At 41.9% G+C, this 69,426-nt stretch overlaps 7 protein-coding genes and 1 pseudogene across 16 annotated transcripts in view; 2 read left to right on the forward strand and 6 right to left on the reverse strand.

Annotated features, from left to right (window-relative positions):
• Positions 1-1,393, reverse strand: part of si:dkey-200l5.4 (transcription initiation factor TFIID subunit 7) — a 3,623-nt gene extending 2,230 nt beyond the window's left edge. For all 4 annotated transcript variants that reach the window (XM_020466236.2, XM_031808896.1, XM_020466234.2 and 1 more), the window contains exons 1-4: positions 1,268-1,393; positions 777-830; positions 480-515; positions 265-297 (exon numbers count right to left, since the gene is read on the reverse strand). In XM_020466236.2, coding sequence (XP_020321825.1) covers positions 265-297; positions 480-515; positions 777-830; positions 1,268-1,322 — 178 coding nt within the window. In that variant the 5' untranslated portion in view covers positions 1,323-1,393. The remainder of the gene's footprint in view (positions 1-264; positions 298-479; positions 516-776; positions 831-1,267) is intronic.
• Positions 1,394-3,931: 2,538 nt separating this feature from the next.
• Positions 3,932-11,428, reverse strand: LOC109873843 (prenylcysteine oxidase-like; annotated as a pseudogene).
• A 90-nt stretch (positions 11,429-11,518) lies between these two features.
• Positions 11,519-14,034, forward strand: fam136a (family with sequence similarity 136 member A). The gene is made up of 3 exons (XM_020465743.2): positions 11,519-11,906; positions 12,108-12,248; positions 12,476-14,034. The coding sequence occupies exons 1-3, from the start codon at positions 11,820-11,822 to the stop codon at positions 12,662-12,664; spliced, it is 417 nt and encodes a 138-aa protein (XP_020321332.1). The 5' UTR covers positions 11,519-11,819; the 3' UTR covers positions 12,665-14,034.
• A 4,296-nt stretch (positions 14,035-18,330) lies between these two features.
• Positions 18,331-24,372, reverse strand: LOC109873965 (germ cell-less protein-like 1). 5 transcript variants are annotated; one of them, XR_004206203.1, is made up of 15 exons: positions 23,483-23,863; positions 22,871-23,060; positions 22,554-22,677; positions 22,300-22,396; positions 22,078-22,175; positions 21,809-21,921; positions 21,643-21,708; positions 21,442-21,526; positions 21,230-21,320; positions 20,960-21,100; positions 20,793-20,862; positions 20,596-20,671; positions 20,382-20,492; positions 19,264-19,351; positions 18,331-18,857 (listed from the first exon to the last, which is right to left on the reverse strand). XR_004206203.1 is itself a non-coding variant. In XM_020465690.2 (15 exons), the coding sequence occupies exons 2-15, from the start codon at positions 23,044-23,046 to the stop codon at positions 18,717-18,719; spliced, it is 1,512 nt and encodes a 503-aa protein (XP_020321279.1). In that variant the 5' UTR covers positions 23,047-23,060; positions 23,483-24,372; the 3' UTR covers positions 18,331-18,716. The 5 variants fall into 5 exon arrangements, 4 of the variants coding, with proteins under 4 accessions (XP_020321279.1, XP_020321280.1, XP_020321281.1 ...); XM_020465690.2 differs by having other exon boundaries at positions 20,347-20,492; positions 23,483-24,372; XM_020465691.2 differs by lacking the exon at positions 23,483-23,863 and adding an exon at positions 23,886-24,355 and having other exon boundaries at positions 20,347-20,492.
• Positions 24,373-25,261: 889 nt separating this feature from the next.
• LOC109873963 (vitamin K-dependent gamma-carboxylase) lies at positions 25,262-40,388 on the forward strand. Of its 2 annotated transcripts, none has more exons than XM_020465687.2 (15): positions 25,262-25,521; positions 28,316-28,555; positions 28,775-28,933; positions 29,283-29,448; positions 29,584-29,662; positions 29,790-29,896; positions 32,011-32,174; positions 35,789-36,090; positions 36,527-36,658; positions 37,171-37,322; positions 37,421-37,590; positions 37,710-37,840; positions 38,019-38,166; positions 38,266-38,467; positions 38,643-40,388. In XM_020465687.2, the coding sequence occupies exons 1-15, from the start codon at positions 25,494-25,496 to the stop codon at positions 38,794-38,796; spliced, it is 2,334 nt and encodes a 777-aa protein (XP_020321276.1). In that variant the 5' UTR covers positions 25,262-25,493; the 3' UTR covers positions 38,797-40,388. The 2 variants fall into 2 exon arrangements, with proteins under 2 accessions (XP_020321276.1, XP_020321278.1); XM_020465689.2 differs by lacking the exon at positions 25,262-25,521 and adding an exon at positions 27,773-27,966 and having other exon boundaries at positions 38,643-39,363.
• A 108-nt stretch (positions 40,389-40,496) lies between these two features.
• Positions 40,497-44,446, reverse strand: LOC109873966 (sorting nexin-24). Its single transcript, XM_020465694.2, has 7 exons — positions 44,158-44,446; positions 43,619-43,702; positions 43,245-43,349; positions 43,008-43,102; positions 42,851-42,874; positions 42,608-42,672; positions 40,497-42,308 (listed from the first exon to the last, which is right to left on the reverse strand). Exons 1-7 carry the CDS (start codon positions 44,224-44,226, stop codon positions 42,238-42,240), a joined length of 513 nt encoding a protein of 170 aa, XP_020321283.1. The 5' UTR covers positions 44,227-44,446; the 3' UTR covers positions 40,497-42,237.
• Positions 44,447-44,541: 95 nt separating this feature from the next.
• Positions 44,542-50,566, reverse strand: LOC109874026 (protein-lysine 6-oxidase-like). 2 transcript variants are annotated; one of them, XM_020465764.2, is made up of 8 exons: positions 50,042-50,428; positions 48,536-48,844; positions 48,278-48,386; positions 47,732-47,863; positions 46,863-47,016; positions 46,256-46,351; positions 45,983-46,098; positions 44,542-45,714 (listed from the first exon to the last, which is right to left on the reverse strand). In XM_020465764.2, coding segments are annotated over exons 1-8 (924 nt in total). In that variant the 5' UTR covers positions 50,043-50,428; the 3' UTR covers positions 44,542-45,707. The 2 variants fall into 2 exon arrangements, with proteins under 2 accessions (XP_020321353.1, XP_020321352.1); XM_020465763.2 differs by having other exon boundaries at positions 48,536-50,566.
• An 11,525-nt stretch (positions 50,567-62,091) lies between these two features.
• LOC109874163 (eosinophil peroxidase) lies at positions 62,092-67,018 on the reverse strand. Its single transcript, XM_020465971.2, has 13 exons — positions 66,934-67,018; positions 66,524-66,683; positions 66,142-66,326; positions 65,863-65,995; positions 65,513-65,642; positions 65,180-65,386; positions 64,416-64,779; positions 64,051-64,211; positions 63,587-63,845; positions 63,273-63,443; positions 62,831-63,068; positions 62,450-62,738; positions 62,092-62,330 (listed from the first exon to the last, which is right to left on the reverse strand). The coding sequence occupies exons 2-13, from the start codon at positions 66,679-66,681 to the stop codon at positions 62,322-62,324; spliced, it is 2,304 nt and encodes a 767-aa protein (XP_020321560.1). The 5' UTR covers positions 66,682-66,683; positions 66,934-67,018; the 3' UTR covers positions 62,092-62,321.
• Between the last annotated feature and the right edge of the window lie 2,408 nt (positions 67,019-69,426).

Here is a 69,426-nt window from a genome sequence, read left to right on the forward strand (position 1 = left end):
GGAAAACAAGAGGTGAAATTGTATTATTTCACTATCAATGGGCCAAATGCAAAAACAATACAATGTCCCCTAATTAGTTTTTAGAAGGCTAGGATTCCCTGACCCAAGTACTGTACATCCTCACTGTGTGCATCATCTTTAGATGGCAATATGGAAAGTATTGTTCTTTCATTGTGTTAATTAAAATGATTACAAATGATTTGCTGGGACAATTCTAGACAGGTCATTAACCAGAATTGTTGCCTGTGTCACTGTGTGTCTTACCACTCATTTGAGCTGCTTCAAACTCCTCCTGATCTGAGGACAGAGAAAGGCAGATAAATGATGTTGATTAATGCAAGCTGTAGCACTATGAGCCATCAGTGCCCCAGAGTAGATTAAAAAAACTCCAGTTGAACTAGATTTCAGTCAAAGTCATTGCAGTTGTGCGTGGAGCAAAAGCTCTTCTATGAGTGTCTCTGAGACATTGCTCATTGTACCTCTCTTTTGCAGGTCACTTAGCTGCTCCAGCCCCACTGGAAAAAGTGAAAAAGTCACATGAGTTTTCTTTTAACACAAACACTTTTTTTTAAATGTCTATTGATACTGTGCTGCTTTTAATGTCTGTGTGTTGTGTTTTTATGGTGTATTTACTGGTCATGTACTGTACGTATTGGCTGGCGCAATAAAATGTAATAAAGTATTATCTTATCTTATTTGATCTCATGCGTTGTCAGAGAGGCATTGCGCTCAAAAACATCAACATCATCATCTTCATCCATCATGGTCTTTCTCACCTTCATCACCAAATGTGTCTTCTTTTTCTGCCGATTCCAAGGATGCGGTCAGAGCTGGGGATGTCAGCAATTTAATGTCAAATTTAATGTCAAATATTAGACAACACAACATAGATGTGATGATATCCAACCCCCCCCACCCCCCACCCCACCACCACCACCACCACCACCACCAAAGAAAGCGCTGAATTGGGGGCATAAAGAGTGTGCGGGCCTTATTGTTCTTTACTATTATAACCAGCCAACTCACATTTCCCTCTGGCATGTTATCAATTAAACATAAGGATTCAATTGAATGCCAATCACATAAAAAAGGCTGAGGGCCTTCTTTACATTACCATCGCACAATACATCATGAAACAGCATTGCAACTAGTATCAGCAGTACAGGGCTTCATCAAATGCCACAGCTGACTGATATTTAAACAGAAATATATTGGAGAAGTTTAAAACATTATGACATTGAGAAAATAGACCACACAATTCTCATACCAGTGTGGAATCCTGCTGCAGCCAAAAAGAGGAATATGGGCACTCCGACTCTCATCTTGGCTCCGTGGTTGGTTATAGAAGGTGCTATAGTGTCAGTCCAAACTGGGTATTGTGTTTTTGTCGGTCATTGGCCCATTTATACTTTCTTTTTCATCACATGCTTTGCATGGACAGGCGGCTATGGTACCATTGTCCCTCCCTACCTAGGGGCAGCTGGGTGGCACATCCCGGCCACAACACAGACGTGTCATTATTCAGGGTGTGAATGCCACCCATTGTCGGCTCTTCTGTCAGGTGCCCCTTTATTTGGGGTGCTGGTGCGTGTTTGGAAGAGGGGGGGGGGGGTCTTTCCATGTTGTCAAAAGAAAATCTAATTTCCTTTCTGGAATAACATTTTTGTATTTTTATTGTGTATCATTGAGGCTGTGTTCTGATGCGGGATACAGACCACCTCAGTGAGACAATTCATCCATTGTGCACACAGACCTGATGATGTCAATTTTGGTACAGAGCATTCCGTTTTTATTCTAATTTGTTTGGGAAAACTGAATGATATCTGTATGACATTTGAACCCCCCAGTCATATCTCGCAGTATCATTGCTACTTTTTTTCACAGTGACACATCTGTGTTATCAAGCAATATGACCCAGCTTTTAGTGACCAATGTCCAGTATTGGGAAAGCTACTTTGAAAATATAGTTTACCAAGCTACCAATTACTTCACACTGAAGAAGTTGAGCTACAGCAAATCTACTCTTAATAAAAATATACTAGTTTGTTTAACTAAAGTTACTTTGAAAAAGTAGCTCACTACATCAAAACTACCTAATGACAAATGATCATGTCTAATCTGTAATGTAATATACTACAAAGTTAAGAAACATTACTGAATGAACACATAACTCTGCAGTCAGATGTTAACAGTTTAGTGCGACCTGTGTGACAGCCAGAGATTTAGTGGGTAGTTGTAGTAGCAAGCTACACGGCTTTGTTAACTAATACAAACACTACGAAGCTTGAATTGAATTTAGTTAAACTACCACCAAGCTATGGCAAAATGTAGTTAAATTAGTAGTTGAATTACATGTAGTGGAACTACTCCCTAGCACTGCAAATGTCACAGAGCAAATGGCCTCATCTGCAAATAGAAAAATGTGGTTTGGGCTCTCAATGTCCAGTTTGTTGAAGAACATGAGGCGATTTGCATCTTCGGGACTGGCAGGGCATGTATTGAATAATTAAAGATGACATTCATCTCTTCAGTGTGTTGGCTCTTTAATATGATTGGAAACAGTGATTTCAAGTAATTTTGTTTTAGCTGAGAAGCCATAGAAAACTATGTCAAATAGAGCATAAAACATATCACAATTACAAATTCTAATTTCAAAATTGTCTACAAACACTTGTATTTGATCTGTGCCAACTTCTGGGATTCAAATCAGCTGGTCTCAAAATACTCTCCCTCTTCCATCACATATCATTTTTACATGTCTAAACATTAGGGACTTTGCTGTAAAAGTATTCTAACAAAGTGCACTATCTACTACGGTTGTACAGTATCACACATTATCACAAAGAAACCCTAAAAACATCTAAAAGTTCATTAGAAAGGCTGAACCAACTATGGTTATTCTCAAACTAATTCTAGACAAATGACAGAGAAATGTGTAATTTACCTCACAGAACAGAAGACAATTATTTTCTGAAGGATACTTGTCACTCACAGTAAAATAAATGTACTTTGTGTTCTTATACTTCACTTTGGTCCCCATGGAAGACTCGTTTTATGGTACAATTTGTTCATTGCATACATGACAAAAACATTCCAAAAACAGAGACTAAATATTTTCTGAAAGCAAGTAGAAAGGCTGATTCTCAGATGTAAAGAGCATTGCTTAGTCATTTCAAAGGCACAATTTTTAAATATCTAAATACACTACAGTACATTTTCAAACGACATCAAATGATCAATGTGAATATGCAGTCTAATTGCTTTAATTACATTTCTAACATGAAAATATTTTAAACTAGAAAAAGTACAGGTGTTTGTTCTTCATAGTTGTTTTCATCATTGTACACCACCAAAACGTTTCCAATTATCTGTTGGCCAATTAAATTGCAAAACCACAAATTTCACCAACCAATTTGCTTTACAATCTTTTCAACACTATACCTGAGGTAGAGCGCTTCAGACACAGCAGGAAGACATACAGAAATTCGTTTAGATGGTTCACTCGTCACAGGGTACATTTTCCAGATGTATTTGACACTCATTTCTAAAAGTTAGCAGTATCTAAAGCAGCTACTGTATATATTTGAAAACCCAAGTGCCTTGTCTTTTCAATCATTTTACTTTTACCCTGTAGTATAGCATAGTTCCCTATGCTGTTGTCACAGTGATCATTCTATTCAGGACAGTACAAGAATATCATCTGCTGAAAATTGTGCACTAATGTTGCAGTTGATATTATTTAAGTTGACTTTTTCAATTAAAAAAATACATCAAATACAGCGGGTCAATGGATTTCTTCAGTGTTAGATTCATAATGAGGCAGAACACCCCAGACTAGTATTCACCTGACAGGATTGTTTTACTGTGGAATATATCAGAATTATATTATTGCCATCTCTCATGATTCACTCTTCTCCGCCTCTGCTATCCCTCCCTCCCTCCCTCTTCATAGCTCTCCCCTCAGACGTGTGTAGGTCCTCCTGGTCGAACCTGCCCATGCTGGTGTGCCAACAGTGCCAAGTTCCTGGCTGAGATGGTGCTTATTTCCATGATGTTGGCTGCCCACTCCACAGTGTTCAGGTAGTACAGGCGTTCATGAAGGATGAATGGAGAGGAGAGGTCCCGCCGTGGGGTGGACTGTGAGCGGGATACTTCGTCTCCGATGATAGGAACATGTCCTGGAGCTGCTCCTGGGACAGAGGCTGAGGAGAAAACACCTTCCACACCTAGCTCTCATTGACTGGCGGGCATGAGTAGCCTGGTTGGATGTGCACGGGGTCAATGGAGCTCAGACTGTTGATGATGGAGTCTGTGGTGAGAATGTCTTGACACACTGAAGGTAGAGGTATCTCAGGTCCCCAGGTAGGACACGTTAAGGAGGCCAGTCTGGTGGAGGTGCCCAAGGTACTGGGAGGGGATAGGAGGGGAGAAGCCTGCAAAGGTGGAGAGGTGAAGCCTGTAGGCTTTCCCTTGTGGAGAGATGTGGCCACAATCACTATGTCATTCAGGGAATGGGTGAAGCCAGATTCCCAAACATAATTCACCTCCTAAAGACTGGCTGTGGTAAAAGAGGTAAAAACTCATCGTGTTTGGAGGACAAAGAATGCTGAGTTGCATCCAAAGAACACCATACCTACTGTGAAGCATGGTTGTGGAAACATCATGCTTTGGGGCTGGGACCAGGACGACTGATCCGTGTAAAGGAAAGAATGAATGGGGCCATGTATCGTGAGATTTTGAGTGAAAACCTCAAAGCTAAGGTAACTGAGCTAAACGACTACCGCCCCGTAGCACTCACTTCCGTCATCATGAAGTGCTTTGAGAGTAGTCAAGGACCATATCACCTCCACCCTACCTGACACCCTAGACCCACTCCAATTTGCTTACCACCCAAATAGGTCCACAGACGATACAATCTCAACCACACTGCACACTGCCCTAACCCATCTGGACAAGAGGAATACCTATGTGAGAATGCTGTTCATCGACTACAGCTCGGCATTTAACACCATAGTGCCCTCCAAGCTCGTCATCAAGCTCGAGATCCTGGGTCTCGAACCCGCACTGTGCAACTGGGTACTGGACTTCCTGACGGGCCGCCCCCAGGTGGTGAGGGTAGGCAACAACATTTCCACCCCGCTGATCCTCAACACTGGGGCCCCACAAGGGTGCGTTCTGAGCCCTCTCCTGTACTCCCTGTTCACCCACGACTGCGTGGCCACGCACGCCTCCAACTCAATCATCAAGTTTGCGGACGACACAACAGTGGTAGACTTGATTACCAACAATGACGAGACAGCCTACAGGGAGGAGGTGAGGGCCCTCGGAGTGTGGTGTCAGGAAAATAACCTCACACTCAACGTCAACAAAACTAAGGAGATGATTGTGGACTTCAGGAAACAGCAGAGAACACCCCCCTATCCACATTGATGGAACAGTAGTGGAGAGGGTAGTAAGTTTTAAGTTCCTCGGCGTACACATCACAGACAAACTGAATTGGTCCACCCACACAGACAGCATCGTGAAGAAGGCACAGCAGCGCCTCTTCAACCTCAGGAGGCTGAAGAAATTTGGCTTGTCACCAAAAGCACTCACAAACTTCTACAGATGCACAATCGAGAGCATCCTGTCGGGCTGTATCACCGCCTGGTACGGCAACTGCTCCGCCCACAACCGTAAGGCTCTCCAGAGGGTAGTGAGGTCTGCACAATGCATCACCGGGGGCAAACTACCTGCCCTGCAGGACACCTACACCACCCGATGTCACAGGAAGGCCATAAAGATCATCAAGGACAACAACCACCCGAGCCACTGCCTGTTCACCCCGCTATCATCCAGAAGGCGAGGTCAGTACAGGTGCATCAAAGCTGGGACCGAGAGACTGAAAAACAGCTTCTATCTCAAGGCCATCAGACTGTTAAACAGCCACCACTAACATTGAGTGGCTGCTGCCAACACACTGACTGAAATTATGAAAAAAGGAATCACTAGCCACTTTAAACAATGCTACCTAATATAATGTTTAATATAATGTTTAACTATGCCACTTTGTTTACATACTCATCTCATATGTATATACTGCACTCAATACCATCTACTGTATCTTGCCTATGCCGCTCTGTACTCACTCATATATCTTTATGTACATATTCTTTATCCCCTTACACTTGTGTCTATAAGGTAGTAGTTTTGGAATTGTTAGCTAGATTACTTGTTGGTTATTACTGCATTGTCGGAACTAGAAGCACAAGCATTTCGCTACACTCGCATTAACATCTGCTAACCATGTGTATGTGACAAATTTGATTTGATTTGATTTGATTTCCATCAGCAAGGGCATTGAAGATGAAACATGGCTGGGTCTTTCAGCATGACAATAATCCCAAACACACCGCCTGGGCAACAAAGGAGTGACTTCGTAAGAAGCATTTCAAGGTCCTGGAGTGGCCTAGCCAGTCTCCAGATCTCAACCCCATAGAAAATCTTTGGAGGGAGTTGAAAGTCCGTGTTGCCCAGCAACAGCCCCAAAACACCACTGCTCTAGAGGAGATCTGCATGGAGGAATGGGCTAAAATACCAGCAACAGTGTGTGAAAACCTTGTGAAGACTTACAGAAAATGTTTGACCTCTGTCATTGCCAACAAAGGGTATATAACAAATTATTGAGATAAACTTTTGTTATTGACCAAATACTTATTTTCCACCATAATTTGCAAATTAATTCATAAAAAATCCTACAATGTGATTTTCTGGATTTTTTTTCTTCTCATTTTGTCTGTCATAGGTGAAGTGTACCTATGATGAAAATTACAGGCCTCTCTCATCTTTTTAAGTGGGAGAACTTGCACAATTGGTGGCTGACTAAATACTTTTTTTTGCCCCACTGTAGGTCTGTAGCAGTTTGGGTCTAGAGTGTCACCCCTTTGAAGAGGGGGATGACCGCGGCAGATTTCCAATCTTTGGGAATCTCAGACGATACGAAAGAGAGGTTGAACAGGCTAGTAATAGGGGTTGCAACAATTTCGGCAGATAATTTTAGAAAGAGAAGGTCCAGATTGTCTAGCCTGGCTGATTTGTAGGGGTCCACATTTTGCAGCTCTTTCAGAACATCAGCTAACTGGATTTGGGTGAAGGAGAAATGGTGGGGGCTTTGGCGGGTTGCTGTGGAGGGTGCTGGGCAGTTGACCGGGGTAGGGGTAGCCAGGTGGAAAGCATGGCCAGCTGTAGAGAAATGCTTAATGAAATTCTCAATTATAGTGACAGTGTTTCCTAGCCTCAGTGCAGTGGGCAGCTGGGAGGAGGTGCTTTTATTCTCAATGGACTTTACAGTGTCCCAGAACTTTTTGGAGTTAGTACTACAGGATGCAAATTTTTGTTTGAAAAAGCTAGCCTTAGCTTTCCTAACTGCCTGTGTATATTTGTTCCTAACTTCCCTGAAAATGTGCATATCACGGGGGCTATTCGATGCTAATGCAGAATGCGTTTTTGTGCTGGTCAAGGGCAGACAGGTCTGGAGCGAACCAAGGACTATATCTATTCCTAGTTCAATTTTTTTTTAATAGGGCATGCTTATTTAAGATTGTAAGGAAGGCACTTTTAAAGAATAGCCAGGCATCATCTACTGACGGGATGAGGTCAATGTAATTCCAGGATATCCCGGCCAGGTCGATTAGAAAGGCCTGCTCGCAGAAGTGTTATTCGGGAGCGTTTGACAGTGATGAGGGGTGGTCGTTTGGTCGCAGATCCATTACGGATGCAGTCAATGAGGCAGTGATCACTGAGATCTTGATTGAAAACAGCAGAGGTGTATTACGAGGGCGAGTTAGTTAGGATGACATCTATGAGGGTGCCCGTGTTTACGGATTTGGAGTTGTACCTGGTAGGTTCATTGATAATTTGTGTGAGATTGAGGGCATCAAGCTTGGATTGTAGGATGGCTGGGGTGTTAAGCATGTCCCAGTTTAGGTCACCTAGTAGCACGAGCTCAGAAGATAGATGGGGGGCAATCAATTCACATATGGTATCGAGGGCACAGCTGGGGGCAGAGGGAGGTCTATAGCAAGCGGCAACAGTGAGAGACTTGTTTCTGGAAAGGTGAATTTTTAGAAGTAGAAGCTCAAATTGTTTGGGTACAGACTTGGATAGTAATACAGAACTCTGCATGCTATCTTTGCAGTAGATTGCAACACCGCCCCCTTTGGCAGTTCTATCTTGGTGGAAAATGTTATAGTTAGCGATGGAGATTTCAAGGTTTTTGGTGGTTTTCCTAAGCCAGGATTCAGACACGGCTAAGACATCCGGGTTGGCAGAGTGTACTAAAGCAGTGAGTAAAACAAACTTAGGGAGTAGGCTTCTAATGTTAACATGCATGAAACCAAGGCTTTTTCGGTTACAGAAGTCAACAAATGAGAGCACCTGGGGAGTGGGAGTGGAGCTAGGCACTGCAGGACCTGGATGAACCTCTACTTCACCAGAGGAGAAGTAGGATAAGGGTACGGCTAAAGGCTATACGAACTGGCCGTCTAGCACGTTCGGAACAGAGGGTTAAAGGAGCAGGTTTCTGGGCACGATAGCATAGATTCAAGGCATAGTGTACAGACAAAGGGAGGGTAGGATGTGAGTACATTGGAGGTAAACCTAGACATTGAGTAATGATGAGAGAGATATAGTCTCTATAGAGACATTTAAACCAGGTGATGTCATCGCATATGTAGGAGGTGGAACAACATGGTTGGTTAAGGCATATTGAGCAGGGCTAGAGGCTCTACATTGAAATAAGACAGTAATCACTAACCAGGACAGCAGTGGATGAGGCATATTGATATTAGAGAGAGGCGTGCGTAGCCAAGTGAACATATGGGTCCAGTGAGTGGTTGGGATGACTGGGGACACAGCAATTCAGACCGATGTTAACACGCTAACAGTTAGTAGGTCGGGGCTAAACAAGCTAGCAGTTAGCAGACCGGGGCATGGGTCTGCCCCTGCTAGTGACACCACCTCTGGAGACATCACACCACACATTTTGCAAGATTAGTTCAGTTCCCTTATGTTTTCAATAGTGATGTGAGTTTGTGAACAATTACTTATTTCTGAACTACTCTTTTTACTGACTCATTGTTCATTTGAGTTGTTTGTTTGTCCTGCAGGCTGCAATGAATACAGCAGGATTAATAAGTGCTCCCCCAACTCAGCGGCTCCAGAGACGTGCTCCGACCACCAACTGTCTATCAGTGCGCACAGGAAAATGTATAATGCAGCAGGCAGCATAGAGAAGAAACACTGATAATTGATTGCATGGTGCAAGAATGACTGCAATTAATTTATTATTGAATGTTATGATGGACACAACTTTGTAGAACTAAAACATAGAGCCTGCCTCTCTGCTCAACAAGCTTGAACGCGAGAACAAATCATTATTTGGGGGGCTGCAGCGAACGATATTGTACTAATCCCTTGCGGTTTGTCAAGCAATTGCATTCCGCCAAGAGTCATCCACAATCTAGTCCGGTTGCTGACACATCTATAGACTTCATTTCAAAGGTATCAAGAAATATTGTATGTGTATGCCTAGCAATCACAAATGTAGGCCTACATTGTTAGAAGCACACTTTTATAAGTCTTAGTCCAAAATGACAGCTCCAATAAACCCGTGCTATGGTGAACAAGGCTTGTAGAATCATTATTGTTTCAGGAGGGTCCTGCGTGTTCTGGGCAATACTGAATCAAATGAACTAAATGAGTCGTTCTTTTGACTCAACAATTTGAAAGAAAAAAAGGGCCGAACTTCCTGTCACTAGTTTTCATTGGATGGCCACATAAGAGCACTCGAAACCACTTATCGAACTTAAGACTTTTGTTAAAAACGCACCCTGAAAAAACACTGGTGCGGACACTTTGGCCATAATTCACAGGTGCCACGACGTCGTTGAGGAAGCTCTGAGAAATGTCCTCCCCCAACATGGCCTCCTCCAGCATCTGATTGGCTAGTGTGAGGAAACCGTCACCACCCATTGCATGCAGGAGCTTCTCCACACTGGTGAAGGAGTAGCTGAACTGCTGGTAGATTCTGTAAAAACAAGAATTAAAACATCACCTACCTACAATTAGCATTCTCTCATTAATAACATGTTTATTTCATACTAAAGGTTTTGACTGCTGTACTGTAAATAGACAGGTAGCAGAAACTAAAGTCTCACCTCATGAACTTGTCCGGAACACTGTCCAACAACATTTGCATCAGCAGGAAGTTGAACCTGTACTGCTGAAGCAGGTGCAGAAAGTTCACAATAAACCAGTCAATCTCTTCAAAGGTAAGCTCCTTTCCATGGGACATCCCATCTCTGGGAAAGACCTGAGATAAACACTGGAGAAATATAGATGGGTGTCATATTAGTTAATCTGTGCACATGTACAGGAAGTGCTTCATGTGCAGGTTTAGGGTTGGAGAACTGCGCCCCCCCGTCTCGTACTCATAGCCCCCGATGTTCTGGGTGGCCAGTCCCCCCCCCCCCCACCACCACAGTGCCTGGCTCAAACACATCGAACTTCACCACTGCCCCAAACTCCTGTCTCACGAAGTAAGCTGTTGCAGTGCCACCGATGCCCGCTCCAACCACAGCTCTACAATGTCATTCAAAATCCAAGGGGAGTGAAATGATACATTCACAAGTGAAAAATTTTGTCATAAATATGGGTCCTCTGAAATATAAATACTCTCTGGACCAATGGAACTAAATTCATGGTTGTTTTTGAATCTCCCTCACTGGATACCATTGAAAAAGAAAATGGAATGTGGAGTCTGGACTGGGATTGGTTTACCTATCGTCTTGGGTGGATTTCTGAGTTTTGAAGCTGACTCTAGAGTCCCAAGAACAGGAGTGCCCTGATTACAGGGTTTTCGAAATCATCATGTCCTTTAAATTATTTCCAAGCAATGGCATCTGAGTAGAGAGTAAAGAAATCATCATTCAATGACAAAAATAACATAGGCTACATTCACAACTGATCAGTAGTCAGAAACATGTCACTTTAATACGATTGTGTGAATTGCTGAATCAATTTAGGACAGATAGCATAGCCTGCTGGTGGTGGTAGGATGGGTAGTAGACCTATCAAGTATTTAAATATCTCTGTCTGGGGTCAAAGGGCAGCACACAGTTGATATTTTGAGGAGCAGTCTTGCATGGTTATTGGCAGAAAATGTGTGATATTTTAAATTATTTATATTATTTTATTTTAAAACATCTATATCACCCCACTTAGTTGGCTAAAATCAACAATTAGAAAGGACTGATAAGTGTGCACTGCTCACCATTTCAAAAGTCAGTAGAGGAAGATATTCTCAAGGAGTTCACGATTAAGCTTTACTACGAGTTTACAAAGGATCTTTAAAACGCATCATGCTATTTACTCATCTTACTAGTAATTTAGCCAAAGTCGTTGAGAAAAATATATAGAATAAGCACAGTGTTGTAAAAGTTTAAAGTTAGGACTTCAAACTAAGTGGGGACTTCGGTCAAAGACATCTATAACTAACTCTGCTTCGGTCACATCGCGACCTTATTTGGAACCGGAAATTACCAAGATAATCCCGGAAGCTAGAGCGGATGTGATGTAATTGCCACCAGAACGAAGAGGCATGGTTTCACGGAGGTGACCTACAGTTTGAAACAGTAATGTAACAAGGCTTGCGAATCTTGCAATAGCATACTGTATGTCATTGGTGTGGCTGTTATTTAGCTTTGCAACGTAGCCAAACCGTATCTTCTAACAGTTAGAATTCCGTTTGAATACCCACGCTACTGAGAGCAACGTTTGAAATGGCAGAGGCGCATCAAGCTCGTGTACAGAAAACCATAGAGGATATGGTTCAAAGTTTAGAACGGGACCACATCCGCAAGATGCAAGTAAGTGGTTATGGAAATGCAATTTCAGCTACGTCCAATACATACAATGCAATCCAGTATATTGTGCAGTGCATTATCTACAAACTTTGGTTTTACAAATCACCCTCTTTCTCCAGGCATAGATCATTTGCCACCTTTTATTGTCAACACTTAGGCTTATATCAGATGCACAGTTCAAATCTTTCTTGTGAATGTATCCAGGGACTCATGTTCAAGTGCAGTGCAGAGTGCTGTGAGCGCTCCACAGACTCCATGTCGCAGGTGCACAATTGTATTGAACGCTGCCACGCTCCTCTGGCGCAGGCCCAAGGACTAGTGACCAATGAACTAGAGAAGTTTCAGGTGAGTTTCAGAATCAAAATGATTCACCTGGCTGAATATATGTTTCTCTTGTTTTGGTATGTTTGTTTTATTGCTGTTATTGGTCTGTTTAATTGTGTCGTATGCTTAATCTAGTTCTGATCACATACGCTGTGATCAGAACTAGATTAATGTGGTGTACATAGAATTTGATACATAGAATTTGTAGTGATTGATTGTGATTAACATTCTGTTTCCCTCATGCCCAGGACCGGCTGACCAGGTGCACCATGCATTGCAATGACAAGGCCAGGGACCTGTTTGACTCTGGTGCCAAGGAGCCAGCCGTGCGGGCCATGATGGAGAACTGCGTGGGAAGCTGTGTGGACGACCATATCAACCTGATCCCCAGCATGACGCACAGACTCAAAGAGAACCTGGACTCTATTCCACAGTGAGGAGGAGGGAACAGCTTACTTCATATGCATGAGACAGGTTGGACTCTATACTACAGTGACTGTCATCTGACTCAAATAACACAGAGGAAGTATAAACAGCAGACTCAAAGATGGCTCGTTATTATCACAGTGAAAAAGAGGGAGTTATAAATGGCAGATCCAATACCTCAGTGAGGGAAGGGACAGCTTGCAGGAATGAGATTTGGGTCCTGGTAAAAGGTTAATCAGGTCCATGCTGTCGGAGAGGGTGGGGGATATAGCTCAGCTCAGAGTCTGAAGAAACTACACATCCCCTGCAAACTGACTCTGTGTCTTTATAGCACTTACTGTTTATTGGTTGAACCTACAGACCAGACAGGCCAGCTGAACTTACTCAGCATAACTGTCTAACATCAAAAATACCTGTGTCTGTGAACTGTGTGTAAAGGTATTTATTACATGTCCTGATAGCCTAGCTGTTGTATGATTGGAGTCTGTATTCTGCCCAGTGCTCTAAATATTTGCAACCTGTTCCTCTCTCCTCTAGCATGATCTCTGTGCTGTTTGTTTTGTGGGAACCATGCATGTTCTGTGATTCTTTCACTCATCACTATCAGTTTTTATATAAAAATGAAAGCAAATGGTGAAAACGGATGGAATTGCATTTTTATTGCCTTTTTAGCCTGAATTTTCCTTTATCTAGCTGTCTTCTGGCAATTCATCAGAACTTTTTCACTAGAGTTGAACTTGATAGTAATGCACCAAACACACCTTATTAACATCCAGCTTTTGAAAATACAGGTTTTAATAACGATAAGCATGGTGGAATAATCTCTGTATAATGTACAAATGGATGCACAGACACCAATGGTAAAAAAAATAATGAATTGACAGTAAATCTGTGAGGCTATTACAGCATATCATGAATGACTGCAAAGACGAGTAGCCTAGTAGTTAGAGCATTGGGCCAGTAACTGAAAGGTTGGAGGATCGAATCCCCGAGCTGACAAGGTAAAAATCTGTTCTGCCCCTGGATAAGGCAGTTAACCCACTGTTCCTAGGCTGTCATTGTAAATTAGAATTTGTTCTTTAACTGACTTGCCTGGTTAAAAAAAGACAAGTGTAAAGGTAAGCCTTCACTGTAGATCATTACACTATTGCTATGCCAAAATAAATATTTGTTAAACTCACTTTACAATATATTATGGCATGTTTATTACAATTATATCCAAAATTGAGATTAAACCTATGGTTTGAACAAAAAATTGCCCCTTCTAAACATTTTTATCAACTGAGGATGCTTTTACATTCACCCTCCTGGCGACCAGAGAAAACCATCCCCTTCCTGTGGGCCTGAAAGCAAACAATGTAAAAAAAAAAAAAAAGTCGGGTCAAAAGACACATCTCAATATCAACTGTTTGAATTGCTGCACAAACCACTAAATGAGAAGAAGAGACTTGATTGGGCCAAGAAACGCGAGCAATGGACATTAGACGGGTGGTAATCTGTCCTTTGGTCTGATGAGTCCAAATGTGAGATTTTTGGTTCCAACCGCTGTGTCTTTCTGAGATGTAGAGTGGGTGAACGGATGATCTCCACACATGTGGTTCCCACAGTGAAGCACGGAGGAGGAAGTGTGATGGTGTTGTGATTTATTTAGAATTCAAGGCACACTTCACCAGCATGGCTACCACAACATTCTGCAGTGATACGCCATCCCATCTGGTTTGCACTTAGTGGGACTATAATTTGTTTTCCAACAGGACAATGACCCAACGCACCTCCAGGAGGTGTAAGGGCTATTTGACCAAGAAGGAGAGTGATGGAGTGCTGCATCAGATAACCTGGCCTCCACAATCACCCTACCTCAACCCAATTGAGATGGTTTGGGATGAGTTGGACCGCAGAGTGATGGAAAAGCAGCCAACAAGTGCTCAGCATATGTGGGAACTCCTTCGAGACTGTTGGAAAAGCCTTCCTCATGGTTGAGAGAATGCAAAGTGGGAAAAGCTGTAATCAATGCAAAGGGTGGCTACTTTGAAGAATCTCAAATATAAAATATATTTTGATTTAACTTTTTTTTGGTTACTACATTATTCCATGTGTGTTATTTCATAGTTTTGATGTGTTATTCTACAATGTATAAAATAGTACAAATAAAGAAAAACCCTTGAATGAGTCGGTCTCCCAACTTTTGACTGGTACTGTACACTAAACAAACATACAAACAACATGTAAAGTGTTGGTCCCATGTTTCATGAGCTGAAATAAAAGATCCCAGATCCCAGAAATGTTCCATATGCATTGAAAGCTTATTTCTCTCAAATGTTGTACACAAATTTGTTTACATCCCTGTTAATGAGCATTTCTACTTTGCCAAGATAATCCATCCACCTGACAGAAGCTGATTAAACGGCATGATCATTACACAGGTATACCTTGTCCTGGGGAAAATCAAAGAACACTTTAAAATGTGTGGTTTTGTTACACAACACTATGCAACAGATGTCTCAAGTTTTGCGGAAGCATGCAATTGGCATGCTGACTGCAGGAATGTCCACCAGAGCTGTTGCCAGAGAATTGAATGTTCAGTTCCACAAGCATTCTGGCACATGTTGACTCCAATGCACAACCCAAAAGGGGTGGACCGTTCTTGACACACGGGAAACTGTTGAGAGTGAAAAACCCAGTAGGTTTCAGTTCTTGACACAAACCAATGCACCTGGCACCTACTACCATAACTCATTCAAAGGCACTTGTATATGTTGTCTTTCCCATTCACCCTCTGAATGGCACACATACACAATCCATATCTCAATTGTCTCAAGGCTTGAAAATCCTTCTTTACCTGTCTCCCACCCTTCATCTACACTGATTGAAGTGTATTTAACAAGTGGCATCAATAAGGGATCATAGTTTTAACCTAGATTCACCTTGTCAGTCTATGTCATGGAAAGGGCATGTTATAACTTCTAATAGTAATTGTATCCACTGGAGAATTGGGAGAGAGTGAGGTGACAGCCATCTAAGAGCCAACTTTTTTTTTTGCTGCATTGCTGCCTGCTACCAGTAATCACCTCTGATTGAGAGATTCAAGGGGCATTCATCGTTAAGTAATATAGTAGATGCAAAGCATGGAATATTTACATTCATGCACTTCGAAATACATTTTGTAACTTTTTCCCAGAAGCATTTAACTGCAGGGCAGTACCACATCATATGAAGGAATGTGCCTACCTGATTTAAGGGACACAGTGAACAGTTGGCAGTTTGGGCCAATTTCATCATAAAACATTTTTTGGGTGTAAAATATAGTCTGCGGACAATCTTAAAATGTATAAATTGATGGTTCGGATTACGGGATGCCAAGGTTATATTTTCCATATTCTGTTCCAGTTAAAGAGTTGTTCAGATTCACATATCTGTGAACCATTCTTTTTTAATGGCTCGCTCAGAATATGAGCTTCCTAAAGTTATAAACTTAGCAAAAAAGAAATGTCCTTTCTTCAGGACCCTGTCTTTCAAAGATAATTCATAAAAATACAAATAACTTCACAGATCTTCATTGTAAAGGGTATAAACACTGTTTCCCATGCTTGTTCAATGACCCATAAACAATTAATGAACATGCACCTGTGACACTAACATTTTACATACGGTAGGCAATTAAGGTCACAGTTATGAAAACTTAGGACACTAAGAGGCCTTTCTACTGACTCTGAAAAACACCAATAGAAAGATGCCCAGGGTCCCTGCTCATCTGCGTGAACACGTCGTAGGCATGCTGCAAGGAGGCATGAGGACTGCAGATGTGGCCAGGGCAATAAATTGCAATGTCCGTACTGTGAGACGCCTAATACAGCGCTACAGGGAGACAGGACAGACAGCTGATCGTCCTCGCAGTGGCAGACCACATGTAACAACACCTGCACAGGATCGGTACATCCGAACATCACCCCTGCGGGACAGGATGGCAACAACAATTGCCAGTTATACCAGGAACACACAATCCCTCCATCAGTGCTCAGACTGTCCGCAATAGGCTGAGAGAGAGCTTGTAAGCTTGTTGTAACGCAGATCCTCACCAGACATCACCGGCAACAATGTCACCTATGGGCACAAACCCACCGTCGCTGGACCAGACAGGACTGGTAAAAAGTGCTCTTCACTGACGAGTCGCGGTTTTGTCTCACCAGGGGCGATGGTCGGATTTGCGTTAATCGTCGAAGGAATGAGCATTACACCGAGGCCTGTACTCTGGAGCAGGATCAATTTGGAGGTGGAGGGTCCGTCATGGTCTGGGGCGGTATGTCACAGCATCATCGGACTGAGCTTGTTGCCATTGCAGGCAATTTCAATGCTGTACGTTACAGGGAAGACATCCTCCTCCCTCATGTGGTACCCTTCCTGCAGGTTCATCCTGACATGACACTCCAGCATGACAATGCGACCAGCCATACTGCTCGTTCTGTGCTTGATTTCCTGCAAGACAGGACTGTCAGTGTTCTGCCATGGCCAGCGAAGAGCCCGGATCTCAATCCCATTGAGCACGTCTGGGACCTGATGGATCGGAGGGCTAGGGCCATTCCCACCAGAAATGTCTGGGAACTTGCAGGTGCCTTTGTGGAAGAGTGGGGTAACATCTCACAGCAAGAACAGGCAAATCTGGTGCAGTCCACGAGGAGGAGATGCACTGCAGTACTTAATGCAGCTGGTGGCCACGCCAGATACTGATTGTTACTTTTGATTTTGACCCCCCCTTTGTTCAGGGACACATTATTCAATTTCTGATAGTTACATGTCTGTGGAACTTGTTCAGTTTGTCTCAGTTGACTCTTATGTTAATTCCAATATTTACACGTTAAGTTTGCTGAAAATAAATGTAGTTTCTTTTGCTGAGTTCATAGAGATCAGTCCTTTCGGGAGCCCAGATCATTAATAAATCCCATCATTGGATGGTTTGGTAGCAGGGTTTCCCCAAGGGCCTCTATAGGCCAACATAGAAGACATAAGTTGTAAATATGGGAAATTAGTTGCCTGGTAATGTTGTTTCAAATCGTGGAATGTTCTCAAACCATTACTGTCCATAATATCAGCAAGGGTATGGATTCCACATTTGGACCAATGGTGGATGCAAATGGCTGCCCTCCAGATCGCAAGGCATTATTGCGAAATTTGAGAGTATGGGCATGTCATTTTGATTCCAAAATGTTTTCTTAAAATTTTCCACCAAATAGAAATGGTGTGAGCAATAATAGGACCAAAGCGTAGTTTACATTGTTTAAGGGCTGTATCAGTAAGACCACCTCTTCCAGGACAATAGGAGACACAATTTGTATCTTTATACTCAGCCAGGGGGCAGAAGATTCATGTCTAAACCAATTAAGGATGGGATGAAATGCAAGTGCCTGTAAATACAATTTAAAGTTTGGTACGGATAGTCCTCCTACGTCTTTCCCCCTTTGCAAGTTTGTTAAGATGGAAATACGTAGGAGGGCTATCCGTACCAAACTTTAAAATGGATTTCCACTAGCAAAAACAGCACCATTTTCAGTCGTGGGTATTTGAAATTCAAACCTAATTTGGACACTACTATAGTGGCCGACTTACTCTTAATTAGGATAGTAATGGATGTACAGAAATAGTAACAGATCATCTCCTGTGAGAGACAAGAGAAGGTCACATGCTGCTGATAGCACCACAGCCCACTGGTGTGGACAATTTATTGGCAGGTTAAGTTTTTTTCTTCTTCACTTTTTCTTTAAAAAAAATGTTAAATAAATAATACAAAAAATGTATGAATGTTATAAAAAAATTATATTATAAAATGAAAGCCGAAGAATTAAAAATATATTTTTTAAACTAACAACGTATCCCAAAACACACTAGACTGAGCTATAGAGCATGCAGATGCCAGGGTTGTGTTTGGGGGGGTAGAAGCTGTGGGCCACAGCTTGAGGTCAGGATGTCAGAGAGGGGCCATGGAAGATGCGGGTGTGGGGCAAGGATAGGATTAGCCTATATTATAAAGGGGAGTGGTAAGGGAACTGGGCTGAGGGTGTGGAGCTGGCATCAGGATACACTGCGGGCGCTGCTCTCTGGTTCAGGGGAATCAGGACAGCGGTCCATATGAGGAGATGTGTACTGGAAGTTACAGCACACATAGAGGGGGAAGGACAACAGCCGACTGTCCAGGTTCATCACCACATACTCCTGGTAGGAAGAAAATAAAAAAAGAGAGAATAAGAAATAGGGGGAGCACAGAACGTACAGCAATACTTATATAGTGATGTGTTAATTTCAAGAGGGGAGGAAAGTTTCAGAACATGTGGATTACGTGTGGTCTGACTGACCAATAGACATTAAAACCAGTAGATAGCGCTGACGTCATTCCACGTTTTCCTATGGAAAACTCCTGATGGCGTAATGAAGTCGGAAGTATTCGAAACGCGCAATATTGCTGACGCGACCCCCCCCCCAAAACGGCAGTTCTGGTGATCGTAATTTACAAAAGCTTTCTAAAGCAGACCAGGGCTTTTATGCACCGCTGAGTTGCTACGCAGTAGCTGAGTTAATACGCAGTAACTTCACACTCCAGACCGGATACTGTGGGACTGACCTGGTCTTTCTCCAGGGTGAGTAGCTGGTAACCAGTGGATCGACTACACACCAGCTTACCACTGTTATCAAAGGAAGCCAGGCGTAACCTGAACAGGGCGAGGGAGAAACATTGAGTGAGATGTGAGGGGCTAGTCAGGCCTGGTAGAACACAGGTAAATCAAATACTCAACAAACTGGATGCAGTCTATCACAGTGCCATCCATTTTGTCACCAAAGCCCCATACACTACCCACCATTGCGACCTGTACGCTCTCGTTGGTTGGCCCTCGCTTCATACTCGTCGCCAAACCCACTGGCTAAAGGTTATCTACAAGTCTCTGCTAGGTAAGGCCCGCCTTATCTCAGCTCACAGGTCACCATAGCAGCACTGGTCACCCCCAAAGCCACCCCCAAAGCCAATTCCTCCTTTGGTCGTCTTTCCTTCCAGTTCTCTGCTGCCAATGACTGGAACGAACTGCAAACATCTCTGAAGCTGGAGACTCATATCTCCCTCAGTAGCTTTAAGCACCAACTGTCAGAGCAGCTCACAGATCACTGCACATAGCCCATCTGTACATAGCCCATCTGTAAACAGCCCATCTATCTACCTACCTCATCCCCGTACTGTATTTATCTTGCTCCTTTGCACCCCAGTATCTCCACTTGCACATTCATCTTCTGCACAGCTACCATTCCAGTGTTTAATTGCTATATTATAATTACTTCGCCACCATGGCCTATTTATTGCCTCAACTCCCTTATCTTACCTCATTTGCACTCACTGTATATAGACTTTTTGTTTTCTCTTGTTCTACTGTATTATTGACTATGTTTGATTTATTCCATGTGTAACTCTGTGTTGTTGTATGTGCTGAATTGCTATGCTTTATCTTGGCCAGGTCGCAGTTGCAAATGAGAACTTATTCTCAACTAGCCTACCTGGTTAAATAAAAGGTGAAATAAAAGAAAACATGGCCGTTATACAGAACAGAATTATATCATTACTACTCCACACACAATGCAATGCCTACATTTGAAATCTGTAGCTATGTGTGTTGTGCTGACCACAGCCTAGGTCGTGTCAGCAGATTGGAACACTAACCGGTATGCTAGATGCCTCCGAGGCTGCATACTCACAGCTCCCCCACATGGCTGGCTCAGTGTATTCCTCTTGAACACTATGAAGCGGTTGGTGTAGGTCACCAGCAGGTCAAAGCCAAAGTTGAAGCCTGTCCAACGCCAACAGTACTGAGAATATAAAGTTAAAACATTCTCTTTTGTGATGTTTTGTTTGAAGTTCTTATAGTGTGATTGATGTCCTTATTACACAGAGACTAATAGTCTGACTCACATCACCATCTTTGGTCAGTTTCCTGCCACATCGCATACTACTTGACTCAAACTCCTCCTTGTTGGCATCCTGTGGGCTACAGACACACAACAACACACGCCTTACTATTCAAGCGAAAATATATTTTCAGTCACTGAAAATCACAGAATGAATGTTGTCATGGAGTGATGTTGCTGGTTTGGAGCTCCAGTTCTCACCCATTGTCATTGTCGTGCTCTGTCCGTAGCATGGCAAACCACTGGCTCTTGTACACGGAGGTCAGCCAATCTGGTATGAGGAGTTTTACAGAGGAAATAAAAATTACTACTAAAACTGTCACAAGTGAATGTGAAACATAAATCACTATCCTAATCATCACCCTTACCGGGTGGGAGAATGTTGTCTCTCTCCAGGATGCGTGCGGAAGCCAAGTCATTGATGATGTATTGAAGGCGCACATGTCTAAAGACAGGAGTAAAGGGGGCGCCGTCCTCTGCTTTTAAAAAGGGCTCCTCCTCTCCCATCTCTGCAACAGCATGCACATAAGAGCCATTAGAAAAGACTGGTCAGTCAGTGTCTGTGTGTATATTCTACAGCCCTGTGTTCAGATAGGTGTGTAGCTAGCTGTGGACATGCCCTGTGGAACAGAACGTACCAGTCCTGCATTTGCAAAGCCAGGCGTCGGCATCAGCCAGCAGCTGCTTGATGGGACCGTCCCAGGATGGATTGAGCTGCAGGAACATCCACTGAGGAGAGAGTTACAAAGAGAGGGTATGAATGAGAGAGAAGGGATAGGGAAGGGGAGATAAATCAACGGTCTACAAAAACAGCCTTTAGAAACTGTCCCAAAGGCAGTTACAGTAGTACCTTTTTCAGAGCGGTGTAGACGTCCATCTCCACCTGCATGACGAATAGGTCAGACGACTGGATCAGCAGTTCGATCACATCCACTCTGCAAATACAGCACAGAAACACACACTGCTCACTGACACCAACCACACAACACTTTGACTATTATGAGTATGTATAAATTCTATGGAAAAATAGAAAAACATTGAAGATACACACCCCAGCTCCTTCATGAGGTCAACATTCTGATGGGTCATGAGGTTATTGAGGAGCCATTCCAGACACCTGCAGGAGACACACAAGCATATGCATGTAGAGTGATAAGAACAACTGTATTATTCGATTAAATAATATTACTCAATAGGAATGTAATGATGGGGCTTACTTCTTCATGACAGAGTCAAGGCCGTAGATGCTGGCAGAGGAGTAGTAGACACACACAGTTTTGACACCAACGTTCTCCTTCATGGTCTCACCACACTGCTGGATCAGACCATCCTGCAAAGACACACAGGCATATTATGGCCTTTGATTATCTATTCTCGTTCCGTAAATTGCATTCCAGCAAGTTCAACTTCCAACTCACACATATCACCATCATCTCAACATTCCATGTAAAGATCCTGTAGTGTGATATGATGATAATCTACTGACCAGTTGGAGCATACAAGCTGCTGCTAGGATACTGACGACCCTGCTGGGCTTGATCAGAACATCATCCCGGTACAGAGATCCAAACACTACCTGCAGAGCTACACACACACACACACGGACAAAATCAAGATAAATGTGTATAGTAACTGCAAAAAAGGAGTTCAGTGACATAAACAAAGCAATTTGTAGTGTTTTATTCCTGACAGTGACTGAAGTCCTCACCCTCTGTGTCGATGTTCTGGTCTGGGATCTCTAATGGAATGACCATCATGTTGGACTCCTTCCAGGAGCCGCTGAACATGCTGGAGAAATACCCTGACTACATAAAGAAGAACATCATGGGGGGGATGAGTCAGAGGCATTGTAGATCATTTTTATTTAACCTTTATTTAACTAGGCAAGTCAGTTTAAAACAAATTCTTATTTACAATGACGACCTAATAAAGTGTGTAGTGTACACAGAACAATGCACTAACCTGGCACAGGTACACTTTGTGCAGGTTCCACTCCTGCCCCAGGGCACAGATGCGGATGTCACTGTTCTCCCCGTTCAGGAACAAGGTCTGATAGATGTACTTAGATGTGCTTTTCAGCTTCTTCCTGTTACAGTTCCAAAACAAACCAGAACAACGCAGGCCAAGGTTAGACACAGGCTGGCCATATGAAAGACATGAAAGATATGTGAATACCTCACCTGTTCTATAAGTGTGTTTGTCTCTTACTCCGGCCTGCTGTGTCTGTTGGTTTATGAAATTGTGTGTATTTCCAGTGTGATGTGTGTGACTCTTCTCACCTCCGTGGTGTGTCCAATAAGGCGTCTTCTTCATCAGGCTCACTGTCGCAGTCGCAGTGTGCAGTCCGTTTCCTCTTTCTGCATTCACATCCATGCTTGCCACTGGCACATGTAGTCTCAACTGCTTCCTCAGGATCCTGGGAGGAGGTATGTAACCGGCTGCCCTGGGTGCCCATCTCTCCCCTGCACACTACACACAAAACAAAATCATCTGCAACATGAAATGGATGGATCTATTGTAATTTATATGAACTTCATTATGCAGGGGTATACAATAGCAGGTCACTTTTGTTGATGAGTAACCATTTCTGAAAGTTATTATTAAGGTTCAGACCAGGAACACTCGCGTAACAGTTGTTCATACATGTCAAAAGCATGAATTCGGAACACAGGTCCTGTCCTCAGGTCTGGCAACAATAACCTAACAACCTCAGGCACTGTGTTCAGCTAACCTATCATTACATTGTTGTGATTGCAACAGTTGCTGTGGTAGATAGCTAGAAAGCTAAACTAGCCAGCTACCCACACAACAACTAGTAGCAACCCATAGCTTGTGACCGGGAAGATAACGAATGAAATAGCTTGCTAATGTATTGTATTACAGAAACGTACCTGATGTATCTACAACGCACAAGGCTAACTGGTCGGTTAGCAAGTTGTGTTGTCAATTAGGTGGCCTAGTTTGCTAGCCAGATCAACAGTGACAAGTTACTAGAAGTAAACAACAAGCCTTATCAGCTATGTTGCGTTTAAAAGTATTGAACAAAGACAAGAAGATATTTCCGCGCTAACGCGAATCCGATCTACCAATAGCTGGAGCATCATTATGAATATTTCAAAGGAGATCTCAAGAACACATTCCAAGTTGTCTTTCAATTATTCATACAACAATGCAGATTAGAGTCCACAGGCTAGCTAGGTCCATGTCTTCTTCTAGCGTGCTAACTATAATGTTCCTCTGCGTATTATTGCCATCTACTGTAGTAGTGGCGATATGCCAACGTGGACAGGCTACCTGGTAACTACAGTAGGGATGTTTGCATTGGAGGATTGTTTAGCCAGATGTATAGATCTTTGAAAATGGGTCGGTGACCACTCCCAGAAACAATCCAACGAGGGGATACGATTATCAAACCCGGGTTACCCCGGTGGGTAGTTTGCACTGGGTGAAAAGTGATTGCATTTGTTTTGGAACCGGGCTATCTTTTATCTCTCAGGCAAAATCCAGGTCCCCGTTCAAAACTCACGGCGAAATCGGCACATAAAAACCCCGAGTGACATAGTTTTGGGCTAGGCTAGATTAAGCACGTGGAGTAATTAATATGATTATGTGTTTTCACATGCAAAAGTGATTGCTTTTTATAAAAACGCTATATCTGCCTTTCCAATGAAAACTAGTTTGAAAAATTCAAACATATATTTTATGTTAAAGAGATGTTTTTGAACGATGCACTATGCTGCCTTGTTGACAATATGACCGAGCGGTGCAGATTACTGTTCGATTTGAGAAGGGCGCTCCTCCCTCACCGTTTTTGCCCGTTCACTGTCCATCGTTGCGGACAAAAACCGGGGGCACGGTGTCGTCACTAGTTAACACAGCCACAAAGTAATATTAACCCCGCCTATTTCTACATTTTATGTTGTTAAACTCTCATTTTAAACCTAACCACACAGCTAATATATATTAAATTAAGACCAAAATCACGTTTTTGTTTCCATACATTTTTACGATATAGCCGATTTTGACATTGTGGCTGTGCTTTTTAGTAGAAACCGGTGCACCACGGCTCAGGTTAAAATAACTTCCTCCTTAATTCAGGAGGTAAATATGTTTTTCCCAACTAAAGATCCTTGGGACGTCCCTACCCTACCATAAACCTTAAACCAACCTAAGGTCGATGTCCGAGCCCCCGCAGAAATTGAAATAACAAAATATCAGTTGAAAATATATGTTTTTTTGCATTGGTTATGTCTCAATGGACATTTAAAGATTTTTTCTTAACTGACCTAGTTAAAGGTTCAATATAATAAAAAGAGTGTGCAAAGCTGTCAAGGCAAAGGGTGGCTACTTTGAAGAATCAAAAACACTTATTTTGATTACGTGATTCCATATGGGTTATTTAATAGTGAAGTCATCAAAACTATTATTCTACAATGTAGAAAATAGTACACATTTAAGAAAAACCATTGAATGAGTAGGTTTAGCAAACTTTTGACTGGTACTGTAAATCTATATATTTTTTGATAAATACTTTCGGTTTTGTACACCAGCTTCATGCCTTCTACATTAGGTTATTCTCATCCCAACCGCTGGGGGCATACAATTTCCGGATTGCTACTAGGTGTAGTTTGTCTCGTGGAAAAAACAACCAATAGACTGAGCACTGTTTCAGGTTCCCTGTCGATTTTCCAGACAACCTTCCTTAGGCTAGTACACGGACTGACACGTACCCAACGGTTTATGTGTGTTGAATATCTCATTGGGGTAGGGACAAGGAGGGAAAATTGTACCATTAGGGTGACATCCCTGTCCAAATAGTGTATATATATATATATATATATACACACACACACACACACACACACACATATATATATAGTTTTGCTTAACCGAGTTGGAAGCATGGAAGCAGGGGCGTGCGACAATGCAGGTATGTAACAAGGGACAGCATTGTTGTGGTTTTGTAACCATTGATCAGCTCTGCTTTCAGTAAATTGTTACAGGGTATATAGTAGTCAGCATACCCGAACCGCTTGCTTTCAAGCTGCGCTAGGGTCGGACAGCATTCTTGTGTATAGTGACTATTTATTGTCTACCTCCTCACGCCATTTGCACACACTGTATATAGACTTATTTTTTTTCCTATTGTGTTATTGATTGTACGCTTGTTTATGCCATGTGTAACTCTGTGTCGCACTGCTTTGCTTTATCTTGACCAGGTCGCAATTGTAAATAAACTTGTTCTCAACTACCTTACCTGCTTAAATAAAAGGTGAAATAAAATCAATTAAAAAGACACCAAAGGAGCCTGCTTGGAAAAGAGAACGTACCTCAATCCAGGGATGAGAAATGGCTTATACTCCGAATTGTCCCATTATCCCAACTGTTACACCAATAAGATTGAACTATTCGTTTAAATAAACTACAGTTTTCCTTCTTATGCTAGCAAGCAGTGGCAACCTCAGCCAGAATGACAAATTGCGTTGAACATATACAGTGGGGAGAACAAGTATTTGATAACCTGCAAACCCGGCAGTGTTTCCTACTTACAAAGCATGTAGAGGTCTGTCATTTTTATCATGGGTACACTTCAACTGTGAGAGACGGAATCTAAAACAAAAATCCAGAAAATCACATTGTATGATTTTAAAGCAATTAATTAGCATTTTATTGCATGACATAAGTATTTGATACATCAGAAAAGCAGAACTTAATATTTTGGTACAGAAACCTTTGTTTGCAATTATAGAGATCATACGTTTCCTGTCGTTCTTGACCAGGTTTGCACACACTGCAGCAGGGATTTTGCCCCACTCCTCTATACAGACCTTCTCCAGATCCTTCAGGTTTCGGGGCTGTCGCTGGGCAACACAGACTTTCAGCTCCCTCCAAAGATGTTCTATTGGGTTCAGGTCTGGAGACTGGCTAGGCCACTCCAGGACCTTGAGATGCTTCTTACGGAGCCACTCCTTAGTTGCCCTGGCTGTGCGTTTCGGGTCATTGTCATGCTGGAAGACCCAGCCACGACCCATCTTCAATGCTCTTACTGAGGGAAGGAGGTTGTTGGCCAAGATCTCGCGATACACGGCCCCATCCAGCCTCCCATCAATACGGTGCAGTCCTGTGCCCTTTGCAGAAAAGCATCCCCAAAGAATGATGTTTCCACCTCCATGCTTCACGGTTGGGATGGCGTTCTACTCATCCTTCTTCCTCCAAACACGGCGAGTGGAGTTTAGACCAAAAAGCTCTATTTTCATCTCCTCAGACCACATGACCTTCCCCCATTCCTCCTCTGGATCATCCAGATGTTCATTGGCAAACTTCAGACGGGCCTGGACATGCACTGGCTTGAGCAGGGGGACCTTGCGTGCGCTGCAGGATTTTAATCCATGACGGCGTAGTGTGTTACTAATGGTTCTTTGAGACTGTGGTCCCAGCTCTCTTCAGGTCATTGATCATGTCCCGCCGTGTAGTTCTGGGCTGATCCCTCACCTTCCTCATGATCTTTGATGCCCCACGAGGTGAGATCTTGCATGGAGCCCCAGACCGAGGGTGATTGACCGTCATCTTGAACTTCTTCCATTTTCTAATAATTGCACCAACAGTTGTTGCCTACTCACCAAGCTGCTTGCCTATTGTCCTGTAGCCTATCCCAGCCTTGTGCAGGTCTACAATTTTATCCCTGATGTCCTTACACCCTCTCTGGTCTTGGCCTTTGTGGAGAGGTTGGAGTCTGTTTGATTGTGTTGACAAGTGTCTTTTATACAGGTAACGAGTTCAAACAGGTGCAGTTAATACAGGTAATGAGTGGAGAACAGGAAGGCTTCTTAAAGAAAAACTAACAGGTCTGGGAGAGCTGGAATTCTTACTGGTTGGTAGGTGATCAAATACTTGTGTCATACAATAAAATGCAAATTAATTACTTAAAAATACAATGTGATTTTCTGAATTTTTGTTTTAGATTCTGTTTCTCACAGTTGAAGTGTACCTATGATAAGAATTACAGACCTCTACATGCTTTGTAAGTAGGAAAACCTGCAAAATCGTCAGTGTATCAAATACTTGTTCTCCCCACTGTATATAAATTTCCATCATTTTTTAAATTGCAACAATAACAATATTACACATCAATACAGGGATATTCCTGTGAATACAAAAAAGGTGAAGCCCCCCCCCCACACACACACAATTATCAAATAAAATATCAATAATCCAGGACATCATTTGATTGGCTGACACTGCCATTCAAAATGGCTGCTGTGGCTTCTGCTGCCTAGCATGAGGACCAAAATGCCCAGTCGTTCAATCTTTTCAGCTTAACAGTTAGGATAATGGGACAATTTGCGGTACAACACATTTTAGTCTCTGGATTGAGGTACGTTTTCCGAACCATATCTCGCACCAGCTCCACGGTTTCTTAATATACACAGGCATATGCTTTCCGACCCTAGTGCAGCTGTAAGTAAGCGAGTTGGATCTGCTGACTAGGTTTATAAAAACGTGAGACTGATAGATGCAATGCATCTCACGATAATCAATGTATCACCGTGATTGAATTGCAATATACACATCAGCATATAATCAGGAACATCTAGTTCCTAATGACTTATAGTACACTGTGGCATAAATACTGCACACATACCCATGGCATTCTTGTGAACCGTAGGGTTAAGATGTTTCTCTGAAGTGTGAATTGGTATGCATATTTTCTGATTCTCTCTTAGGTGCTCCTTTCATTGAGCAGTCCTCAGGACAGGGAGACTTGTCTGGGAGCAGTGATGAGGGAGAAGGCACCATGGACAAGGAGACAGTACCAGCAGCAGAGAGGGCAGTGGAGACTGAGAGCATGATGAAACGGCTGTTTGGGTTTGAGAAGGAGGACCTGTCCTCCTGGCATCGCTTGGTGTGTCTCCTAAACCGCCCCACTGACCCTGCTTCTCTGGGCATTTTTCGCTTCCTGTTTGGTGAGCTCTGTCATCTCCACTAAGATTAGTTACCCTTGGTCAAAATGGCTGCAGGGTCTGGCATTTTCATTTGTGCCTGAGAATTGAATTAATCGCATTGAGATGTTGAGTTTCATATGCAAGTCAAATCATCTGCTGGCGGTCAGGTGAGTGTAGTCTTGTGCAATCTCTCTCTCGTTGTTCTCATCTTCTGTGTCTTCCCCTGTCTCTGTCCCCCAGGCATGATAATGGCTATAGACATTACACAGGAGCGAGGCCTTAGCCACCTGGACTACAAGTACCTGGATGGGGCTCCCGTGTGCCGCTTCCCTCTCTTCAGCTTCCTGCAGCCGCTGCCTCTTGATTATATGTACCTGGTCTATGTGGTGATGCTCTTTGGTAGGTCAAGTTCTGAGTCAGTGATTGGAACAGCTGCTGTATGTTGTCTCCTTTGTGCAGGTTTATGTGATAGTGTTAATATGCTTTCATCTTTTCAATGTGTGCTGAAAAGTGCCTTAGACCGAGGTCTAAGGCACTACTCCTCAGTGTTAGAGGTGTCACTACAGACCCTGGTACGATTCCAGGCTGTATCACAACCGGCCGTGATTGGGAGTCCCAAAGGGCGGTGCACAACTGGCCCAGCGTCGTTAGGGTTTAGCCGGGGTAGGCCGTCATTGTAAATAAGAATTTTGTTCTTAATTGACTTGCCTAGTTAAATACATTTTTTTTAAATTGTCTCTTTTTATAGGTGCTGTGGGAATCATGTTGGGCTGTTTCTACCGCCTTTCCTGTCTCATGTTCATATCCACGTACTGGTACATCTTCTTTTTGGACAAAACAGCATGGAACAACCACTCTTACCTCTACGGACTCATTGGCTTCCAGCTCACATTCATGGACGCCAACAGATACTGGTGAGTTGCAGAACTTTTATGAAACCATTACTATAAATTTCTTAAACATATAATATATTTGGTTGATTGAATCTGTGTGTGTTTGCCTGAGTGTATGCATGCATTTAAGTACATGCAGTATATTATTATTTTCAGGTCAATAGATGGATTACGTAATCCCCAAAAAAAGAATTCCCAAGTGCCACTTTGGAATTACACTCTTCTGAGGTTTCAGGTCTGTGCCAAATTCTTTCTATTGAGTTCATAGAAACTTTACTATATCAAGGGTATCTGCCTTAACATGTGCCTGATAAACTTTGAGGACACTACTATAATATATCTTTAATCTTTTTCCTTGGTAGATTTTTATAGTATACTTCATTGCTGGAATCAAGAAACTGGATGCAGACTGGGTAGAGGGATATTCCATGTCATACTTGGCACACCATTGGCTTTTTGACCCTTTCAGGTTAGTTAACATTTTTAATGACATTTTAGTAATTTAGCAGATGATTTTATCTAGAGCAACTTACAGCAGTGAGTGCATATTTTTTTGTACTGGTGTCTCATGGGAATCGAACCCGCAACCCTGGTGTTGCAAGTGCCATGCTTAGGTCCAGGTGTTTTTTTTCTCTTTCTACCCTGCATTACCATCATTTGACCTCAAGAGGCCAATAAGGCAACTTGTCACACAACCTGTAAATTGTCAAGTGTGCATTCATAGACCAGCTAACAATTCATGAGAAAATGTAGACTTCATTTTTTTTTGCCTTTTATTATTCACTATAGAAAAAACAAATGCTGAGGATATGGCTTTTCCAAGCAGCAACACTCAAAAAAGTAGACAATCCCAAAATGTGTGCATTCATTAACACACAAAGAATGGAGGCGCATATATTTCCAAGGAGAACTGGGTGAAGACGTTCGTTATTCTAGCTAATATAGTATATTTACTTGAACTATTCAAGTGTCAATATTATTCTGAGTAACTGCGCATTCACATGCGCTTTGTAGAGTATGAGAAGCGTATCTCCATACACTGCATTCAAGAGTTGGAGAAGTTGGGTTATTTCTATAACTTCTGAAAATAGTCAACATTTTCCCCTATCAAACCCATATGTTAAGAACTGACAACGAATATATTGTGAATTATTTTTGTTGATTGATGTTGGCTTGTTATTACGTAAGGATGAGACTGTCGCTATATCCTCCACAACCGTCAATGGTAGAAGCATTCTTAATCAAATGCTAAATTGCAGGTTTTGTAGAATATATTATCTGCAAAGAGTGCCCCAGCGGGGTATTGGCATACTTTAAAACTTTTTTAAAGCGATATTCTGATATGGAATTTATATTTTCCGGTTGGACTAATTGCCCCCTTCTTAGCTGTACTAATTGCCCCACTTTTATAACCTCCGATCAGGGATTGAGTCTGTTACGCACGCCTCTTGGTGGAGGGAATGCAACACCCCGCTACAACTCAACTCCCTGTGGAGTGAAAGAGGTATGGGATTGTAGGTGCGGGTAAGGATGACAGAGAATATTACTGTTTACAGGGAATTTATTTCCATTAACACGGTAATGTGGGGAAAAGGGTCTGGATGGAACCCAAAGAAAGTTAGAGCCCCCTCTCCTACCTACCCACCACTTATCTATTCTTAACGTCACTTTGCTCGCTAACCAAAATACAAGGGGGTGGTCCGCCCAGGTCTTACCTAGTGTGCACAGACGGAGTACATACTACGGGTATATGTATGCCCGCAGGCCTCTTGCCTAAGCACTCCCAAGGTGCCTTCCCCTTCCCCCCTGGGAACAAATGAAACAGAATAATACAAACTTAAAGTGAACAATTTCAATAATGAAAAACACTGAGTCCTATTGGCACACGCATACCTCAGAAGTAGTGGCTACAAAATACTTTCAACAAAACTGTCTCTGAACAACAACCAACACAGAACATCCAAGAAGCTCTCTTTCTCCTAAATGGAACACAGGCTTTTTAAGCTGCAGAAGGAGTTGGTAATTGCAGACAGCTGTATCTCCTGACGAGAGGGCGGGGTCAGAGCTCCAATCTGCAATGGTGCCGACCAATCAGCTGCTTGGGGGAATCCAGGAAGCCATTCCCTGAAATATACATATACACAAACCCACAACACAGAAACTGGGAAACGTAACAGAGAGGATCAGCTTGAGCAAAGTGAGGTGTAGAATCACTGATCTACAAATAGTAGTCCCTGCCAAATAGTAGGCTTTGTGCAATTAAGATTCGTATGCCACTCTTCCCCTGGTTTAGGATGCACAGCCAGACATTGAATGATTGATTGGAGATAGCTTGTGTCAATTAAAGAGAATTTCCAAGGATTTTCTGCCTGCAGCAAACCTAGTGGATTATACTGGGGAAATAGTGTCAAAGAAAACCCCATGCTCTACTAGCTGACCCACACTGGACCACACAGATGGTATTTGTCAGACTTCAATACAGATGTATTGAGGGCCATGCGCCCTCATATTTTGGAAAAGCTTATATAAAACTGCCCCATGTGGGATTGTATGGATTTCTTACCCTTTGCGTCTGTCCCACAGGATGATTCTGCCTAATGAAATGGTGAGTCTGCTGGTGGTCCATGGAGGTGGTCTTTGTCTGGACCTGTCTGCCGGCTATCTGCTGTTTTTCGATGCCACACGCCCTTTTGGCATTTTCTTTGTCAGCTACTTCCACTGCATGAACTCTCAACTTTTCAGCATCGGTGAGTCTTTTCAGTCATCATAATGAGAATATCAAATGTTACTGAATTACAGAAGCTACAAAATTCAACACTTTGTATATAGAGTCCATTGTACTCTGGGATGATGTCCCATTTTGAATAGTTGCTTGTAATTGTGGTGCAGGTAGCCTAGTGGTTTGAACATTGGGCCAGTAACCGAAAGGTTACTGGATTGAATCCCCGAGCTGACAAGGTAAAAATCTGTCGTTCTGCCCCTGAGCAAAGCCGTAAACCCACTGTTTCCCGGGCGCCGAAGACGTGGATGTCAATTATGGCAGCCCCCGCACCTCTCTGATTCAGAGGGGTTGGGTTAAATGTAGAAGACACATTTCAGTTGAATGCATTCAGTTGTACAACTGACTGAGTGTGAGTGCAAGATTATGTTATAATACTTTTATTGCATCAAATGTTTGTTTTATGCAACAGAATAGAGTATTTTGTTAACTATTGGGTGTGTGTTCTACTAAGTATGGGCCTCTAGGAGATAACACTGACAGGAGATTTAAGATGTCTTTTAAAACCCAAAGACCATTCCAGAGCATGAGTTAATGTTTCTGTTCCATACCAGGGAGAGATGGTTCCAGTTTGGAGTCAGAGGGCCAGACACTGGTCTATACAATAAACTGTTAACACAGCAGTACCTATAATACATAGCAGACAGTATCTTTCATACAAATCTTACCCTTGTGACCCATTCTATATATATGTTGTTCGTCATGTAGGTTGAAAGGGGTGTATCTTGGCTATAAAATACCTTTAGTACTTTTGTCTCGGGGCTCTCACCGTGAATCGTTGACCAGCCATCATTATCGTAGAGCACTCAATCGATTCACTTTGTTTTATTTATTTGTTTTTTATTTGACCTTTATTTAACCAGGTAGGCTATTTGAGAACAAGCTCTCATTTACAACAGCGACCTGGCCAAGATAAAGCAAAGCAGTGCGACACAAACAAAAACAGAGTTACACATGGAATAAACAAACATACAGTCACTAACACAATAGGGGGAAAAAGTCATTTGTGTGCAAATGAGGTAAGATATGGGAGGTAAGGCAATAAATAGGCCATAGTGGCAAAATAATTACAATTTAGCAATTAAACACTGGAGTGATACATGTGCAGAAGATGAATGTGCAAAGTAGAGTTACTGGGGTGCAAAGGAGCAAAAATAAATAACAGGATGGGCTATTTACATATGGGCTGTGTACAGGTGCAGGGATCTGTGAGCTGCTCTGACAGCTGGTGCTTAAAGTTAGTGAGGGAGATGTGAGTCTCCAGCTTCAGTGATTTTTGCAAATTCATTCCAGTCATTGGCAGCAGAGAACTGGAATGAAAGGCGGCCAGAGAGGTTTTCGCTTTGGGGGTGACCAGTGAAATATACCTGCTGGAGCGCGTGCTGCTATGGTGACCAGTGAGCTGAGAAGGTTGGGCTTTACCTAGCAGAGACTTATAGATGACCTGGAGCCAGTGGGATTGGCGACGAATATGAAGCGAGGGCCAGCCAACGAGATCATACAGGTCGCAGTGGTGGGTAGTATATTGGTGACAAAACAGATGGCACTGTGATAGACTGCATCCAATTTGCTGAGTAGAGTGTTGGAGACTATTTTGTAAATGACAGTTTACAGTCTAACCAGACACCTAGGTATTTGTAGTTGTCCACATATTCTAAGTCAGAACCGTCCAGAGTAGTGATGCTGCATGGGAGAGCATGTGCGGGAAGCGATCGGTTGAAGAGCATGCATTTAGTTTTACTTGCATTTAAGAGCCGTTGGAGGCCACGCAAGGAGAGTTGTATGGCATTGAAGCTTGTCTGGAGGTTAGTTAAGTGTCCAAAGAAGGGCCAGAAGTATACAGAATGGTATCGTCTGCGTAGAGGTGGATCAGAGAATTACCAGCAGCAAGAGAAACATTGATGTATACAGAGAAGAGTCGGCCTGAGAATTGAACCCTGTGGCACCCCCATAGAGACTGCCAGAGGTCCGGACAACAGGCCCTCCGATTTGACACACTGAACTCTGTCTGAGAAGTAGTTGGTGAACCAGGCGAGGAAGTCATTTGAGAATCCAAGGCTGTTGAGTCTGCCGATAAGAATGTGGTGATTGACAGAGTCGAAAGCCTTGTCCAGGTCGATGAATACAGCTGCGGTGTTGTCTCTTATCGATGGCGGTTATGATATCGTTTAGGACCTTGAGCGTGGCAGAGGTGCACCCATGACTAGCTCGGAAGCCAGATTGCGTAGAGAGAAGGTATGGTGGGATTCGAAATGGTCGGTGATCTGTTTGTTAACTTGGCTTTCGAAGACCTTAGTAAGGCAGGGTAGGATAGATATAGGTCTGTAGCAGTTTGGGTCTAGAGTGTCACCCCCTTTTGAAGAGTTGGATGACCGCGGAAGCTTTCCACTCTTCGGGGATCTCAGACGATATGAAAGAGCGGTTGAACAGGCTAGTAATAGGGGTTGCAACAATTTCGACTGATCATTTTAGAGAAAGATCAACTTTATATGAAGGTCCAGATTGTCTAGCCATGCTGATTTGTAGGGGTCCAGATTTTGCAGCTCTTTCAGAACATCAGCTATCTGGATTTGAGTGAAGGAGAAATGGGGAGGCTTGGGCATGTTGCTGTGGGGGGTGCAGGGCTGTTGACCAGGGTATGGGTGGACAGGTGGAAAGCATGGCCAGCTGTAGAAAGATTATTTTAGAAATTCTCAAATATTGTGGATTTATTGGTGGTGACAGTGTTTCCTAGCCTCAGTGCAGTGGGCAGCTGGGAGGAGGTGCTCTTATTATCCATGGACTTTACAGTGTCCCAGAACTTTTTGGAGTTTGTGATGCAGGATGCACATTTCTGTTTGAAAGCCTTTGCTTTCCTAACTGTGTGTATTGATTCCTAACTTCCCTGAAAGTTGCATGTCGCGGGGGCTATTCGATGCTAATGCCGTACGCCACAGGATGTTTTTGTGCTGGTCAAGGGCAGTCAGGTCTGGAGTGAACCACGGGGTATATCTGTTCCTGGTTTAACTTTTTTTTTTAATGGGGCACGCTTATTTAAGATTGAGGAAATCACTTTCAAAGAATAACCAGGCATCTTCTACTGACGGAATGAGGTCAATATCCTTCCAGGATACCCGGGCCAGGTCGATTAGAAACTCCTGCTCGCTGAAGTGTTTTAGGGAGCATTTGACAGTGATGAGAATTCAGACACGGCTAGGACATCCGGGTTGGCAGAGTGGGCTAAAGCAGTGAATAAATGTGTGCGTTGTATTGACCTGCTCCCTTATTAATAAGTGATTAAAGATTTCGTTTAAGTATAACTCTGACTTGTGTGATAAGTTTGTCTCTCCTCATTTGATAGTAAAGAAATCAACCACCACACTAGGTATCCCCCTTTCCTTTCCCATCATTAATAGAGGATTCCATTGATAAGGAAATAAGATTCATTTTCGACTTGTACTGAGGGCAACATAATGCATGCAGACTCCTGTGGCCCAGAGAGCATTTTCAAAGCAATCTTTTCTTTAATGATCCACTATTTAAGTTAATCTATAACCCCCTATTGATCACAAATGCTACTATTTTCCTATATTTTATCTCCAGGTATGTTTGCCTACACTATGCTGGCCACGAGTCCTCTCTTCTGCTACCCCGACTGGCCCAGGCACTTTTTTGCCCGCTTCCCGGAGATCCTCAGGCCCGTGCTGCCGCTCACGTCTCCTCCCCCACAGCCCAGCACCTCCTGTGTTTACCCAGTGACCCAGCGCACATCTACGGGACTACAGGACTTGTCCCCTGCCCCCAAGGCCTCCAAAACACGGTTTAAACACAAGCTGGCAACCCTGTTCACCATTCTGTACCTGGCTGAACAGTTCTTCCTGCCTTACTCTCACTTCATCACACAGGTACTCCTGTAAAAATGGAAGATGAGTTTACAGTGACAACCTTCTTCTAATCCTTTCCATGTATTGAATCAGGAAATCAGCAGCATTTGATTTGAATGTCAGTTGTGAGTCACTGGGTGTACGGCTGTCAGCTAAAGTTATTTCCCAACAGTACGGATTACCAGAATAATTGCTCAATCAGTGTCAACACTGCTATCAGTCTGCAGTAAACAGTAGTTTAAACTAGCTTGAGTCAGCAGAACGGTGGGGGTTGCAGAGGGGTGTGGAAAGAGGCTTTGCATTAGTAAATACTGGTCCATACATCCTGCTGTCCTGATCTGGAATGCAGTTTTGTGATTGATTGGCAAAAAAAGTGATATAATACTAACATTTGATATTCCTTTAAAAAAAACTTTTTTTTTTACAAATATGTCTAGCTTTTTTCTTTTTGACCTAGGGCTATAACAACTGGACCAATGGCCTGTATGGGTACTCCTGGGATATGATGGTTCACTCCCGATCCCACCAGCATGTCAAGATCACCTACAAAGATGGAAAAACAGGAGATGTCGGATACCTCAACCCTGGGGTGAGCCATTGAACAATATATCAAATATAGAATCTGACTCATAGGAAGGGTTAGAAAGCATGTGGAAAAAGGGAGGAACTTTGGGAGACATGGGGAATGTGACATTAGGGATAATAAGCTCAAGTCGATTATATTAACCATTCAACATTCCAACTAAACAATAAAAGCGTGTTTGGTCCCACTTTAAATGAACTACAGCATACAGAACTTCATCATAAGCCTACATACAGTAGGACATTAGCGATATGAACACGCCGGGAATAGAGGTTGTTCAGAAAACCTAACATTGGGAATGGGGGTGGCTCGTGTTCATTAATTGACTTAAAATGTATCAAACCTTTAATAGAAAAAATGGATTGTATATTTACATCTTATAATTGAATTAACTTATCTGTGACAATATCTGGGAGAAGGAGGATCTGAGTACCTCATACTGCAAAACGTTTTAAAGGTGGTATGGCTGGTTCCATAAAGGTGAAGCAAAGTGAAATTGTTCTGTGGCGCACCTGTAGGTGTTCACTCAGAGTCGGCGGTGGAAGGACCATGGGGACATGCTGAAGCAGTACGCCACCTGCCTGAGCCGCCACCTGCCTCACTACAACATCTCTGATCCAGAGATTTACTTTGACATCTGGGTGTCCATCAATGAACGCTTCCAACAACGGTACTACATAGCCTTTTTGTGATCTTTTACATCCTCCACATAGATAGAAATGTTATTCGCTGTACAGTTTGGTCTTGAATTCTCTTTCCATCCATTAGTATCTTTGACCCCCGTGTGAACATTGTGAAGGCAGACTGGTCACCATTCCGTCCAAATCCCTGGCTCATGCCTCTGCTGGTGGACCTCTCTCCCTGGAGGACCAAGTTCCAGGAGATCGAGGGCTCGTTGGACAACCAGACAGAGATAGTCTTCATCGCAGACTTCCCAGGTTTGGGGTCTCTCCCTCATTGTCTTCAATTGAGAATATTTCATATGGTGATCACTGATTCATCATTCAAAGTCCATTTCAATCTAGCTCGTGTATGTGTTGGTTAATTTTTCCTTTAGGTCTCCTTCTAGAGAACTATGTCAGTGAGGACCTGGGCAACACCAGTGTTCAGGTGCTGCAGGGCCAGCTGAATGTTGAGATAGTGGATGAGAAAAAGAACTACACGCTCCAACCTGGAGAGCAGAAGCAGGTATGATCCCTCTTCAACCTACCTGCTTCAGCCAGCCTGTAATGACACCCTTCACCTGGATGACAGCTGTACTGTAGTCATCATCATGGGCTGAAACTTACTGTTAAACATAAGGTTCACATTCCAGTTGCCATGGTGTGGCTAGGAGTACTCATTGTGTGTGTGTGTGCGAGAACAGCTTCCTGCTGGGGCCTACCATAAGGTGTACACAGTGTCTGAGGGGCCGTCCTGCTACATGTACATCTACGTCAACACCACAGAGGCAGCGCTACAGAGGAACTTCACTAAGCTGTTTGAACTGCAGGAGAGGGTCCGCAACGGAACAGGTCAGGTCTTAAATATACACACGGCAGGAATTAACACATACAACAGGAACCATCACACTTGATGGCAGTGATGAGCCAACACAGCGTTTCGCCCCACAGAAACGGAACCCCTCCCTCCAGAGCTCCAGTCGCTCATCACTGGAGAAAATGAGGGGTCAGAAGCCAATGTGATGGATCCCGTTGTTCAGCTATTCCTACGGCGACAGCGGAGGATGAAAGAAGTAAAGAAGCGCAGAGAAGCCAATGTGTGCGAAAGGCTGAACCGGTTTACTGTGAAAAAGTACTACATGTTGCGTCGAGCGTGAGTGTTGTTTTCAGTGCAACTACCAAAACTCATGACAACTATGTGATTCCTCCAGTTTCCACGTGTATCCTGCAGTGGCTTGGTTTAACGTAGACATTCTCTTTGTAGGAGTAAATGTCATAGACTAAATATAAGGCACACGTGTTTGAGTATATCATGCTCTGTGTTGTAGGTTCCTGATGACAGCCATTGCAATGCGTAACCTGGCAGTGGGCCTCCCTCCTCTGGAGCAGCTGACCAGGGAAGTGGCCTTCGCAAACATGAAGGAACCAGAGACTGAGGCCAGCCAGGACCTCAAGGATGAAGTGGGCCACGATGAGCTCTAGGAGTGTGTAAAATAATTTTTATGTGAATGTGCTTGAATAACAGAAGGCGCTAGACTGTTACTATACTAGGTACACCAACCCAGTAATCAAACAAAGGATTTTCATTTGAATGGTTTTGAACATTTGGGAATATGAAAGAGAAATTACTTTAATTGTTTGGGGAGAGGTGGGGTGAAGGCTGCATTGTATTTGAAAATATGTTTGAAATTATGCAGGGGCATGTTTCTGAATGATTTTGTCTTATGACTGATCTTGCAGTTTAACTGAAAATACATTCCTAGGTTGTTCAAGATCACATTGTTCTTTTTGGTCTTATTTCGATATTTCCATAAGTATTATAATTGAAAATCCAACATGCACCTTCACAAAATGTATGTTTTTTTCTATCCCTAACTTTAATGAGGTCATTTTTTTTTGACTGACTCCAGTTGTGAAAAGTGGTGATCAACTTTATATGCTACAGGTAACTGCCAAAATAAAGGAAACACCATTTTAAAACCCCCTAAGCTCGATGTCTGTGCCCCTGCTGAAATCTAATTAGCATAATAAAAAATCGACATAAAAATGTGTCAGTTTAAGCTAGAGATTTGTTGTGTCTCAAGCCACCACATCCAGGTGACAGCATTAGAGCGGTGTTTGTCAGACCATGAGACATTCTGAAACATTCTCACACGAGTCTTGGGACTTCTGTCTGTGGCGTCTGACTAGTTTGGGCTACACATACTAATATGACCCCTCTGTTAAGTTGAGACTCTCACGTACATGTCGCTCAGAAGACTCATCTGAAGGTCCCCCGGTACCAGTAGAAAGAATATGGATGTGCAGTATATATGAAGACTGTTCAGTGACAAATAAGGGGTTAAGTACATCCCAAAAAATGTTTCCTGAGTTCTCTCAGATATAGGATAGACCCTTCAGAACAAACTTCCTTTTAGAGTTTTATTTGGGGAAAATTGTTCCATGTAGTGAATCTGTTATTCATTGCGTTTGCAGGGGCTAATAGCAGTAAGGCCAAATCAAATCACAAAATGATCCTTTGACTCTTATAGGTTAATAGGGTGTTGGGCCACCACGAGCCAGAACCGATTCAATGCACCTTGGCATAGATTCTACATGCGTCTGGTACTCATGTTGGAGGGAGGCGACTCCATTCTTCAAGGAGTTTTTGATGGTGGTGGAAAACAATGTCTCTGGCACTGCTCCAGAATCAAGTGTTCAACCTGGTTGAGATTTGGTGACTGAGATGGCCATGGAATATGGTTTACATAAATGTCATGCTCATCAAACCAGTTGGTGATCACTCATATCCTGTGGATGGGGGCATTGTCATCCATTCGGGGCATAACCACGGTAACCAAAATAACCTGCCCAGCATTTTTATACATGATGGGATGATTTGTTTAATTAACTCAGGAACCACACCTGTGTGAAAGCCCCTGCTTTCAATATACTTTATCACTCATTTACTCAAGAGTTTCCATTATTTTGGCTCTTACCTGTAGCTTTACTTTGAGGCTAAATTATGAACATTGTCACCATTTGCATTCCAAAATGCAGTTGGTACTTTGCAAATAAAGAGCCTGAACATGAAATAAATGGCATTCTCAGTGTTTGAACTTAAAAGCTCATGACCATGCATGTTTCAGATTTTGTAAACCTTAAAACATGGAAATTATTTGAGAAAAAAAGAAACCATGAAGGAAATGTCATGCTTTATTGCCATCAGTCTTAATCATGATACTTTAGGCAGAGCACAGTGATCTGTAAAGTGCTACAGTATCATTACTGGTCGGGTGTCATGGCACAAGATACATACTGTACAGGACATACATATACAAAGTAGATACAAAAACGGCTGGATTTGTCAACACAGGCATGATTTTATCTCAATGAAGTGGACAGTTCTATACATGACTGCTCAACTAACCCAAGTTCACTTCTCATTTAACAAATGGAAAATCCTCTACTTTAAAGCTAGAATCCTTAGTTATTACCAGGTGAAATCACACATCGAAATGAAAATATACTCAAACATGCTGTTTTTTTACCTATAAATGTGTGCTTTAGTATTGTTTTCTTTGGCAACTGTGGTATAAGTGGAGTAAACGCCTCTGTTCTGTACATTACCCTGGAAGAATGAACCTCGAAGGGACTGCATCATCCATTATTTCCAAGGTAATGTACTGAAAGTTGGTGTTTATCCCTTACATACCAATTAATTCTTGAAAAATACAACTTAAAAATGCCTGACAGCCGTACCCATCAGAACCCAAAATATAAGCTTGTTTTAATCCAATGTTTGTAAATGTAAATGAACTATCATCAAAATATAGCTAAAACGAATGCTGATATCAAAGATGGTCAGTCCTTGCATCCATAGCTCTGTCTATGAATTTGAGAGTGGCAACATTGCTCCTGCCCCATCCCTCAGCTTCTTACTAAAACAGATGCAGGATTACCACTGTTGTTTTAATAAAGGATTCTAGCTTTAAGTGTGTTAATGTTCACCGGGTCTCAATTCAGAGACCACATCGGATAGAAATATCAACGATGGCAGAGAACTCTAGTCAATAGAAAGTCCAGACCATCCTCATGTCTTTCAGAGTGTCTATATTATTAGCCATTCATAATTGGCTAATGAATGACAAGCGCAAAGTAATGTCAGACCAACTAAGCTGGACTTACTACGAAAAAGCATCAGCTGTGTATGAGGCTTATCAATTACACACACACAGCATTACCATATGCGGAACACTACAGCATCACGAGGAGTTTAGATCTGTACGGCGTCAGTCACTTTAAATTGGATCAAAACTGACTGGTGTGTAAATGGCCCTGTAAGTTTACAGCAGCAGTCCCACGTTCAAAAAGAGCAACAATGAACCACATTGATCTTCTTTAAAATAAAAAGGGACACACACAAAGTTGAGATAAGGCAGACCAACATAAGACATCTTATTACACTGACAGTACAAGTTCAGTTTCCCTTTTTATATTTCAGCTTTTTAATCACGTTTGAAATGTTTGATCGGTTGCCCTTCATTAATTCATAGCTAATATATTAGAGTTAAGTGTTTGACCTAGTAATGTTATTTCACCGTGTAAAACTTCAAGGTCTCACCTTAATTTGAGTGAAAGACCATTAGCAGATGGATACAGCCTGTGGGTCCATGAGGCTGAATATATGCATGATCTTAAATGTTGTCATAACATCATGACAGTGTTCATCTTTGAATAACAATCATTCAGAAAATGCATTTCTTTGAGTCGTTTCATCTCAAATATTATCAAGATATCCATTAACACAGAAACAAACCACAAAATATTATATATCATAAACACACAACTATTAGAATGTTTACTAAATTGACTCATACAAGCTGTTCATTTCTTAATCATCATGAGTTACTAGTAAGTCCTCCAAGCTGGCATACAGTAACTCTACCTTGGTTGAAGGTCTGGGAAGAATATTCCATGTATCACTCCTTCTATGACAACATTTGAAAATGTATCTATGGGGAGAAAAAAAGCTAAGTAAAACTGATTTGTTCTATACAATATTACATTCCCGCTTCAAATGATTATTGTATTTACAAGATACATTTGTATTCGAATGAGCTTCTATTTACATATTGTATAATTTTTTTTTAAATATTCTTATTTGTTGCATTATTGAGGGGGAGCATTGTGTATTCGGTGCATATGACAAATAAACTTGACTTGATTAAATATGACAAAATAGATATTTTATATTGCAACCATATTGAATGTATATGCATGGGCAGCCTGAAGATGTGTAAAGATATGTTACCGTGGGAGGACGGGAGCATGTAGGGGTCTCTATGGTAGAGCATTGCTGGTTGGTGGGTCAGTTTACTAGAGAGAGACCAGAGAGGAGAAGGAGAAGTTTCACAAGTCTAATAAAGCCAATGTCCTGACAAAATTATTCAGAATAGTTAGCAATCTGAACTTGCATTTTGACATTATACTTTGAAGTTAGCCTACAACACATTCACTACTACAAATCTAATCAACATAAAATCACTTAACAAACCTTGCCTCTTCAGATTCAAATGACCTTTAAAGAAAGAAAAATAATGCAAGATAGAAAATCAGTTTGGGGATATTATATAGAGGAACTATTTTCTTTCCCAGATGAGATGTTATAAAAGTAGCCTCACTTTTATAGGGCACATTGTATAAAAACTCACCCACAACTTTCTGTTTTTGTCAGTGAGGGAAAGTGGCGGATGTTGAGGAAATCCAGGAATATCTTTGGGAGAACTTCATTCTCCATAATTATAGTCTGTGGAATAACAGACACAAGAAAAACAAAAGCAAATGGTAGTCAGGGGAAAAAGGTCAGTGGTCCTATTAATACAAAAGATTGAGAGTGTGTGGATTCAGAATATCTAGTCAGTGTAGCCCTGTGGTTGTATTCTCATTACCTGTAGATATAGTTCCAGACCATGTCTTCTCTGCTCCAGAACTTTGGGAACCCAGTTCCGTACATGCTTAGAGGGGATCTCAGGAGGCGTCAAACTCTTCTTCAGCTGAAAGAAGCAAATATCAAATTGAGCATGGTCACAGGGCAATCTGTGGATGAGGGTAGAGGAATCTTTCAACGCCTAGCTCAAGCCGATTCCACTAATTGTCACCCCACAAACCTAGACCAGCCTTACAATATCATTGACAATGATGGCTCAGGATGTTGCAATATATGTTTAGAAAGTAAAGTGGGCTCTGTTCTTGCACCAAGAATAGTCAGTCAGTATTTTGCATGGCCGTGACAGAAAATAATCAATGGTACACAAAAACTCACTATTTTATGGAGATGATGAAATTCACTGTAGCGCTTCTTCACTGTATGCTGTCTGCCATTCATTAGCACGTCGATTTTAAAGACCTGGAGATGAAAAAGAACCAGTCATGGTTAGGAAATGTTAAATACATGTGAACGTACAGGCTGAAAGACATGACCCTGATTTGAACAAATTCACATTTGACAGTCATAGCCATTTAAAACAATACGCTAGTTGGACAAAACTGCCCTTTCGTGACTTTATCAAAATGAAACGGTAGGGAGTTTCACACCCTGTCAGGGCTACCAGTCAAAATCTGTTTTTAAGGTCGCTGGTCAAAATTCCTAGAATGGATCGCTCTCAACCGGGGTCTTCTTTACTCCCACTCGTCACGTCAAGTTTGCCTTGATAGTAGCTAACATTGTCCAAATTGAAGTAGCTAAGATACTCTTGGTTTGTTTTCAACCATATGTTGCAAACCTGCAATGCTATGATTGTGGTTCTGCGGTTTTTGCACAGGCTTAACGTTACTGGTGCAGAGGACTTCAAGATCTCTTACCGTGTACCCTTTCTCAATCGGATTGTCCTCTGAACGGAACGATGGAATGAAAATCCTGACGTTATGCATTTTGGAAAAACAACTCCAACACTAAATGCATGAAGCCCCGAGATATATATGAACTTGCAAACACATATGGAGGTTTTGGGTGCCAGCTAGCTAGCTAGTTAAATTTCGTTGAAATGGATTCTTCTTCTTGTTTTGACTGTAGCGTATGGAAGTACAATAAAGTCACACTGCTGCTCTCTACTTGGGTGGAGAGGTATTACGACCGCGAGCCTCATTAATCAATTAACCAACATAATTTGTATCTCAAATTAATCAACCGTGTGAAAACCAGCTACAATATATATCGATGGTTTAAATAAGAAAACAAAATCACAATGAATGTCACAATGATTTATTCAAGTAGATTTCCTGGAATACATCAAAACGGTGCAGTTATATGAGCTTTTTCATTGCATAAATATCAAACAAAACAGGACAAAAGAGATAGCTCGCAGACTAACCATAAGTAAAAGCATTTCACAAAACAAATGAATCCTAATTCTGTTTGAATATTTGGTTCAGAGCACAGGCACAGTATGTACAGTATCCAGTACTATATGGGAAATACTTTTACTCAGGGATGGGCAACTTGTGAGCAAAACATTTTAGTGGCCCACCTCTTGACAAAATTCCTGCAATTCTATACATTTTGCCATGGGGCGTAGAGAAAATGTTGCAGTTTTAAAGAAAGTTTTCTGCAATTCTACACATTTTGCAATGGGACTGAGAGAATATTTTTCCATTTGATAACTAATTTCATGCAAAATTTCATTTTTGGAAGTTGATTCCTGGGCCTACAAAAAACGGATCTGTGTACTGCTAATATATACCAATTTTCAAACCCTTTAATGTAATTTAAAAAATCTAAAGTGACCTTGAACTTGAGTTGTAAACATACAAGCTATAGCAAGCAAATGTGAATAATTATAGAAAGAGTGGATTAAAGTGATGATATGTTTGACGTAAAACACATACAACGATGAGGGAAATATGCCATGGTTAAAAAAAAAATTGTATCTCACCATGCGCTACATTTTGTGCTTTTTAAGCAAGCTGAAGATGGATTCCATACAATGTGGTGCTGAATATTGTAATTGATATGTAAAAAACAAGCCATTTCGAATTTTGGTGGGGTTTTAACATCTGAAATTCAATGTATTTGGTTTAGACCTTTTAAAACCAACTATAGGCTATGTAATATAGAGGCTATACTTTTAATTCTAAACCTATCAAGTAATTAGATCCATATTTTATTACCTCCTCATTGAACATACAGAATGGCTTTACAAAAACATGCTTAATTTAGGAATAAAATGAACCTTAGAGTTTTTTTTTTTACATTAACCGGAAAAATTGGTCAACTGTCAATTTGGTAAGAGTATGGCCATTTTTACATAATTGCAGTTATCCATGTGTGCTTTATCCACAAATTTTCTGTCATTTTCTGCTATGGAGTTTTCACAGAATTGCTTCTCAGTGGTTTGGAGAGTGACATCCCCCTCTTAATAGCTGAGAAGAAAATAATAAAGAATTTCATCACATACAGCACATACAGCAAAACACACAGCATAATATTTCCTGTAATGTGAGTTCTGATTATTAGATGGTCACAATAAGTTTATAAAGGATTACTGTCTGACACACTAGAGTGAATAAGATGCTAAGTAATGTGTTGAAACTTGGGCTGGTTTCCTAGACCTACTCCTACTCCCGACTCCTACTATAAAAAAGCATGCACAATGTTATGCAAAATGAGATGAGGGATTTCAAGACTCACTGTGAGACGTGACATCCTGACACATAGGCGTAGTTGCCAGTATAGCGGACCTCACAGCGCACAATGTTGTTGCTGTAGTCAGACTCTGGAACCTGATAGCTGGGGTTCACACTGATCTAAAACACAAAAAGAGAAAAAAAAAGGGTAGAAGTACAAATGTTTCATAGCGTTTCATAAAAACAACAGAAATTCTTCTTAAGAGATGGTATGGGAATGTGTGACACAGTGTTCAGCTACAAAGTGCCAATAATGTCATCTGTTTTTGTGACAAACCTTCAGGACATAGTTCCCAGGTTTCACATCTGTAATATCAATCCACTGGCAGTCGATGTCTGCGTTATAGGTATCATAACATCCTGGACTAAGGCCCTATAACCAAAGGAGCAACATGAAACCTCTGATTAGACAACAGTAAGAAGCACCTACATGCCATTACAGAGTATCAGGGTAGGGGTCAATTCCATTTCAATTCCAGTCATTTTCAAGAAGAACATTGAAATTCCAATTCCATTTATGTTCAATTATTTTAAATGAGGAACATGTGGAATTGGAATTTGGTTTACTTTCTGAATTGACTGGCATTTAAATGGAATTGACCCCAACCCTGCAGAGTATTTAACTGCATGTATGTTTTTTGCTGGACATCATACCCTGGTACTAAACAACTAGTTATACAATCTAGACATACAAGAAGAGCAAAATTGGCACTGTCCAGTTATTAGTTGAGAGACGAGATAAAGCAGGAAAATCATCCATGGTTGAACATTTATGATTTTTTTTTTTATTCGGATCCCCATTAGCCGACGGCAAGGGTGACAGCTAGTCTTCCTGGGGTCGGATTGTCAACATGACATAAAGCAACAAGGGTTGTATTGGTAACCTGGGTGTGTGAGGTGCAAGCAAAGCGTCTGTAGTAGCCGTAGTCACAGGAGCTGTCCTCCAGGCAGAAGCTGGCCTTGTGTCCCTCAGCCACACTCCTCCCACCGGAATCCAGCAGGTCATAGTGGCTGAACTCATCCATGCTGTGGTAATGTCTGGAGAGAATCAGGACAATGGAGGTTGATCAGTGTAAAATAACTGATTCAATAACTTAGTCATCACTTTGGCTGGCATTCAATCAAACATGCACTGTAGAATAATTAAAACATGTTGTTCCAATGCTGAGGAATGCATTTTTTAAGGTTTCAGGTCAAGATCCAGTCAATGAGACTGAGACTTACAAATCAGTTGTACAAAAAACAACTACAGGATGTAAGTCAATATGTTAACTGGAACTCTGCCAAATGTACCCCATACTTGATGTTAGTACATTATGTGACTTACTTCAGAGCATAGCTATGGGCTGAGGTAATGTGAAATGCAGGCGTCTATGGAATCAAGAGAACTTGCATATTTTGAATGTATACAGGTTATAGACGTCTCTCTCTGAAGGTTCTGGCTACACATCCAGAATCACATTTCTCAGGTGCAGTACAAGTTGTGTTTTGGAGTCAAATATTTTGAAGTGGAAATTGGAGTCAAATACATTACCATAAAATGTTGCAATGCTATATTTGACAGACCAATGAGTCTGATGAGACCAGTATGTTAATGATCAATAGAAGGACATTAATCTACTCTGTAAGACAGAGAAGGAAAAATAAAGAACAACACAAACGTTACAGTGTTTGTGTAACTGACAGACAGAGACAGAGAAACATACAGATCTGGAAAGTGGAAAGTCATATAGACAGACTGGGAGAGACTCACTGGTGACAACTGTGCCATTCCCAGGAGTAGCGCGGTCTGCTTGGCAGGAAGTCAGCCGTCCCCTGGTTCTTCACACGTTGTGGGAACCTCAGAAGCATGCGGCTGTCATAGTCTCTTGCTCTGTAGGCTGAACTGCCACACCAACACAACATCACAAACTGAATACACTTTGGACACAGAATTGAATAGAGTGCATTTATAATCCAAATACCTTCTTTTAAATAAAGTGTTTGGTCTTACATTTATGGGAAAGGTTTGGTACAGCGAGTAGTAATTCCTTTCGAGAAGGATATGGTTGTTTGCATTAGTTTTGATAATGAGTTTACCCGTTTGACTAGTGATGATTTCTCCATGTAAACTGAGGAGCGTTTAAACGGTTTGTTGAATTCTACCAGTCGACACTGACAACTGGCAGCAGGATTCTATTTAGGGCAACCTTAAACCACAAACGCTCAAGAGCTCCAACTCACACAATCTGACTCACACAAATGAAGTTGTTGGACAATAACCTTCTCTTTAAATCTGTAGTGTTTGTTCCAATAGTACCTTGACAAGCAGTTCTCTTCATTTGCACATCGGAGGTTGTACATAGGAACTCTCTGGACATATGCAGAGGCTTGAATGTAGTATGCATCTGGCACAAGATCAGGCAGACCTAGAGGATATGTATTTGTCTTAATCACAAGTTAATGTTATATGAAGAAAAACAATAACACAGAACTTATCTTTTTAAAGCTACATGTACTGGGAAAATAATTCTACAGCAAATGCATCTCAAATTCCAACCAATTCAACCATTCTTACCGTTCTGATGGTACCTTGTGCCATATCCAGGTCTCTCTCTGCGCCTGGGACTCTCGTACACGTCATAGTAATTATAGTAAGGATTATCTGAATCTGAGGTCTTGTATGGGTTGTAAGGATCATCTCCTGCCATCATGTCTTCTCTTCTCGGCGATGGGGACGGTTTGTCCTGTGTCCCATTCGTCGTGCCATTTGCCTTCGTTTCTGCAAGGCCACTTGGATGGGCATCCTGTTGCTGGTGCCCCTGTCCCCTAGGGGGCCTTGAAACTCGAGGTGGTATCCAGCGCGGGCGCGCTCCTGCGCCGGACACTGTGTGAATAGATGAGGGAAGCGGTCTCGATGAATCAGAGGGTTTGTTGGCTTCCCCATCGCTAATGATGGTGACAGGTCTCTCTTGGACTTGCTCTTTATCGGCGCCTCTTTGCTTTGGTGGTCGATATTCCGAGCCGTGACTCAGAAGGCTAAAAACCTTACCATTGTGCGCCCATTGTATTGTCTGCCGTAATGTACCTGCGGCTTGGTTATTTCCTGGCCTTGTCTCTGGTGGATTCCGCTGAGATTGGACAGTTTGCAGTATGCAAACGAATAAACATACGTGCGCACACGCATAAAGCGTGACAAATGAACGCACTCCCATAATACAACTAATTCAACTAAATGGGTTATGACTGATAATTACTAATATTTTACTTTATGTGGTATATCATTTTCCCGTTGAAAATAAGGTACATTCAATGACTTTTCAAAGTAAGTCTAATTTACACTACATTAAATGCTGAAAAACCTGCACCAGTATTGCTATGTTCTCCACGCAACCTCACGTCGTTCTGTCCAGAGTCTAGCAGATGCGCTAAGAGTGGGGAGGAGGAGGAGTTGAACACATGAAGTTTCTAATTCCGTTGTTAGACAAGCCCAGAATGGCATGGTGCTCACGTAACAACTGGATGGATAGGCTACTTGACGCCAACCCTCTTAATGGGTCTACTCCAGAATTTGATAATATAAAACCATGTGTTATGTTTTTCTTGCACTGTCTGACGTTATTATAACTGTCAGACATGTGCGGTGTAATTAACATGAGTTTCAGATGTGTAGCCTTCAAACTAAACATGTTAACTAACTAACTAACCAGTTAAATTACAAATATTTCTATATTAAACATTTTCAACAGGTCCCTCAGTTAGTAAAATAATCCCTATGTCACCTTGGTCATCAAGGTAGAATCACTGATGTGCGGACTTTGCTAATGACTGCTTAGGGCTTGCAAAAGCACATCACAGTATAAGCACATAATCACAGTCACAATGCCTTTCTGCAATTACCCCACCCAGGAAATAAATCTGGGAGAGAGCACACACACGCACGCACAATTTTATAAAGTCAGACTACTTAAAACAATTCTGATTTTGCAACAGCAGGCCTATTTCTTATAGTATGTGATAAGAAAATAACAAGCTCATTGGCCAGATCAGCAGGAACGCAAATGTTAGGATAAATAGCACTTACTTTGTTGGATGACCTCTGACAAAAGTGCAACCTCGTCGTGCCAAAATGGTCTTTGCACATCAACTTTCTCACAGGAGCTCTAAAATGTAAACATGTCATTGCGATGTTCACTCACATAAACAAAAACTGAACAAAAAAATTCCAGCTTCTTTCCCTTTGGTCCTTTTTTGGCAATGTGTTGCTCTTATTTTTAAGCGTAGCTATATGAATTTATGCAGCAGTTATTCTATGCAATAAACACATTGCGGTCTCTCTGTTCTTTCATTTGGGACTGTTTCAATGTTGCCTCAGATTGCAGTATGACCACGTTGATCCCTAAAGTCCTGAACATATCGGGAACTTTTAATCTTCCCTTACAGTATGCCAAAGAAAACACTTCCCTGTTGTTAACACTAGGGACATAATATATAGTTGGGTTACCTTAAATCAATGGTTTTCAATTTTCTGTCATGTCGTCTCGGAAATGTATTTTTTAAATGACTGACCACAGTCGCCACGACTGTACTGCAGTACCAGATAAATGTAAAAAATGACTAGAACGCAATACATTGTAATCTCTCAATCCACAGTCAACACTACTGGACACTATCAAAATGCATACTATGTAAAAAAATATATATATATTTCAAAAATATACACTAAGATCATATTTTACATATCCTGAAACTAAAAGGCAGCCATATTATTTCCATACCCACATTTTACACTAGGGGGCAGATTGTAGCAAACTAAAGTAATGCATCTGGTTTCTTACTGTCCCATAGTTTTGTAACAGGAATGTTTTCCATTGGGGACTGGGCACTTTCTATTAATAATGATTCATTAAACAGTATGGTACGTTGCAGTTTTTTTGGGCTAATCAATGTATCCACGAAGGCCTTTTCATCGACCACACAAAGAGACAATCTGAATGAAAATCTGGAAAAAAGTACTTGTGTATGACCTCCGATAATTATAATAAATGACCATATAATTTATTTTGTCCCTAAATCTTCTTAGAATTTGTCAGACCACACACTGTGGAAAAATCCACATTTATAGAATTGGCTGGCCAGTACTGAATTATAAAATAGTCTTCTCTGCACGTTTCAGACCAGAGTCACATGACTTGACATCATTCCTTGTGTAAGCTCTCTGAAGGCGAATCAGAGCCAAGAGGCATGATTTGATCTCCCCCAGAATGTGTCCTCCCTCCGAACGTCTTGGAATTGTCTTAGACACAGAGATGTATAGCAGACGTTTGATCCAGTGAGGTGGGAGTAGCCATCGGCCTCAGATATAATCAAGACACACAGTTCAATCTAAAATAAGAAACAATGACAACCACGGGGATACAATGATCTATTTACGTTTACAGGGCCCTCAAAAGTAAAAATACTTTCCTGTCTTTGGAAAGAACATCAAATCAAATGTTATTGGTCGCGTAAACATATTTAGCAGATGTTACTGCGGGTGTAGCGAAATGATTGTGTTCCTAGCTTCAACAGTGCAGTATTATCAACAGTGCAGTGTTAACAATTCACAACAATAAAGATAAAATAATGGAATTAAGAAATATATACATATTAGAACGAGCAATGTTGAAGTGGCATTGACTAGAATACTGTAGAATGCAGTATACACATATGATATGAGTAAAACAGTGTGTCAGTGGAGGAAAATGTATATTTAAAAAAAGAAAAATGAAAATTATAACTAGAATATAGTTGTTGCATAAGTATTCAGCCCCTTTGTTTAGGAAAGCCTACATTAGTTCAGCTATAAAATTTGTCTTAACAAATCTCATAAATTACATAGACTCACTGTGTGAAATAAGAGGGGTTGACATGATTTTTGAATGACTTACCCTTCCTCTGTCCCCCATACATACAACATCTGCAAGGTCCCTCAGTCAAGTATTGAATTTCAAGCACAGATTCAACTACAAAGACCAGGTATGTTTTGGAAAGCCTCATAAAGGACAATGATTGGTAGATGGGTAAAAATAACAAATCAGACATTGAATATCTCTATAAGCATGGTCAAGTTAATAATTATGCTGTGAATGATGTATTAAACCACCCAGACACATTCAAGATACATTCATCCTTCTGAACTGACCTGTAGGACAAGAATGAAACTGCCCAGGGATGTTATCATGAGGGCATTGGTGATTTTAAAACAGCTACAGAGTTCAATGGCTGTGATGGGAGAAAACTGAGGATGGATCAAAAACATTGTAGTGACTCCACAATAATGACCTAAATGACAGTGAAGAAATTATACAAATATACAGAATAAAAATATTTAAAAAAATGCATCTTGTATGCAAACAAGGCACTGCAAAAAAACACAGAAAAGGAATAAACTTTTTGGCCTGAATTCAATGCCTTTATGCTTGGGGCAAATTCAACACAACACAGTACTGAGTAACTGCCTACTTATTTTCAAGCATGGTGGTCGCTGCATCATGGGTATGGCTATCCTTGACATCTGCTAATACTGGGGAGTTTTTCCAGGATAAAAAGAAACGGGATGGAGCTAAGCACAGGCAAAATCCTAGAGAAACATTTGCTTCAGTCTGCTTTACACCAGAGACTGGGAGAGGGATTCACCTTTCAGCAGGACAATAACCTACAACACAAGGCCAAATCTACACTGAAGGTGCTTACCTAGAAGACAGTGGATGTTCCTGAGTGGCCAATATACCGTTTTGACTTAAATCTGCTTGAAAATCTATGGCAAGACTTGAACATTGTGGTCTAGCCATGATCTTGACAGGGTTTGAAGAATCTTTTAAAGAATAATGGACCAATATTGCACAATTCAGGTGTGAAAAGCTCTTATAGACTTACCCAAGAAGACTCACAGCTGTAATCGATGCCAAAGGTGTTTCTAACATGCATTGACTAAGGAATCTGCATACTTATGCAACAACTATTGTTTAGTTATTTAACTTTTATTCATATTTAAATAATGTTAGACTTTTTCTTCCTCTTTGAAATTACAGAGTATTTTGTGTAGATTGTTGACAAAAAAAGTACAACTAAATACATTTTAATCACACTTTGTAATACAATAAAATGTGAAGAAATCCAAGGGGTCTGGATAATTTTGCAATGCATTGTATGTGGCGGCCCCACAAAGCTATCTTAAGATCACGAGTGTCTGCTAAATGACTAAAATGTAACATTTTCCATTAGGTCGTATAGGCTACATAGATTTCTTATAAGTAGAGTTCTATTTCCAGTAAAAATCCAACAGATGGCCTATCTTTCCAGAGAAAGAAGAAGGAAGACATTTTAATGATTCATATGGATTATGTTTTGGACATGATTTGATTGCAGAGACTAGACTCTTATGATTCAGCATACTAAAGTAACATACCATAAGTTCCCCAAAAAGTAAAAATTATGCACAGGTGTTTTTGGGTTGGTTCTTCTTGGTCCACCGAAACAGAACCATCTGTACTGGGTCATGGTTGTTTTTCCTCGTAACTCATTGAATCACTTCCCAAGCAGCCTCCGCTCTCTCCGTTAAGGGCAGCACAGTGTTCCCTAGACAGTGGAACCACATCTGCAAGCCATTAACCCAGTTCGTTTGTCCACGTTGCTGGAATTCTCGTTTTCTGACTTTGGGCCCAGACAGACTAGTGGACACACTAAGAATTATTCAAAGACTGCCACTTATGGACAGCAAAATCAGCTAAAAAAGAAATAAAAAGTTTAGATAAGAAACCATTGTCAGCAGCATAAAATGAGGCAGCAGGCATAGTGGTGCTCCTACTATGACCTCCTCCTCTTCCTCACATTCACCCCAATACAGCTTATTCCTTTAACCCCTCAACTCTTTTATCCAGGCACAATTTCCGCATTTATATCCCCTTTACAATCTCAGTCAAATTATTTATCAATTCTTCACTTTCACATCCACCATCACTAAACATTTGAACCAGGTTGCCACTTCTACACTGCAGACAAATAAACATCCAGACAGACAATTTCAATGTTTTCTTTCATAGACAGCAGGTTTCCATTACTCAACGTAAGAGTCTAGAACTGAATCTGGGCAGCACACACATATACACACACCACAGGCAACGTGGCATTCTGCACGTAGGCTGCCAAATACTTGTAGGCCCATACACAGCATCCAGGAGGAGGAGCCTCTCACACTGTACTGCCCTGGCCCACAACTACACTGGAGCTTCTGGTTTCACTCCCACCCCAAAATGATCAGTACTTTTCAACCTCATAAAGTATGGCATCTGAAATGCATGGGAGGAGATTGTCTGTGACTCCAAGTGCATGAACCCTGGACTTCTGAATGTTTGAACTTTGCACATACCAACCGCATAATGTAATGATGTCTAATTCATTTATCTTCTTTCCCTGGAAAATCATCAGTGTGCATTGTCTAGGAAACATGAAAGCAGATATGGAAAGAAATGTACAGGATGTAGTAAAAGTAGGAATGACAGAGATGTGAGGGGGGAGAGTGATATAAAAGAGAAAGCCAGGTCAGAATGATAACACAAGCATTTTCCCCTACACCCGCAATAACATCTTCTAAATATGTGTATGTGACCAGTAAAATTTGATTTGATAACAGCTTGGACTAAAAATATTGGCCTAATTCAAAGCAAATGTCTTTGAGGTGGTCATAATGAAGTCACAACAACTCACTTCACCAATGCATATGAAAAACACATTGGCACCATCTATTGGGCGTATAATGTATTGCAGTCAAACAGCAAAACAGTGCTGTGGTGGCCCTTCAGTTTTGAAGTTAGCGGGCAAGGTGCGAATTACAGGGAAACCAGGGGGAGCTCAGGTTCACTGAATGAGAAGTTAGCTCCCATAAATGCTCATCTAAATAATGCTAATTTAACCATTCCCTATTTGTTAAAAAGGTAGTGTTAAATATGTTTTACAGTGGTAAATTAAAATAAACACCTCCATCTATCTGTCATGGTTTAAACCATGTATTTCTATGTGGAGGCACTGTCCACTCAGTAGTGCTGGATTTATCATTGTTTGCTTTTGTCAGCCAGCTGTTTAGAGCACTCATTGTATTGTTTTTCAGGTATGCGCGGGTACTGGTGTTCTCCGTGCCCAGAAGTACAGTGAACAAAAATATAAACACAACATGCAAGAAATTCTAGATTTGACTGAGTTTACTGAGTTACAGTTCATATAAGGAAATCAGTCAATTTAAATACATTCATTAGGCCCTAATCTATGGATTTCACATGACTGGGAATACAGATATGCATCTGTTGGTCACAGACACCTTAAAAAAAGGTAGGGGCGTAGATGAGAAAACCAGTCAATATCTGGTGTTACCACCATTTGCCTAATACAGCGCGACACATCTCCTTCGCATAGAGTTGATCAGGCTGTTGATTGTGGCCTGTGGAATGTTGTCGCACTCCTCTTCAAACGCTGCTTCAAACGCTGTGCGAAGTATCTTGATATTGTTGGGAACTGGAACATGCTGTCGTATACATAGATTCAGAGCATCCCAAACATACTCAATGGGTGACGTCTTGTAAGTATGCACGGTATCTCTGTGCATTCAAATTACCATTGATAAAATGCAATTGTGTTCGTTGTTCGTAGCTTATGCCTGCCCATACCATAACCCCACCTCCACCATGGGGCACTCTGTTCACAATGTTGACATCAGCAAACCGCTCGCCCACACGACGACATACAGTACACACTGTCTGCCATCTGTCTGGTACAGGTGCACTTGTGTAATGATCATGCTGTTTAATCAGCTTCTTGATTTACCACCTGTCAAGGTGGATGGATTATCTGGCAAAGAGAAATGCTCACTAACAGGGATGTAAACAAATTTGTGCACACAATTTTGAAGAAATAAACTTTTAGTGCATATGGAAAATGTCTGAGATCTTTTATTTCAGCTCATGAAACATGGGACCAACACTTTTACATGTTGTGTTTATATTTATGTTCAGTATAGTAGACCATTTATTTAGCTTTATAATTTTTTAACAATAGTTGTTTTCTTCCCTGGATCAGCTGATGATGGGCAACAATATCACTAGACAACTAGCTTACAGCTAGACACCAATGCACATCCAATCCATCCAACAAGTAGGCTGGCTACACGATAATGACAGTAGGCCTATAAGGTGATTCTTTCGGTCAGATTATTTTGGATTTGTATGGCCGTGTGGAATGTTTCCACAGTGAAACATAATGAAATGTTATGAAGGCACAGTTACACTTACAGTGCATTTTCCGAGATCTCCAAGATCCATGATTTGTGCAGGGTTTAAGTTCAACGTTTTAATTCAATTGTTAATATGCCTAATAAAGACAAATAACACTGTCATAAATGTCATTAACATATGGAAAGAAAGGTATTGTTTTGTCACGATCTGTGAAGACTTCATGCATTAACTCATGAATTATGGACAACTCATGAACTAGGGTGTAAAACATGTTTTGAGTCAACTCATGTATTATATTGAATATAGGCTACCTGTTCTGCATGTATTCATGTGTAAAATTGCCTCGGCAAAGAGGGTAGGCTACTGGCAGTGGTGTTGGCCTGGTGGAGGGTAAACGCAAGTAAACACAGTTATCCAAACTTTTTCAGAACAATTCACTATATAGGGAGTTTTTTGTTTGTTTTAGAAGCAGAGTTTACCCACCTATTTTTTTTACCACTACATCACTGGCTACCGGTAGGCCTATTTGAAGGCATGCTAATACACATCGTAGCCTAGTGTAGTAAATTGACAGTGTGTGTTAGGGTGAACAAATTGACCAAAAAATGTCAATTTGTGTCACGCCCTGGTCTTAGTATTTTGTGTTTATATTTTTTTTTGGTCTGGCCAGGGTGTGACATGGGTTTATTTTGTGTTGTGTTTATGTATGGGGGTTTTTCATAGGTTTTGGGATTGTGGCTTAGTGGGGTTTTCTAGCAGAGTCTATGGCTGCCTGAGGCGGTTCTCAATCAGAGTCAGGTGATTCTCGTTGTCTCTGATTGGGAACCATATTTAGGTAGCCCGGGTTTCACTGTGTGTTTGTTGTCACAAGATAGACTGTATAGGTTTTCACGTTCCGTTTGTTGTTTTGTATATTAAGTTATTTCATGTTTTGTTCATTTTTCATTAAAGAACATGAGTAACCACCATGCTGCATTTTGGTCCGCTTCTCTTTCAACGGAGGAAAGCCGTTACAATTTGTCAGCAAGAAGCATGTAGGCCTAATCAATGACCATAGCTGAATGTCATTAGGAACACTTCTTGGTGTTCTGTAACAGATGTCTACTTCCATTCATCAAATGGCACGAGTAGACATGCAGTTTGGATCCAGGAATTATTTTGGAATGGACACATACACAGGTAGCCTACTCTTTGAAGTGATTTGTTTGACAGTCAGATGAAAATATGACTGGTTGTGTTCATGACACATTAAAAGGTGATACATGTTTACCGTTTAAATGGCGTCTTTATTAATAGGCCCATACAACCATTTCTAGAGCCCCCAGAATGTCATGGTGTAATTCACTCGCGCTTGTGGAAGAATAGACAGTGCCACATTTACTCAGAAGTTGCAGGTAGCAAACAGAGTGGTAAGTATCTTGGTGGACATTTCACAAAGAAGTTGTATTTTAAGAGACCTACAAAACATTATTTGTGTCTCCAACTCGCTATGAATGTCGTCTACCTTGTACGGTGGGTGGTTAGAATCGGTTTGTGCAGATTACATTCATGTGATGTGTCCTCAGTAGTGTTCTCCTCTTACCCTTGGCTTGCAGTCAAGAGGCCCATCCAAGCAACTGCATCAATTGATAAATTTTGAGATGACATTCCATGACACAATGTTAAAAGACTATGTAGCTTTAACGGTCATAGGTTGTCTTGCAAACACAGTTCTCACTCACCTTAAAACAAATCCAGTGAATTTGCACATACAGCACTGTACAGCTACTATTTGAACACAGCCTTTCCCTTCAACCAAAACGACCAGAGGAGCCTGTTTATCAGAAACTGTCATGGTAGGAGATAGCACATTCCCCTCCCTTTCAAGGGTGTGTCTGGGATTGAATCAACAATGAATGCATCTATGTGCTGCAAGTCCTGGGCATAGATGTCATAGACAGGCTATCCTTTATATTAAAAGAAAAAGTCAATGGCCAAAGAGGAAAACACTGAAATTGAGATGGCCAACGATGGAGGTAAAACGACAACATATTCCAAGGTAGTTCAGATTATTATCTGTGTTTCTTTAGTAGTTGGGTGCACCTTGTTTTCATAGGTTAAAGCACATGACGTAATTGAGAGGTCTGCCGAAAGGTGTAAACAAGCATCCACTTAATTTGTCTGCAGCCTGTGACAATACTTATTCATTCATATGATAACTTCTGCAAGATTCGTAAATGCTGCTTTCAATGTCAGGTCAGAGAGAAAACCTGTTTTCACATCAGAATACGGAATTATCTGCCTGGAGAACCTAAACTGCATCAGTATCAACAGGCTGGAGAAGGTTTACATAATCTGGGGAAAGTTTGTCGTTTGTGTAGTCCAGGAATGTGATGAGGGCTGATGTGCGGTGAGTGTGCCTCCCTAGCAGAGTCTCCAGCCAGTTTGAGGATTTCATTGACCAAGTACTCCAGCACGCCAGCCAAAAACACGGAAGCTCTACACCCGACCTGTTCGGCGTACTTCCCAGCCCGCAAAAGTCTGTGAATTCTTCCGATTGGGAATACAAGTCCAGTACGGACAGAGAGATTATTTTCTTTTGCTTTGCCCTTCCCTTTCATACTTTTTATCCCAAGAATCAGAATGTGTGAAAAAACCATACTATGAGTAGAGACACAGTCCAGGCCTGCCCTCCACATGCTCTGTACACAAATAATATGCGCATGCGTCTTCCTTTACTTCTTCTTCTTTGGTATCATGGCGTTAGCACATTTGTTTGTGCATCACGCCACCTACCGTACGATAGTGTGTGGTCGATCGCGTTATCTTTTGTGATACAAAAATAAAAAGGAAGGGGAAAAAGACTCCACCAACTCACCCTACACTTAGATACCACTATTACATACACAAATAACAAACAAAAATACCTCCATTCCTCTACTTTGACCCTAACTGATCTTACACCTCTTTCGTTCTACACACGTTGTAACTCTTCTGCAGGAAAATCTTGTACACCCAAGTACTTTTCTGCAGCTGTCACCACAACATATATTTTCTGGGATTTCAAATCAAATTGATTCATAAAACCCTTTTTACATCAGCAGATGTCACAAAGTGCGTATACAGAAACCCAGCCTAAGACCCCAAACAGCAAGCAATGCAGATGTAGAAGCACAGTGCCTAGGATTTATGTTCCATTTCTGAGGTACAACTGATTTTTAAATTGTTTAATTTAAAATTGTATCTGTTATTTTACCAGGTAAATTGACTGAGAACATATTCTCATTTGCAGCAACAACCTGGGGAATAGCTACAGGAGGGGGATGAATGAGCCAATTGTAAACTGGGGATTATTAGGTGACCATGATGGTTTGAGGGCCAGACTGGGAATTTAGCCAGGACACCAGGGTTGCCCTTCTCTTTCTCTTACAATAAGTGCCATGGGATCTTTAATGGCCTCAGAGAGTCAGGACAACTGTTTAACATCCCATCCAAAAGACAGCACCCTACACAGGGCAGTGTCACTGCCCTGGGGTATTGGGATATTTGTTTTAGACCAGAGGAAAGAGTGCCTCCTACTGGCCCTCCAACACCACTTCTAGCAGCATCTGGTCTCCCATCCAGGAACTGACCAGGACCAACCCTGCTTAGCTTCAGAAGCAAGCCAACAGTGGTATGCAGGGTGGTATGCTGCTGGCATAAAACATGTCAATGAATGTTAAGAAGAAAACCTAACTGAAGCACCAATTCACATCAGTCTGTATTGGCCTAGGCCTACTACTTACCCTTGACCCATCATCATCATCATCCTCTTCACTGCCTCAGCATGACACCTTCTATTCTACTCTGACCCCGGCAACCTCAACCTGTGTCCCTAGCACTGGGCACTTCTGATCCCCAGCAACATGGGCCTCCCCACAATTGACACACCTTGTTTTTTCCACCGATACTACACATTCCTTTGTCTCATGCCCTCCTACACATTTCTGGCATCTTGGAATCTCCCTCCTACACACTGCACCTTAGTGGGTTCTTCACAAAAGCTTTCACAAGATAACTGACATATCCTAACATGACTTTGTCAGGTAAAGACTACTTCAAAACGCAAAAGGACAGACAATGTCTTCTCTGTTCCGCCACGCTCGCCACCGCGTCTGTGTCGCACCAAACGGCAGGCATCACAGATACAGGGAATCTTCCATTTCAGTTGTTCCACCTCAACACTTAACTCCACCCCAGTAATCACACACCGAGTTCCCAGTTCCGAGTTCCCAGTTGTTTTGAATGCGGCACGAGTTGCCGAGTTGTGACGTTTCACCACTTACCTCTTACATTTTCAACCAAAAGTTAACAATTATTTTTTTAAATTACAAACTTATCAAAGTGGAAAATGTAGATAACCAATTTTGACCATATTGTCAATGTCAAGCAAGCTAGCTAACTTTATTATTAGCAACGTTAGCTAGCTTATTAAGCTAGCTAAAATGTAATTGGTTGAAGAATTGGTCCGACTTCAAAACCACTTGAACACGATCATGTCGGCTTTACGACCTTCCACTTTCCAGTTTCCCACTTCCCAAGAGCACATGAATGCCACATTCATGCTGTGAGTGATCTGAAGAATGATTTGTCTGCTTTGGAGGAACGACTTAGAGTGTTCAAGTGCTGGGGGTAATGCAAGAACCATTCTCATCATTGACAGCTGAAATCACAGCCATGTTTGTTGACATTTTCAGTTGTGCTTGACATCAGAGTTCAGGGTCCAGGGATGATACCTGAGTTTGCTGGTTATAATTACGAGTTGGAGGGGCGTTCATCTGCATTTTTCATCTCAACACTTGGAACAAGGAATAAATTAGGTCAACAGTACACACCATGAAAATTATTTTGCCGCAGTTGATAACTGACTTGAACATCTCACCGAACAATGTTAAGATTGTTTTTAATAAACTAATTACACAATTATAAAAAATATGTTACTAGAATTGTTAGCTAATTTACAGTAGATGCATATAGAGGAATTCAGAGCTAGTTTTCATTTTTGTTTATTTATAAATTTACTTTATAATTTGCAAACGTTTAGATTTTTTTTAAATAAAGTCGTCTTTTTCATTCCTTTTGCACAAATAAATGCATTAAAAAAATTCATACAGTATTCATTGATTTGTTGACACGGAATGAGTAAACAACACATACAAAGTCACAGTAACAATGGCATAACAAAATATCAGATAGAAGAATGCAAATATATATATTTTTTAATGCAAAGAAAACTATATCGCCAGGCACCCCTATTTGGAACAACCCCACATTACCTCCAGCGTTTAATTACAACTCCTGGTTCCAAAGTGGCATGTGAATTTTTAACATGTGTGCTATGATGGCTCTCTACTGTCATTCAATCGATAACAAGAAAAATGTGGGTTAATCATGGTCAATTTCTTTAAGTTCTTACAACTAAGAAATCTTATTCATTCACTTCGACAGAATTTGGATTAACCTAAGGCATATAGCATAGAGTAAATACTGACAGAAGCTGCCAGCCCCATACCCCAGCCCCCTTCCCCAGCCCCGTACCCCAGCCCCGTCCCCCAGCCCCGTACCCCAGCCCCGTCCCCCAGCCCCGTCCCCCAGCGCCGATCCCCCAGCCCCGTCCCCTAGCCCCCTTCCCCAGCCCCGTCCCCCAGCCCCCTTCCCCATCCCCGTCCCCCAGCCCCCTTCCCCATCCCCGTCCCACAGCCCCGTTCCCCCAGCCCCGTCCCCCAGCCCCGTTATCCCAGCCCCGTCCCCCAGCCCCGTCCCCCAGCCCATTATTTGATTGCCCCTTTAAAGAATGTGATATTTCCGTGTGAGAAAATTGAGAACCCCAGCTACTTAGTTTGATATAATAAAAAGCTACTATGTATTTTTGTATGCTCATAAAGAAATATGGGTATGCAGTAATATGTATCAAGCTTAATAAGTGTGTTACTTTTGTATTTCTGCTTTGTTGATTATATTTATATTTGAAACATTACCATAAAATGTTTCCTTCTAAATGTAGTTCAATACATATAATGGAAAGTGGAGAACTGCAGGGTTGGGTTGCTGCTGGGTCCTGAGGGTCAAGCGGGCCTCAAATCAGGGGATCTAGAAAGGAATGCAGAAGAAGATGGTGACGTTAGAAGAGAGTGATGAATGGGTTATGGATGGGTGAAATGCCAACTCGGTGCAGAACTATTAACTTATACTGAAGTTCAACCAATTACCTCATTGTCCTGGTCCTGTTGTTGTTGCTCCTGGTTCTGATCCTCCTGCTGGTTATGGTCCTGGTTCTGCTGTTTGGCCTCTGTAGGTCTCTCCCTCCAGGATTGGAGGTTTAATTGCTGGATAGTGCTGCAGTTGATGAGTCTGTTGTTCCTATTATCAGGGATTCTGAAGGGGTCACGCGGCACGGTCAAAATGCCAGTGTTGTCACAGATGATCCGACCCAGAGAGGCACGACTCAGGCTAGCCCTCTGTGCCGAAGTGAAGACGCCTGGGTTTTCATACCACAGCCTGGGGACAACAGGCAAGATTAGGACACATGCATGCTCTGACAGATGAAACACACTTGAACAACTCACTACACCACATACAAAAACACACACCTGTCTCCCTGGCGGATCCTCTGGAACTGGGTGGCGATGAGGCAGGCAAAGAGAGGCCCTACGCGGCCACTGCGTACAAATGGTTCAGCCACGCCCCCCATCCACACGTCAATGTTAGCTGGGGTGCCGTAGAGCTGCAGCAGTCTGCGGGCCAGGTCTCTGTTGTTCAGAACTGCACCCAGCTCGGCCTCGTTCCTAGGCGTTGAGAGCCCACAGAATTTACGCCAAGCATTGTAGCCTAGGTTAGGGAAGAGAAAGAAAATAATGACTGCATGGAACAGATTGGTAGAGATATATTGAGGAAGAGAGAGAGAGATGATTGACATTTTGGAGTTGGTGTTAACAACCCTAAAGCATTAGCTGTAATATGTAAGTAGAACGGTATAGATGTGTTTATCTGTGGTGTCAGTATAGTGGTATGGAGGATAAGGCAGGTGTGTACCAGGCAGGCCATGGTCGCGTCCACGCTGCATGTTGAGGGAGCCCAGGTCCAGAGCCAGGTGTTCTACAAACTGGAAGAGTCTCTCCCTCACAGCGTCCACCAACATGTGATCTTGTGTGTTCAGCTTTGCTGGGCGACCCACCAGACCACGGATCAGAGGGTCGATACCACCTAAAGAAGGACAGAGAGAGAATAGGATGTTTACATTTGTAACCTTTCCCCCGTTATATACTGTTATTAATCCAGAGAGTGAATTAGTTTACAACTGGCAAGAGGTCTGCAAAGCATCCATCCGTATGTGTCCCAACACTCACCCTCAAAAACTAGCCTCCAGGGGGTGAAGAAGGCCTTGAACAGAGGCACATTGGGGAACATGGCATTCTCCATGTAGTTGCTGTCCAGGCGGGACAGAATGGGCTGGATGGCCAGGTGGGCAAAGCGGTAGGCTGCTGTAGCAAACACGTTGGCAATGCTGGGATCAATATTCTCGTTGTATCCAGGGTAACGGCCCAGCTGCCGGGCCATGGCGTCTGGGCCCACGATGTGCGGCAGGTAGTCCCGGAACACAAACAACTAGGAGAGTGAGAGTAGATTTATTTTTTAGGTGTGTATTTGATAGGGAAGCTGTGTCAATGTGAGAATATTCAAGAATAGTTATTTGTGTGAGAAGGAGAAGCAGAGGGAAGGAGAGCGTGTGTTAGAAAGTATGCCCTGGATGTCTCGTGGAGACAATGAACTGACACCATGGCTACTAGTGATATATGTCAGCTTGTGGTACCTGGGTGTAGGCGCCCATGATCTTGCGAGCCTCCTGATAGAGTGTCTCAGCATCCCATTGTGGATTGAGACGACTCAAGGCACGGGCCAGACGGTTGTGCTCACGCATGAACATTGTGTGAATGGATGTCAATGCTATGTTCTCATCCACACGGCCATCACCTGGCAAACAGAGACTTACTGGTGAGGCCAAATAGTGATTGAGATGAACATCATACACATTGTGTGTCTGTATCCAGATAACTATTGTACATGAAAGTCAAAGAATGACTCTAGTTTTCTATTTTTGCCATCATTCTGTTCCTTCAACTTTAACCTAAATATACATTGGTCTACTCCTCAGACAAACATACTTAAAAGGCTAACCTGCAATGAAGCAGGGCACCTCTCTGGCATTGGTGTCATTGGTGACTCTGTTGCGGGTGAAACACATGTTCCCCTTCAACTTAGTGAAGGGTAGAAACTCGCGCCCTTTGTCTGTGAAGTTTTTGTTGACACGCAGCAGGCCCCCATTGTTGGTGAGGTCACGGAGGTCACGTGCCAACCCCTCCTCAGAGCCGTACACTTGCCCCAAGTCAAGGAAGGCCGTCAGTGAATTGATCTGCTCCCTCTTCGTGGCCACGCCACCGAAATTGAAAGCAGACTCTCCTGTGCCGCATGCGGGCGCTGATCGGAAGACTGGGATGCAGCTGTCTGGGCCAGTGGGCAAGCGTGGGTCTCTGGGAGGAATCTGGGCATGGAGGAAAAGACATGGTAGAGGGTGAAGACCTAATAATTCATGGACCATGGTTAGAAAATACCAATATATACAGGGATGACTGTATACACTCTAAGAAAAAAGGATTCCAAAAGGGTTCTTTGGCTGTCCCCATAGGATATCCCTTTTTGTTTCCAGGTAGAACCCTTTTGGGTTCCATGTAGAACCCTCTGTAGAATGGATTCTACATGGAACTGAAAGGGGTTCTATCTGGAACCGAAAGGGTTCTATATGCAACCAAAAAGGGGATTTCAAAGGGCTCTCCTATGGGGACAGCTGAAGAACCCTTTAAGGTTCTAGACAGCACATTTTTGTCTAAGAGTGAAGTCATAGTGCCTGCTGTAAGTGGTGTGATGTGAGAGCTGTGACTGACCTGGATAGGGAAGCAGGGGTCGGAGCGCTCACATTTCTCGTTACAGTCCAGGCCGTTGCTGAAGGAGCGGATGCTGGGAGAGAAGGGCGTGAATGTCAGGTCATGGTCATTCCACTGGCCAAAGAGGGTGACAAAGTGTGTGAACTCGCCATCGTTCACTATACCAGAGTCATTGGTTGCCAGGATACGGTTAGAGACCTCCCTTACCTGCACAAAGGGAGGGAAGGAAGGACGGAGGGTAGAGGGAGAAAGATGAATACAATTATGATACTTTATATCTAACTTGTGGCAACATAGTAGCAGTTATTCCAACTATATTTATTGTTATCATACCAGAGGGAGCACAAAGTTGTTGAAGCTCGTGTTTCGGTCCCAGCCTTTGGGTCGAGAGACCCCATCGTCATACTGAGCAGGCAGGAAACGAGTGAAGGGGGTGTTTGAGGCTCCAAGACGAGGGAACTTCCTAATAAGCATAAAGAAAATACACATCAGAATTGAGAAACCTCACTTGAGAAACTCAAGGGATATGGCCTCATCTACTGCGGCCTCCGTAGCCAGACCTCAGACATACACTGATTGCTCTTCCCTTTTTATTCCAACCTATACAACGACTGTGCACATTACACAAGGCTATCAAATTGTTGAGTGAAAAGATTAAACCCGCCATGCCCTGGTGCTCTTACAGGTTGTTGCAGACGCTGGTGGCTGTGCGGTACTTGTTCATGTTGGGTGTGCTGTGGCAGGAGGGTTTGCTGACACGAGCTGCACAGCCAGTTACCCGGACAATGGTGTCTAGCTGCTCTGCTGTAAGCAGGTCTGAGAAACGAGAGAGCGATAAGGAAGACTTGTAATAAAGAAAGTGTACTTATTATGACTGTGTGTGTCTAGGTCTGAGTGAATACGTATGGGGAGTTTTTCACAAAGTGAATGTGTGAGTATCTGTGACGGTGTGTGTGACTGACCTGTTGCGTTGAGCGAGCGTTTATTCAGCCTGTGCGTGCTGTGGACTTTCTCATGGATCAGTCTCAGGGTGTTCTCCAGGTAGTCTGCAGACCGTACAGCAGAGCGTGTGTCCCTGGCAGGCTGCTTCATGAGACGTATGACATCAGAGGGCCTGGTGGACTGCCCACGCACTCTCTCCAGACTCCTGGGATATGGATAAGCAGATGACAGAATTATGAATAGAAACATGCTCCTATCAGTATACATGTAGATTTAGTGTACTAATCATTAGAAATTACATTACATGTCTCTTCGACTGACTGAGAAAATTGTGCTAGCACAACTTACAAAGACAGAGATTGACGACTACATCTGAAGAGGTCAACTGTCAGGTTCACTTACTTTTCTCGGGAGTACTTGTATGCTTCATCTACAAGTCTCTTTGCCTCCTCCACTGAACTGTGAATGAAAGGGCCACCCAAACTTTCCTCTGTAGACAGGGCTGTCTGGCTGAACATCAGGCACCATCCCAATGCCAGGAGGGGAGGAAATGGCTTCATCTCTGAAAAAAATGGAGGGATAATCATAATCAAAAACATCCTGCTTCTTAAATGTAATGTGTGAATCTTTTTGCTAATAACTTGTCTTGTTAACTACAGAGACATCTCTAAAGTATTCAAAAAATACAGCTTTTGCACACAATATTAATAACACAATCATGCATGGATCAGAATTACCTTGGACAACAGAAAGAATTAGAATAAAACCTGATTATCAGATGAGACAAGAGAAACAGTGTATAAAATTGTTACCTTGGTTTGAACAACTCTTGTTGTGAAGTCTTTTTTATTAGGTCAACTCTTGTCTGAAGATGTATGGTGCGCTCTCTAACTGTTCTATTTATGGTCCATGTTGCAAAGCCCCGCCCCCTGTCATCTGTCATTTCTCAGATGGGGTGACTGACAGTATGTAGTTCCTTCTGACTTCTTCCAAAAAGTCTGCCCTTGCCTTAACCTAATCAACCATTGACTGATAATATTATTTAACATTTTACTGTAGTGGGCAAAATAAGGGTCACACTGAGTGTTTCTTGGTAGTCTTAAACAAATCTACTTTGAAACAAAAGTATACACCTCACACACATGGTTTACGGGCTTAAAACAAGAAGACACCTGTACCATGTCAGATTTCAAATTCCAATACTACACTTTCTATACATCACAGAATACTGAAATATAACAAAACTGTTTGACATAGAAACACTGTTTGCTGAAATGTTTATTAATTATGAAATTGTGAAAAATATTCATAACATTCCACCAATGAGGCAACTAGTTAGTTTGACTGCAGGACAGGGCAACTATGGTAATATTGATTCAATCAAGGCAAATGGTATTTGATTGAACATGAAAAATAAGACTTACTCTCAACTCTCTTTGCTTAGTCTATAATCTGGCCAGCTGTTTCCTGCTAGAGCCCTTTTTCAGTAACATGAGTTATGTGATTGTGATGATTAGCTATATCTTCATGGTATATGGTCTGGACAAAGAATAATTAATGAATAACTTTATTCTGGGCTGTATACTCAGAGCTTCTCGATATAGGCACACTTACAACCAGCACAATAAAACGAATGTGTGACCTTTGACTGTTGTAGTTTTTTTTGCAAGGGGCTCCCAGCCAACCAGCAAAATGTATAAATAGTTCAGCACTCTTGTTTGCGCTGCATTTCTTCTGTGTATCGTCTTAATGAATACATTAATAGATTATTTTAATTTTTATCTAGAACCTAAAAGGGTTCTTCGCCTGACCCTGTGGGAGAACCCTTTGAAGAGCCCTTTTTGGTTCCAGGTAGAACCCTTTTGGGTTCCATGTAGAACCCTTTCCACAGAGGGTTATACCTGGAATCTGAAAGGGTTCTTCAAAGGGTTCTACTACTAGGACAGCCGCAGAACCCGTTTGGAGTGCAGTTATACAATATAAAAATGATTCAGGGAAATTGACATCATGCAACAGACTTGTGCATTGTGATTGAAATATGTGGATTGTATCGTAAAGCATTTATCTCAAGTCACAATTCAACTTTTCTAAAATTAAAAATGGTCTGTTGTGGTCAGATCTCAGAGTTAGCTATATTCTGTTTTTCACACAGGTTTTGCTTTTTGTTGTTGCATGTATGTTGTCATCATGCTCTTTCAAAACTTGAATTGTGTTGTTACCACACAGAAACTGTTACTTGAGAAAGAGACCACAATAGGGAAGTTTCAGTAAACAAAGCAAGGTATTTAACACCTAACATGACTAAGTTCATTTGACATTAAATAGACACATAAATGCTTTGGACCTTGTTCAGATATTCACCATCATACTTCCTTGTTTCAGGGAGTGACACTTTATTGATATTATCATGGGAATGGTGTTGTACAGTAACAATGTGCGGATGCACTGAATTTGCACAGGGAAATTTGTGGTACCATATTGTTATTTTGTGTTGTTCTTCATGGAATGTGGAATGAGGAAAGACAAAAGGAAAGCCTGTGGTAATATTCTGCCTGTGATGATGATGTGTGTTCCATGATTAATCGAGTTTAGGGTTTGTGTCTGGATGAGCATTTAGTCTCCTGTCTGACAGTGATACTGCAGTATTACCTGTTTCCGAACACTTAGACCAAAACAGAGTTTTACTTTCCCTGGCTGATTACTAATTGCTTGGACCTGCCCAATGACAGACATGTAAGACAAGGGTTGCAACGTGCATTGTTCCTTGGGGCATGCCGCTCTGTCGTGTCTGCCAGCCTCTATGTTGCATTGATCTGTTGTAGATTCTCAGAACTCATGTTTTACAGATCCACTAACAGAAACATCACTGGGACAACTATGAGTCCTTCTGTGATACATGGCCCACACAGGAAAGTGTTTCTCCAGTCCGGACAGTTCCCTATATTGAGGTTTTAGCAACGTTTACCAAGACATGGTTTCTCGTTGGCTAATACTATGACACAGCAAAAACAAATTAGAAGCCACTTGATTGCAACAGTGGTGGGAGGCTTGCAAACTGTCGAGCAGTTAGTTGCCCCCTAGCCCCTACACCTTAGGCCATATTGATTCCATGGCCTATCCAGTCCTCTCAGAATCCTGCCATATGGGGGACAAAACATAATAGGTTTCTTACACCTATGCAAGTCAACACATTGTGGTATCAAGCATCAATGTAAATACCTTGATCTATAGTTAAGGTATGGCCCAAGAAGTGGTCTTATTTTACAGTTTTATTTTCAATTGCTTTGGTGCAGTTTTCACAAGTA

This window comes from Oncorhynchus kisutch, linkage group LG29 (assembly GCF_002021735.2).
Source record: "Oncorhynchus kisutch isolate 150728-3 linkage group LG29, Okis_V2, whole genome shotgun sequence".
Taxonomy (NCBI): Eukaryota; Metazoa; Chordata; class Actinopteri; order Salmoniformes; family Salmonidae; genus Oncorhynchus; species Oncorhynchus kisutch.

Coding starts and splice junctions, on each gene's coding strand:
- LOC109874026 (XM_020465763.2), bottom strand. CDS start 49,172: ATGGGAGTGCGTTCATTTGTCACGCTTTATGCGTGTGCGCACGTATGT. Junction 48,387..48,535: donor CACAAGGTACCATCAGAACG/GTAAGAATGGTT, acceptor CATATCCTCTAG/GTCTGCCTGATCTTGTGCCA. Junction 46,099..46,255: donor CTGGGAACTATGTCCTGAAG/GTTTGTCACAAA, acceptor TTTGTGTTTTAG/ATCAGTGTGAACCCCAGCTA.
- LOC109873963 (XM_020465687.2), top strand. CDS start 25,494: ATGGAAGCAGGGGCGTGCGACAATGCAG. Junction 25,522..28,315: donor AGGGGCGTGCGACAATGCAG/GTATGTAACAAG, acceptor ATTCTCTCTTAG/GTGCTCCTTTCATTGAGCAG. Junction 29,663..29,789: donor ACACTCTTCTGAGGTTTCAG/GTCTGTGCCAAA, acceptor TTTCCTTGGTAG/ATTTTTATAGTATACTTCAT.
- LOC109874163 (XM_020465971.2), bottom strand. CDS start 66,681: ATGAAGCCATTTCCTCCCCTCCTGGCATTGGGATGGTGCCTGATGTTC. Junction 66,327..66,523: donor TACAAGTACTCCCGAGAAAA/GTAAGTGAACCT, acceptor TCCATATCCCAG/GAGTCTGGAGAGAGTGCGTG. Junction 63,444..63,586: donor CTGGAGGCTAGTTTTTGAGG/GTGAGTGTTGGG, acceptor GTCCTTCTTTAG/GTGGTATCGACCCTCTGATC.
- LOC109873965 (XM_020465690.2), bottom strand. CDS start 23,046: ATGGGCACCCAGGGCAGCCGGTTACATACCTCCTCCCAGGATCCTGAG. Junction 22,678..22,870: donor TTATTGGACACACCACGGAG/GTGAGAAGAGTC, acceptor GAACTGTAACAG/GAAGAAGCTGAAAAGCACAT. Junction 20,493..20,595: donor AACTGACCAAAGATGGTGAT/GTGAGTCAGACT, acceptor TTATATTCTCAG/TACTGTTGGCGTTGGACAGG.
- fam136a (XM_020465743.2), top strand. CDS start 11,820: ATGGCAGAGGCGCATCAAGCTCGTGTACAGAAAACCATAGAGGATATG. Junction 11,907..12,107: donor ACCACATCCGCAAGATGCAA/GTAAGTGGTTAT, acceptor GAATGTATCCAG/GGACTCATGTTCAAGTGCAG. Junction 12,249..12,475: donor ATGAACTAGAGAAGTTTCAG/GTGAGTTTCAGA, acceptor CCTCATGCCCAG/GACCGGCTGACCAGGTGCAC.
- LOC109873966 (XM_020465694.2), bottom strand. CDS start 44,226: ATGCATAACGTCAGGATTTTCATTCCATCGTTCCGTTCAGAGGACAAT. Junction 43,350..43,618: donor TTCATCATCTCCATAAAATA/GTGAGTTTTTGT, acceptor TGCTTCTTTCAG/CTGAAGAAGAGTTTGACGCC. Junction 42,673..42,850: donor TTTGAATCTGAAGAGGCAAG/GTTTGTTAAGTG, acceptor GTCTCTCTCTAG/TAAACTGACCCACCAACCAG.